This window comes from Amborella trichopoda, chromosome 2 (assembly GCF_054954075.1).
Source record: "Amborella trichopoda isolate Santa Cruz 75 chromosome 2, AtrichopodaSantaCruz75HAP2 v2.0, whole genome shotgun sequence".
In the NCBI taxonomy this organism is placed as follows: Eukaryota; Viridiplantae; Streptophyta; class Magnoliopsida; order Amborellales; family Amborellaceae; genus Amborella; species Amborella trichopoda.
In genome coordinates this window covers 24,428,951-24,501,039 of record NC_142337.1, presented here as the reverse complement: position 1 = coordinate 24,501,039, position 72,089 = coordinate 24,428,951, and the positions used below count along the sequence as shown (strand labels likewise).

Below are 72,089 nucleotides of genomic sequence, written 5' to 3'. Positions count from 1 at the left end.
TTAAGTGCGTCTTGATGAAAAGAATGAACGCCTAAAATTTCAAATGATTTAGAATTGAAAAAAATAATGAAAATTCAAATACAAAATGAGGTTGTGACCATCAAATCGGCCAAGATTTAATTTGGGCTATTGGCTGACACTGTAGTTGTTAACCCGTGGGCTAACATATATATATATATATATATATATATATATATATATATATATATATATATATATATATATATATATATAATCATTTTCTTGTTGGGAAATTATAAAAAATATATCTTAATTTTTTATAAAAAAAAACCCAAATTTTCATAAACCTCATTCATACTCTTTTTCCTCAATTTTGACTTTTTTTAAACAAAAATAGCATTCGCTATAGTCGTATTACCGTAAAGACCACCATAATTTATACAACACTTAAAATGCCATGACAAATCGAAACTTTCTCATGATATTTGAAAGACCGTGACACTTGTCATACCTTATATCTCACCCCAAACCCTTTTATTCACCGCGGTTCTCTTTTGTTCTCTTTCTGCTGTTTTTTAGGGCTATTCTCTCCACTCTTCCTCTCTAGCACAAAATTTCTAAAGGCTCGCGCTATCTCACGCGGTTTCTTTCTCCCTCATTTGCCTCATCTATCACACATAATCTTTCCTCAATTTTTTTTAGCTTCTGCTAAACCCAAAAAAAAAAAAAAAACCAGAAAAATGAAAATGAAAGACATGAAGCTTGTCCCCTTTCAAGAAAAGATTGTCATTTCCTATCGTTAAAAAAGATTCCCTTCAATCTTCTTTAATTGAAGGGAATTATTAACTCAATTTGGTTTTTTGAATATGAAATTTTATTTTTTTTAGAAATTTGGAGTCTTGAATTTGATTAACAATGTTACAATTATATGGGGAATTCTCATTTTCGTTAAGATATGGATATCCCTGATATCTCGGGTTCATATTGATATACATCATTATGGATATATATGTATATATCTCTTGATAAGATTAGATATCGAAAAGATAGAGATTAAGTTACTTGATCATCAAGTTATCATATCATAATTATCTCCGCTACTTGTGTGATTATTATATAGAGGAACTTATTGATGCAAAATATTTTATCCAAAATAGTGAAATATTTTATCCAAAATCGTGAAGATGCTGGTTGGGGCTTTGGATCCGTGAATGTAAGGCTTCGGCCTGAACCACATAAATATTGTGTTCTCTCTTCTTCTCTCCATTATCCATTCTACTCTGTATTATTCATTCTATGCTCCATGAATTCTAACATGGTATCAGAGCCAGAAAGATCCAATCTATGTTGTTGCTCACTTATCATCCTTTGTGTTGTTGCTCTCAAAAGATAGCTCTCTCCCAGTACCCAATCCACAGTTTCTCTCTCCCAAATATCCATGTTTCTCATTATTCTCTCCCAAAAGATGGCTCTCCCTCTCCTACGTGCGCTTCACACAGTTTCTCTCTTTACAGGGGATCCTCTTGCTACTTTCCAGAGCTTGACGATACAACTTCTTAGTGATCGAAGCTTCTTTTTTGGTGATAAGGGAAGGAAGGCAACAATGGTAGATAACAGTTGGGATGCGGAGAAGACGACATCTACATCTATGACAATTTCATGAAAAGAAAATTTCATGCTCAGTCAAACGGAAAGTGCCCACTGATCCTATTGCAATTGATGCTCCATATATCTTTAGTGCCTTGAACCCTATGAACCACGAATGCGTCGTTGGCCCCTCTGCCAAGATGTTTGATGAGAGGATGAGAAACCATGACTTTCCTGATCTGGCGTCCACCATGACCTTCCTGATCCTGCGTCCAGTTTGCAGCTTGTTGATGTTGGCTTGCTACACATTCCCAATACTGCTAGTATAATGGTCCACATGGTTGGCCTCCACAGAGAAGAAGAGGTTTTGAAGAAAATTATTGGATACATTAGGTCCCTCGAAGACATGAAAAGGCACCATACCTTGATTTATTTCATGATGTCGATAGTTATCGTGATGTGGACTATGACATCGATTCATACCAAGATACTGATAAATATCGGGACATTGAGAGCTACCACAGTAATTATCGGGATACCAATGGCTACCGTGATTATGATTTTGATAGGCCTCGCGAGGTTTGGGGGTCGTGTTAATTTCACACATGCCATGCATGACCCATGTGTGAGTTAATTAAAATGTGATAAAAAGGTAGCTTTAATTTATAACATTATATAACAAAATATAACAATATTTAACAAGACACCATAACACAACATCTTATAAAACAAGCAACTAAATGCCAATTTAGTTCCCTGCTTAGGGATCAGTGCCCAGTTGGGCGGTGATCCTAGAGTGAGGTGTGGGGTGCCACGTGGTGGCCCTATGGCCACTCGAACGCCACATGGCACTACCAGGTCAAGACTAAAGTGGAATTTGAGTCAAACAATTAGAAACCCTCATTTTTTTTCAGCAAATAAAATTTCGCAAAATTCACAATAAATATTTAAAGTATTTTTGAGCAATTATTAGGTTTTTCTCATCATAATAAACTCAAACAAAAGTTATAGTGAGATCTCAAGCTAATAATTATAGGTATCAGAGTACTCCATTGGGCTAGTCCCGAATGATGTTCCGGCAAGTCTCAGATCAACCCAATAGACCTGTGTTCCACAATCTAAAGCAGGGACATATAATTAACCATATCAAAGCCGCTGACCCAGAACGTCTAATCATTCGGCTCTCAATGGATTACAGGTGTACCTTTGTGAGACATGATCGAACTCAATTACAAGGGTCCTCTCAAAGCACATATGCACTGGCTCTTCCAAACTCGGATAATGCATTTTAAACAGTGGCTTCCCGTACAAAATGAAAATGCACATGTCATGCAATGGTCTCGTGTCAGGATACAGACTTGTGTCTCATAAGTCTTGACCAGTCTATACAAGGTGAATACTCAATAAGTACTCGGGTTCTATTTTTCTTATTTGGATTCTCCAAGTCCTGGCCGATTGCAGCTAAACATGGCGCTAACCTATAAAATCCTAACTAGGATGTGACCCTCACACCTCCTTGAGAAATTGCTTTCTCAACACGTGAACTCTCGATGCTTCATTTGTACTCGAGGTAAAAGAATCTCGGCTTCATTTCGCAAGACACCAATATTTCAATCTCTCAATCGCTCCCACTTAATGAGAGACTACTGAAATTTAGGCCTTGATGGCCATATTTCCAACACTTGTGTTATTTGATTCAATGGTTCATTCAAGAAGTTATGGTTGAGATATGGGGCTTCAGAGATGGTGCAGTATGAGCCCATTTGTATTGTTATTATCCCCAATTCAAAGTACCGTAAAAAATGTTGAAATTATCACTACACTTAACTTACTGTGATGCTCAAGACACCTGACTGTTGAAATAAGCTAATGTAGTGTAATTTAAGTACAGTGATGTATAGGGTCTTCACGGTAATACGAATACTGTGAAGGTTAATTTGTCCAAAAAAAGGTCTTCACAGTAATACGGTAAAGGATAATTTGGTCAAAACAAACAGGCCAAAATTGAGGAAAAAAAGTATGAACGAAACTTATGAAAGTTTGAATTTTTTTTTTTTTTTTTCATTGCTATCATTGCCAAAAATTAAGGTTTATTTATCATAATTTTCCTTTCTTGTTTTATCATAAGCATAAACGATAATAAAGAACAAACAAAAGAAGAAAGCATGGAGCGCGCTAGTCGAATCCAATTATGGACTAAGTTGAGCTTGTAAATGTAAGCACTCGCCCATGATCAGGGTTATCATCAGTACTGTGCTTTGCTTAATGTGACTGCAATACACAATAACTTGGAAGCAAAATGGTGAGGGAGAAGCATTAAGGAGAGAAAACCCTAGGAATGATGGGATCTGGATGTCCCTTCTAAAGCTGGGATGATCTTTGTAGCCCAAGTCACCCCTGAATCTTTAGTGAGACGGAATAAGGGTACTAAAAATCCATGGAGAGCATTGTCAGAAGTTGAATTCTTGTGGGGCGTACTCGAACTTTGTCCAAGGCGAGTTTCTCGGCCGAGTCTGAGTAACTCGCCCAAGTTGTGTTCACTTTGAAAAAGGAACAAGAACATAACAAATATGATAATAAATAAAATGATCAGCCTCACTTTAGCATAAAACTCTAAGTGGTGTGTTGGTTGTCTCATTCAATTTATGTATGTTGCTCTATTACTCTCTATTCCCATTGGCAGTAATTATTTTGTTTAGCATACAACCTACTCGAATAAAACTCACCTCAGCTATAGGGCGAGGCTGAGTAACTCAGCTGAGTCCAGGTTGTTTTGGGTTCATTGCCACCCTGTGACTATGAGTTTCTTTTTTGCTTATTTTTTTGTCTTTTTTTTACTATCATATACCCATATTATTGGCAACAAGGTCACTCGCCATTAGATTTACAGCAGCATGATTCATCGTTTAATAGCTAAAGATGACTACTCCTCAATACATCCAAACGAATAGGGCTTAAAGTAAAATCTCTAGTGATTTAGAGGTACAGGTTGAGTTCGGTTGAACCTAGACCCAGATTTGAATAGTGTTTGGGTCTACATTTTAGACCAGGACACAACCAGTCGGGTCCAAAAATTGGACCCATACCCGAACCCAAGATTAGGTCTACCCGTCGGGTCTTCGGGTCTATTGCCTGCCCTCTTACCAAGCCAAGCACCTCCTTTCAAAGACTAAAGACCATTGTTTTCTATAGTTTTATGTACACTAAAACAAAACAAAAAACAATTGTTTTCTACAGTTCACATGTCCCTCGCGCATTTTTATGGCTTTTTATCAGTGTACAAAATAATGCACATCGACCTTGATGTGGTTTGCTGAAGGTTGCAACTTTAAACAATCCAAGGTGCATCTTTGCCTTGAGAAGCAATTTTGGCAATCAAAATTCTTTGGATGGTGCAATAATTTATTTTTATATCTAATTATAAAATTTTAAATTTCAAAAATAGATTTATAAACTCATTGAAAATGAATGATCCACGTAATGTGTTGCAATATGAATTCTTATTAAGACTTGAAATCTCTTTTTCTTTCCATATTTATAGATCTCGATGTCGAGATAATCAATTAGATGTTTTTCCAACATCAAAACAACCTTTTCTCGAAGAGTTTTAAAGGTGCACCTTAATTCAACATTTTAAAAACATTTTCCTCATTTGTGGGAATGAATCTCTCGCCGTCACATTGCGAAACCTACCAGATTCACTACGTCAAACTAGAGCACAATCATTCCACATTTTCTACGTTTGCTTGCGCTTAAATATATGAATATTTTAGGATTTTGATTAAACGAAGTTATAATCTTAAAAATAAATAAAAAATTATAATCATAAAAGGAAAAAAACCATGTTTGATAAGCCAAAATTGCATCTCAAGATATCTAGATAAAGCCCCAAATCCAAAAATTTGAGTTGAATGTTGCAAGATAATTTTTCTGTTAAATATTTCGAGTGTTATGACTTTCTCTAATCTCCCTCTTTCTCAAGTCTCACATGGGCTAGGGCTGAGAATTACCAGATTCGATCCGAAACCCAAATTTTGGATCTTATTCCGATTTGAGTATGGATCCAAGATTTGGATCCAAATCCAAATCTAACCCGATTTTTAAAAATATTATATATATATATATATATATATATATATATATATATATATATATATATATATATATATATATATATATATATATATATATATATATATATATTGAATAAAACAAAGAGGCAAAAAAAAGCTTGATGATTTTCAACACTAGAAGGCCCCCAAATACTGGAAATTAGGTTCCCGTTGTATAAGCTCAGGAAGAAGGAGAAGAGAGGAGAGTTTGAGACTCCAGGGATTGGAATCTTCGAGGAAAGAGGTCTTTGTGCTAGGGGGAAAATGCTCATCGCAGACATTATGTTGGGCAAGCCAGTACTTGGTCTGGTTTTGAGGTATGTCCTAGTTACTACTTCAATTAAGGAAAAGCTTAAAGAAACAGAACTCCACTCCCATTTCTAAATCGAATTCAATCTTCTGGCACTGGGTGTTCTAAGCCAACGAAGGGTAAGAAGAACAAAACTCCCGACCCGATAAGTCTAAACTACCAGTAGTTGTATGAAGTTAGAGCACCCAATGAAGGGTAAGAAGAACAAAACTCCCGACCCGATAAGTCTAAAATACCAGAAACTGTATGAAGTTGCTACCTTATATTAAAAAAGTAAAAAAGGGTAAACTTCGAGAGTAGCTAAAAATGATAAAAAGATGAAAGATAGACCTATTTCGAATATGAACAGCTCCTACCTTTGACGACCATAGAGGGAGGTTAGGTAGTACCACCTAAAAGACCTCAAGTAGAAGTACACACGTGGGAACATAGGAGCTTCCTTTATGCTGCCTGCAACCACTGACCTTTTCTTTTATGGCTTTCCTTTTTTTCTTCTCTTATCTTCCTGAGGAAAGGCATATATATAAATATATATTTATTACCTTTTCTGCAAATAAATATGGTAATCCAGCAATAAATTTTTCTTTCCAATGATCCTGCTGGCTATCTTCTCTACTTAATAGGCTGGAAAAGAAAACATCTTTGTACCATTTATAATGGGATAGTGTTGGACATCTTAAATTAGATAACAAATCTTCAGATCGGGCTTCAAGTAAGGTTGTACTCCCCACAAAATGAAGTGCGATGGTGTAAATGAGAGTAATAACAGCATCACTTTCGGAATATAGGACGTCTTGATTATTTTCATTTTTAACAGTCCATTGGCGAATATTATTCAACATTTGTTGTTTTGTATTTTCAGGTAAGTGGAAATCCCACCAACCTCGAAGCCATCCTGTGAAACCACAAACAATGGCTTTGGCGACCTCTTGATCATGGTTGCCTGCCATTTTGCACGCAAAGGCATACATGGTCATATGTTTCATAGTGTCTAATATTTGTTGTTCAGATAATCCATCTATATTCCAATTTACTATTGATCTTCCTGAATAGGAAATTTTCTGGGCTACCAAATCTTCTTCGAATTGTATATCAACAGGGGTAGGTCTATGATGATAGGGCCTAGCCGTTAAAGGTTTCCATGATTTTCCATATACTATTCTATGAATATTATTATTATCTTGTTCATGACTATTTTCCGTAAAGGCTTCTTCCATATTTTCTATTGTGTTAGCAATTATGGGTGTCTCTTCTTGTAAGGTTAATGTAGATGATTCAAGGATTTCTGTAGAAATTTTCTCTTTTTCTTTGTCCTGAATTTTTAAAGTTTTTTTTTAAAATTTCTAATTTAGATAATTTTGATATTAATTGGTCCATTAGGGTTTTATTATCTTCTCCAAAATTAAATTTTTCTTTATCAAGTGATGGAGGTGGTTTAAATAAAACATTTATGGTTTCTATTATAGGTACAGGTCTTAACATATTTTCAATTCTGGATGCCTGCCTTCCTAAAGATTGCATATATAAATTTGTATAGTTATTTTGTTCTATTACATGTGGAATTAATTCAGCTTTATGTATTATTTCTCCTGTGGTCATTTTATATGGTGTACTTTTGTTTCTAATTTTAATTCTGGTTGTGATCCTTTTATAATAATACTTTTTTCAGGAGGGTAAATACTTGTCATTGTATTTCCGTCAGTTGTTTCATATGAAGCATATTGAATTTGTATTGTATTTATTTCAAAATTAAGACTATGTATTTTTCTTTCTCTACATATTTCTTTTAACCATACAAAAAATCATTTGTTAGATCGTTCTCTTTTTCGTGCCTTATTGTACTTTATATGAAATAATTCTTCTAATATAGGTTGAAAATGCTTTTTATACCAAGTTCTTATCTCCTTATTTTCTTCAGATAAGTAATCTTGTTCTATAAATTGTTTGCTAAGTCTTTTTTCTTCTGTAAGAGTTAAGACTTGAAAATCCATTTTAGAGTCAGTTATTTCTGGTTCAGATTTTTGTATGGACCTACATTGTGGGATGATAATATTTTCTCTTGTCCTATATAGACTTTCTAGTTTTGGATTTATAGAAGAAGTAGAACTTCTTGGTAATTCTATTATAGGTCTTGTAGATGATTTTATTTCAGAATCATCTTTACTGTTATTTCTTCTATTATTGGTAAATTGAATTTCAATTTTTCCATTAGGATGTTCTAGTATTCTTTCTGGAATACTGTTTATTATTGGTGCTTGGTATTGATGATTTTCATTGTAGATTGACCATGATTCAGGTAGAGTAATTTCTGACCATTCTATGGTTTTTGGTATGATAGTATTAGATTTTTCAACATTGGTTTGGAAAAATATTGTTTTTCTTCTGGTATCATGTTGTAAAACATTAGAGCATAATGTGGTCATAACTTCGTAATATATTCTATATACTATGGCTAAATTCTGAGATCCTGGGATCATATCGAATCCTTGGGTTTTCAGGTTTAGGGTTAATACCTTAAGGATATTTGGATCTTTTAATGATATAGAATACTTTGGGAAGCAATTAAAGCATACTGGACCACTACATAGACTAGATTCTACCATGCCTAATAAGGAATCATTAAACTTATTATGTCTAGTATCTCTTAAACATACTAATATTGAATTATTAAGTCCTAACCTAGTTAATGGTTTAATAGCTACTTGTATTAAACCTATATGAAGATAATTGTAACTTTTATCATTATGAGATTGTATTATTTTATTAGTTAATAACTGAAAGTCTTCCTAGGTACTTGTTACTGATAAAGTTTGTTCTACGGTTTTTATAGCATAACCTACTTTGAAGTTGAAAGATCCTTTCTTATGTATATCACTTATAGGGACTTTAGGTATATTCCAGTTCTGTATTTGTTTTTCCATACTATCTATCACTATCTCTTCTTTATTTTTTATCCTTAGAGTATTACTAGTTTGGGGTAATGCTTTATTTGATAGATTCCTAATGAAATTCTCCATTATTAGGTTGCGGATGAGTGCTCTTAGTTATCTCTTACGTCTTTTTGACCTCAGCGGCTCTCATGGCCTTAACAGTCTTTTGACTGGATGCTTTCTAGCCTCAACTCTCGGACGAACTTTCTCTAATGAAGGAATTTAATTAGGTTTCTCTCTCCTAAAGTATTACTCTTTAGTAGCAATATTCTTTGGGTACTATTTAAAGAAGATTACGGTGTGGCTCTGATACCATTTCTCCAAGATCTAATATTTTCTCCAAGATCTAATAAAGATTCTATACCTAATAAAGAATCTATACTATCAATCTTAGATAACCGAAATAGAGACTTAATACTATGATAATTATGAGAGATACAAGAGTAATATCAATAGTAATCCATGTATTATAAGTATTTTTATGCTACATACAACACGTATTATCATAACAACTGTAAATTGTTACAGACTTGAAGTAAACTGAAGCAAACTTGTTACAGACTGAAGCAAACTTGAAAATAACAAACTGTTACAGACTCAAACTTAACTAAGCAAACTTGAAAATAACAAATTGTTACAGACTCAAACTTAACTAAGCAAACTTGAAAATAACAAACTGTTACAGACTCAAACTTAACTGAGCAAACTTGAAAGTAACAAATTGTTACAGACTCATATTCATCAACTATAAAAATCAAAGCGACTCATAAAACAAAACTTACAGAGTGCAAATACAGTAACTGCAAAATAGTTTCCACTCGTCTGGGTAATATTCTGGTAAGGCTTTGACGTTACAGTCACACATATATAGTTTTTCAGAAGAGAAGAAGAGAAATGGAAAGATATGAGAAGTGAGGCTGTTCTCTGAGAGGAGAAGTTGATCTCTGAATTTTTTTCTTCCTACTTTTGAACTGAGGAGGCCTCTTCTATTTATAGAGAAGTAAGAGATATAGGTGGGTGCCAAGTGGTTGACACGTGGTTGGTTATGATCATAGAGGATCATTCGTCTTTATCTTCAGGAATCTTCCTTTGGTTGTGAAAGACAGGTTGATGAGATGGCTGAAGCATCTTTTAGGTGATTGTGGAGACAGGTGGAATCTTTCTGATGACAGGTGGCTTTGTCGGTGGCTCGAGCATCTTTACTGTAGATTGTTGGTGGCTAGAGCATCTTAGCTTTGGGTCACATCTGGGTCTCATCTACTTTGCTTTTGCTTTGGGTCACATCTACTTTGCTTTGGGTCACATCTGCCTTGCTTTATATCACATCTGCTTGATTTTTGTCATATCACAAATATTAAAGATATGTTGCTTTTGTCACATCTTGCTTTATATCACATCTGCTTGCTTTTTGTCATATCACAAATATTATTGTAGATATGTGCATCTTGGTTTGATTGGTTAATACAAGGTATGTTTCTGGGACATTCCCTGTCCTGATGGGTCTGGTGTATCAAGTGGTATTTTTATTTCGAGAGTACTTGGTGTGCTGGATTCATCATGAATTTGGCCAGTTTCTGCCTCTTCTTCAAATATTTTCATTAGTTGTTTTTCTAGCTCCTCTTTGGTGGCTCTGGGATTTTGCTTTTTCATTATGGTAACATATTTTGCTTGATTATTTGGGTTGGAGTATGGATGAGAGCCATATGCTAATGGGATTCGTTTGAGTTGTATATTGACTAGTTCAATATTATGGTAGACAAAGACGTCCCACCATTTTATGGCAGTCTGTTTGCCTAAACATGGCATATATTCAAAATTATTTTTATTATTTGGAGATATCACAAAATTCCATTTAACGATCCATGGTACTTGATACATAGCAATAAAATATAAGTGGTAATCTATATTGGGATCACTCCCATTGAATTCAATAAAACGGTTTTGAGAGAGTTGCAGAGGTTCAGGAAGTACTTGGGTTAAAGACCCCCATGTTCGAAACCAGTTACGAAACCAATTTGGAAATGGAGTGTTTACAGGTATTTTAAATTGTAAGAATCAAGTGTGAGAATTACATGGGTTTTGAAGTGTCAGTATCTTATGCCAAGCATCTATGTAATCAGCATGTCTGTAATATTTATTTGGGAAATCTGGGGAATATAATCTCTTGGCTTTGAAAGGGTCTGATCCCCAATCTTCAAAAGATAATACTTTCCGTATTTGTAATTTTTAATATGCTACTATTTTCGAATTCTTTTGATTATAATGTACCAAGGAAATAGACTATGTTTCTAGCAGAATCATTTCGTACCATTCTCTTGTTTTGGTACCTACAGATGGACAAAGATTATTGCATAAGTAATACTTAGCAACATTGTTTGGGTTGTCATGCACATATCTGGATTCTATGATTGCATCAGCAACAAAATAGGTTTCAAGATATGGAGAGTTGCTGAGTAAAGTTGGTTTCTTTGGTGTAGAGGTTTGAAAAACTGGAGCTGAAGGAGAAGCTGAAGGTTGGCTTGAATAATCTGGATAATTAATATTTGGGGAATAGGAAATAGGACTATTACTTGGTGATAAAGAGGGTTCCATTCTTATTGGTGACTGGGTAATATTTACTGGAATGATATCCAGTGAGGTTTCCATAGGGGCTTTTCCCCTTTGTTCAGGAGTGGAAGTAGTATTATTCTTATTCATATTTGCATAAAACAAGGTTAGTGGAAAAGATAAAGCTGGTGGATCAAAATGATCAGTGTTGCCCTCCCTGCAAAAATTCACGAGTAAGAAAATCAGGAAGATGGTTAGTAGTACCTTTTAAGTGTTCGATAGAAAAATCAAAAGATGATAATATCGCCTGCCATCGAGCAAAGATTTGCTTAGAGACAAGGTTTTGCACAATAAGTGATATATATAAGAAAGGATCTTTTAACTTCAAAGTAGGTTATGCTATAAAACCGTAGAACAAAATTTATCATTAACAAGTACCCAGGAAGACTTTCAGTTATTAACTAATAAAATAATACAATCTCATAATGATAAAAGTTACAATTATCTTCATATAGGTTTAATACAAGTAGCTATTAAACCATTAACTAGGTTAGGACTTAATAATTCAATATTAATAATTCACGATTAGTATGTTTAAGAGATACTAGACATAATGAGTTTGTTAGGAATGGAATTCCAAGTATGACTACCTGACTTAAGTTTTTTACCATAATAAAAGGTGTTGGAAAACAGTGTCCATTATTTGATAATTTGTATTTAATAAATAATCTACTACCATCAGCAGTATTAAGTATTTGAGTAGTTTTATCAAAATATTTTGATGGAACTAAACCTTCATTAATACAATTTAAATCTGCACCTGAATCTACTAAAGCTAGTGTTTGAAAATTATATTCTTCTTCAATGACAATTTTTACTAATATAAACCATTTTTGGGAAATAATTTTATTTACTATGTTTACTGATATATTTTCTTCAACTTCTTTGGTTCCAGAGGTTTCTGGTTCTTTATCACTAGGATCTACTAGTTGATCGAATTCGTTTTCATCTGTATCAATTATAGTTCCTGATATGTCATTTTGTAATTCTAATATTTTGATTCTAGTTTTTAATTGTCCTACTTCTGTTTTTATTTCATTTACTTCTTTTTTTAATTCAGATATTATGGGTTCCCTTTGAAGTATACCATCTTTTTTATTAATTCGTTTGAGAATTTCAACAAAATTGTAATCCTGTGGTGGTTTGAGTAATGGAACTGGTTTATTTTTTGCTTTTCTTAATGTGATAAATTGGGTAATAATTTCTCTCTTTTCTTCTGGATCATTTATTTTTTCTATAAGGTCTAATATTAATGTATCTTCTTTAGATAGCATATTTCAGGAACATTCTTCTATATTCTGTTCAGATCCAGATTGTTCTGTTGAGGACATGAAATAATCTTCATCTTCTATTTGTCCTACCATTCTAGTATCAGTGGAAGATTCAAAAGAATTATCATATATTTGTATTATATCATATAATTTATTTCTAATAGATTCTTCTAAGATTATAGTATCTATTTGCTTTTTTATTTTACATTGGCTTTTATAATGGCCAACTTTTTCGCATTTATAACATACAGGTAATTTCCTTTTACCTTTATGGTACTTGTATTTTGGAGAGAATCTTTTTATGAATTTTTCTTTTTTTTGTTTTTTATAAGATTTCTTTTCTTTTCTCTCTGTCTTATATCTTTTTTTTTTATGAAATTTATCTCTAGATTTCTCTATATGATATCCGAATTGTTCACAGAAGTCTCCTAACTCTTTTTTACCAATCATTTTTTGCTTATCTAATTGTTTCTTTAATTTCATGTCTGTACATAGGGTTAATCCTTCTGCACATATTTCTACAAATAATTCTCCTAATGTACAAAAAGAATATAGTATTATTCCTCCATTTTTATTTTTTAATCTAGTTTTTACCTTTTCTGCAAATAAATATGGTAATCCAGCAATAAATTTTTCTTTCCAATGATCCTGCTGGCTATCTTCTCTACTTAATAGTCTGGAAAAGAAAACATCTTTGTACCATTTATAATGGGATAGGGTTGGACCTCTTAAATTAGATAACAAATCTTCAGATTGGGCTTCAAGTAAGGCTGTACTCCCCACAAAATGAAGTGTGATAGTGTAAATGAGAGTATTAACAGCATCACTTTCGGAATATAGGACGTCTTGATTATTTTCATTTTTAACAGTCCATTGGAGAGTATTATTCAAAATTTGTTGTTTTGTATTTTCAAGGAAGTGGAAATCCAACCAACCACGAAGCCATCCTGTGAAACCACAAACAATGGCTTTGGCGACCTCTTGATCATGGTTGCCTGCCATTTTGCACGCAGAGGCATACATGGTCATATGTTTCATAGTGTCTAATATTTGTTGTTCAGATAATCCATCTATATTCCAATTTACTATTGATCTTCCTGAACAGGAAATATTCTGGGCTTCCAAATCTTCTTCGAATTGTATATCAATAGGGGTAGGTCTATGATGATAGGGCCCAGCCGTTAAAGGTTTCCATGGTTTTCCATATACTATTCTTTGAATATCATTATTATCTTGTTCATGACTATTTTCCGTAAAGGCTTCTTCCAAATTTTCTATTGTATTAGCAATTATGGGTGTCTCTTCTTGTAACGTTAATGTAGATTATTCAGGGATTTCTGTAGAAATTTTCTCTTTTTCTTTGTCCTGAATTTTTAAAGTTTTTTCTTTAATTTCTAATTTAGATAATTTTGATATTAATTGGTCCATTAGGGTTTTATTATCTTCTCCAAAATTAAATTTTTCTTTATCAAGTGATGGAGGTGGTTTAAATAAAACATTTTTGGTTTCTTTTATAGGTACAGGTCTTAACATATTTTCAATTCTGGATGCCTGCCTTCCTAAAGATTGCATATATAAATTTATATAGTTATTTTGTTCTATTACATGTGGAATTAATTCAGCTTTATGTATTATTTCTCCTGTGGTCATTTTATATGGTGTACTTTTGTTTCTAATTTTATATCTGGTTGTGATCCTTTATAATAATACTTTTTTCAAGAGGGTAAATACTTGTCATTGTATTTCCGTCAATTGTTTCATATGAAGCATATTGACTTTGTATTGTATTTATTTCAAAATTAGGACTATGTATTTTTCTTTCTCTACATATTTCTTTTAACCATAAGAAAAATTCTTTGTTATATCGTTCTCTTTTTCGTGCCTTATTGTACTTTATATGAAATAATTCTTCTAATCTAGGTTGAAAATGTTTTTTACACCAAGTTCTTATCTCCTTATTTTCTTCAGATAAGTAATCTTGTTCTACAAATTGTTTGCTAAGTCTTTTTTCTTCTGTAAGAGTTAAGACTTGAAAATCCATTTATGAGTCAGTTATTTCTAGTTCAGATTTTTGTATGGACCTATATTGTGGGATGATAATATTTTCTCTTGTCCTATATAGACTTTCTAGTTTTGGATTTATAGAAGAAGTAGAACTTCTTGGTAATTCTATTATAGGTCTTGTAGATGATTTTATTTCAGAATCATCTTTACTGTTATTTCTTCTATTGTTGGTAAATTGAATTTCTATTTTTCGATTAGGATTTTCTAGTATTCTTTCTGGAATATTGTTTATTATTGGGGCTTGGTATTGATGATTTTCATTGTAGATTGACCATGATTCAGGTAGAGTAATTTCTGACCATTCTATGGTTTTTGGTATGATAGTATTAGATTTTTCAATATTGGTTTGGAAAAATATTGTTTTTCCTCTGGTATCATGTTGTAAAACATTAGGGCATAATGTGGTCATAACTTCGTAATATATTCTATATACTATGGCTAAATTCTAAGATCCTGGGATCATATCGAATCCTTGGGTTTTCAGGTTTAGGGTTAATACCTTAAGGATATTTGGATCTTTTAATGATATAGAATACTTTGGGAAGCAATTAAAGCATACTGGACCACTACATAGACTAGATTCTACCATGCCTAATAAGGAATCATTAAACTTATTATGTCTAGTATCTCTTAAACATACTAATATTGAATTATTAAGTCCTAACCTAGTTAATGGTTTAATAGCTACTTGTATTAAACATATATGAAGATAATTGTAACTTTTATCATTATGAGATTGTATTATTTTATTAGTTAATAACTGAAAGTCTTCCTGGGTACTTGTTACTGATAAAGTTTGTTCTACGGTTTTTATAGCATAACCTACTTTGAAGTTGAAAGATCCTTTCTTATATATATCACTTATAGGGACTTTAGGTATATTCCAGTTCTGTATTTGTTTTTCCATACTATCTATCACTATCTCTTCTTTATTTTTTATCCTTAGAGTATTACTAGTTTGGGGTAATGCGTTATTTGATAGATTCCTAATGAAATTCTCCATTATTAGGTTGCGGATGAGTGCTCTTAGCTATCTCTTACGTCTTTTTGACCTCAGCGTCTCTCCTGGCCTTAACGGTCTTTTGACTGGATGCTTTCTAGCCTCAACTCTCGGACGAACTTTCTCTAATGAAGGAATTTAATTAGGTTTCTCTCTCCTAAAGTATTACTCTTTAGTAGCAATATTCTTTGGATATTATTTAAAGAAGACTATGGTGTGGCTCTGATACCATTTCTCCGAGATCTAATATTTTCTCCAAGATCTAATAAAGATTCTATACCTAATAAAGATTCTATACTATCAATCTTAGATAACCGAAATAGAGACTTAATACTATGATAATTATGAGAGATACAAGAGCAATATCAATAGTAATCCATGTATTATAAGTATTTTTATGCTACATACAACACGTATTATCATAACAACTGTAAATTGTTACAGACTTGAAGTAAACTGAAGCAAACTTGTTACAAACTGAAGCAAACTTGAAAATAACAAACTGTTACAGACTCAAACTTAACTAAGCAAACTTGAAAATAACAAATTGTTACAGACTCAAACTTAACGACGCAAACTTGAAAATAACAAACTGTTACAGACTCAAACTTAACTAAGCAAACTTGAAAATAACAAACTGTTACAGACTCAAACTTAACTAAGCAAACTTGAAAGTAACAAATTGTGACAGACTCATATTCATCAACTATAAAAATCAAAGCGACTCATAAAACAAAACTTATAGAGTGCAGATACAGTAACTGCAAAATAGTTTTCACTCGTCTGGGTAATATACTGGTAAGGCTTTGACGTTACAGTCACACATATATAGTTTTTCAGAAGAGAAGAAGAGAAATGGGAAGAGATGAGAAGTGAGGCTGTTCTCGGAGAGGAGAAGCTGATCTCTGAATTTTTTTCTTCCTACTTTTGAACTGAGGAGTCATCTTCTATTTATAGAGAAGTAAGAGATATAGGTGGGTGCCAAGTGGTTGACACGTGGTTGGTTATGAACGTAGAGGATCATTCGTCTTTATCTACGAGATTCTTCCTTTGGTTGTGAAAGACAGGTTGATGAGATGGCTGGAGCATCTTTTAGGTGATTGTGGAGACAGGTGGAATCTTTCTGATGACACGTGGCTTTGTCGGTGGCTCGAGCATCTTTACTGTAGATTGTTGGTGGCTAGAGCATCTTAGCTTTGGGTCACATATGGGTCTCATCTACTTTGCTTTTGCTTTGGGTCACAACTACTTTACTTTGGGTCACATCTGCCTTGCTTTATATCACATCTGCTTGCCTTTTGTCATATCACGAATATTGAAGATATGTTGCATTTGCCACATCTTGCTTTATATCACATCTGCTTGCTTTTTGTCATATCACAAATATTATTGTAGATATGTGCATCTTGGTTTGATTGGTTATTACAAGGTATGTTTCTGAGACATTTCATGTCCTGATGGGTCTGGTGTATCAAGTGGTACTTCTATTTCGGGAGTACTTGGTGTGCTGGATTCATCATGAATTTGGGCAGTTTCTGCCTCTTTTTCAAATATTTTCATTAGTTGTTTTTCTAGCTCCTCTTTGGTGGCTTTGAGATTTTGCTTTTTCATTATGGTAATATATTTTGCTAGATTATTTGGGTTGGAGTATGGATGAGAGCCATATGCTAATGGGATTCGTTTGAGTTGTATATTGACTGGTTCAATATTATGGTAGACAAAGACGTCCCACCATTTTATGGCAATCTGTTTGCCTAAACATGGCATATATTCAAAATTATTTTTATTATTTGGGGATATCACAATATTCCATTTAACGATCCATGGTACTTGATACATAGCAATAAAATATAAGTGGTAATCTATATTGGGATCACTCCCATTGAGTTCAATAAAACGGTTTTGAGAGAGTTGCAGAGGTTCAGGAAGTATTTGGGTTAAAGACCCCCATGTTGCAAACCAGTTACGAAACCAATTTGGAAATGGAGTGTTTACAGGCATTTTAAATTGTAAGAACCAAGTGTGAGAATTACATGGGTTTTGAAGTGTTAGTATCTTATGCCAAGCATCTATGTAATCAGCATGTCTGTAATATTTATTTGGAAAATCTGGGGAGTATAATCTCTTGGCTTTGGAAGGGTCTGATCCCCAAACTTCAAAAGATAATACTTTCCTTATTTGTAATTTTGAATATGCTACTATTTTCGAATTCTTTTGATTATAATGTACCAAGGAAATAGACTATGTTTCTAGCAGAATCATTTCGTACAATTCTCTTGTTTTGGTACCTACAGATGGACAAAGATTATTGCATAAGTAATACTTAGCAACATTATTTGGGTTGTCATCCACATGTCTAGATTCTATGATTGCATCAGCAACAAAATAGGTTTCAAGATATGGAGATTTGCTGAGTAAAGTTGGTTTCTTTGGTGTAGAGGTTTGAAAAACTGGAGCTGAAGGAGAAGCTGAAGGTTGGCTTGAATAAGCTGGATAATTGATATTTGAGGAATAGGAAATAGGACTATTACTTGGTGATAAAGAGGGTTCCATTCTTATTGGTGACTGGGTAATATTTACAGGAATGATATCCAGTGAGGTTTCCATAGGGGCTTTTCCCCTTTGTTCAGGAGTGGAAGTAGTATTATTCTTATTCATATTTGCATAAAACAAGGTTAGTGGAAAAGATAAAGCTGGTGGATCAAAATGATCAGTGTTGCCCTCCCTGCAAAAATTCACGAGTAAGAAAATCAGGAAGATGGTTAGTAGTACCTTTTAAGTGTTCGATAGAAAAATCAAAAGATGATAATATCGCCTGCCATCGAGCAAAGATTTGCTTAGAGACAAGGTTTTGCACAATAAGTGATATATATAAGAAAGGATCTTTCAACTTCAAAGTAGGTTATGCTATAAAACCGTAGAACAAAATTTATCTATAACAAGTACCTAGGAAGACTTTCAGTTATTAACTAATAAAATAATACAATCTCATAATGATAAAAGTTACAATTATCTTCATATAGGTTTAATACAAGTAGCTATTAAACCATTAACTAGGTTAGGACTTAATAATTCAATATTAATAATTCACGATTAGTATGTTTAAGAGATACTAGACATAATGAGTTTGTTAGGAATGGAATTCCAAGTATGACTGCCTGACTTAAGTTTTTTACCATAATAAAAGGTGTTGGAAAACAGTGTCCATTATTTGATAATTTGTATTTAATAAATAATCTACTACCATCAGCAGTATTAAATATTTGAGTAGTTTTATCAAAATATTTTGATGGAACTAAACCTTCATTAATATAATTTAAATCTGCACCTGAATCTACTAAAGCTAGTGTTTGAAAATTATATTCTTCTTCAATGACAATTTTTACTAATATAAACCATTTTTGGGAAATAATTTTATTTACTATGTTTACTGATATATTTTCTTCAACTTCTTTGGTTTCAGAGGTTTCTGGTTCTTTATCACTAGGATCTGCTAGTTGATTGAATTCGATTTCATCTGTATCAATTATAATTCCTGATATGTCATTTTGTAATTCTAATATTTTGATTCTAGTTTTTAATTGTCTAACTTCTGTTTTTATTTCATTTACTTCTTTTTTTAATTCAGATATTGTGGGTTCTCTTTGAAGTATACCATCTTTTTTATTAATTCGTTTGAGAATTTCAACAAAATTGTAATCCTCTGGTGGTTTGAGTAATGGAACTTGTTTATTTTTTGCTTTTCTTAATGTGATAAATTGGGTAATAATTTCTCACTTTTCTTCTGGATCATTTATTTTTTCTATAAGGTCTAATATTAATGTATCTTCTTTAGATAGCATATTACAGGAACATTCTTCTATATTCTGTTCAGATCCAGATTGTTCTGTTGAGGACATGAAATAATCTTCATCTTCTATTTGTCCTACCATTGTAGTATCAGTGGAAGATTCAAAAGAATTATCATATATTTGTATTATATCATATAATTTATTTCTAATAGATTCTTCTAAGATTATAGTATCTATTTTCTTTTTTATTTTACATTGGCTTTTATAATGGCCAACTTTTTCGCATTTATAACATACAGGTAACTTCCTTTTACCTTTATGGTACTTGTATTTTGGAGAAATCTTTTTATGAATTTTTCTTTTTTATGTTTTTTATAAGATTTCTTTTCTTTTCTCTCTGTCTTATATCTTTTTTTTTTATGAAATTTATCTCTAGATTTCTCTATATGATATCCGAATTGTTCACAGAAGTCTCCTAACACTTTTTTACCAGTCATTTTTTGTTTATCTAATTGTTTCTTTAATTTCATTTCTGTACATAGGGCTAATCCTTCTGCACATATTTCTGCAGATAATTCTCCTAATGTACAAAAAGAATATAGTATTATTCCTCCATTTTTATTTTTTAATCTAGTTTTTACCTTTTCTGCAAATAAATATGGTAATCCAGCAATAAATTTTTCTTTCCAATGATCCCGCTGGCTATCTTCTCTACTTAATAGTCTGGAAAAGAAAACATCTTTGTACCATTTATAATGGGATAGGGTTGGACCTCTTAAATTAGATAACAAATCTTATATATATATATATATATATATATATATATATATATATATATATATATATATATATATATATATATATATATATATAAAGAAAAAAGCTGGGGTTACCTCACTAGCTCATATGAACATTTGAGCCCAACGGTCCAAATTGAATTTGGGCCGATCTGATGATCGCAGATGTTCTGTAGTGTTTGAATTTTTCTTTTTCCTATAAATCCAAATCACTTGAAATTTTAAGCGTGTGTTCATAAAAAATAGGTGAATCTTCAAAAAGTATAAAAAGAAATATTTTATATGAAATAAATTGACCAAAATACCCCTGAAAAGGTTTGAGAGGTATTTTGATCATTTTGTTTTTCACGAATAATTTTTTTAATATTTTTATTAAGTACGCCTTGATGAAAAAAACACACAAATAAAATTTCAAATGATTTGGATTAGTAGAAAAATAAATAAAATTCAAGTACTACCGAACATCCGTGATTATCAAATTAACCCAAATTCAATCTGGACCGTTGGGCTCATATGTTCATATGAGCTAGTGGGGGCTAACCCTAGCTATATATATATATATATGTATGTGTGTGTGTGTGTGTGTATGTGTGAGAAAAGCGTTGAAATTAAGCCACTAGCTCATATGATAATATGTGTTCATATAAACCCAACAACTCAGATTGAATCTGAGTTGAAGTCGATCTAATAATTATGACCTCATTTCGTATTTTAATTTTAATATTTTTTCTACGAATCCAAATAATTTGAAATTTTAGTCGTGTATTCTTCAAAAATAAGAGAATCTAATAACATATCAAAAATAATAATTCGTAATAAATAAATTAACCAAAATACCCCTAAAATATTTCAAAAGTATTTTGATTAATTTATTTTTTACGAATTATTTTTAAAATATTTTTATTAACTACGCCTTGAAGAGAAGAATACACGTCTAAAATTTCAAATTATTTAGATTCATAGAAAAAAAATTTAAATTAAAATACGAAATAAAATCGTGATCGTCAGATCGATCCAGACTCAATCTGAACCGTTGGACTCGTATGTTCATATGAACTAGTAGGCTAATCTCAACATTTTCATATATATATATATATATATATATATATATATAGAGAGAGAGAGAGAGAGAGAGAGATGTTGACTATGTTGGCCTGATCAAATTTCAAAATGACAGCAACTTCATTTACATTTTGTATTGAAAGTTTTAAAATTTATGCTCATTTTCAACAAAGCATTATTCATTATACGTCAGCACAGGACTCAATATCTGCCGAAACTTTCTGAATTTCTTTAAAACCTTAGTGTCATCTTCTAATCCGTAGGTTAACTTGCAAAGTTGCATCAAAGAATGAAAGAATTATCCATTACAAAATGCACAAAAGTTTTTACATTTTCATTGTAACTGAAAAAAATGTCCCCCAAAAATGACTATATTACATTGAGGGTCCCCAACACCATGAAACATTGACACCCAAAACTTCAGCAAATTTGATTCAATCAACATGATGCTGACCATAGAATACGTACACCAACACAATGCAAAAAAAAAAAGGATATAGAAACCGAGAACAAAGGATAGGGGAAAGGATGCACACCATCTACACTTCAGACCGATCAGCAGTGCTATCGAAGGAATCCTCTCTCTCGACCTTCTCTTTGTCTGGTATCTGATATTCCAAATTTTCCAACTCAATATCAATTGAAGTTTCCTCAGCCATAGCAGACAAGGCTTGGCGATTTTGCTTGCGGCAGTTTTTGGGCTTCGTTATTCGAGACAGCACTTGAACAACATCCCTAATTGCGGGCCGTTTTCTCGGCATCCGGTTTATGCATGTGTAGGCAAGCGCGGCCATTTCATTCACTTCTCTTACATCGTAATTCCCATCAAACCGAGAATCAATTATTTCTTCCCATCCAATTTTTCCTTCACTATGTATTGCTGCCTGTTCATCAGAGCAAAGTTTGTATGCTAAACTGAATCAGTTTCTATCTATGAATTTGAATCAGTGCTTGGCTTGTCAAAAATTATGATTCTAGTAAATATCAGCTATTACACACTTGATGGTATAGAGAGAGAGAGAGAAGGGAGGGGGAAATAAAGTAAAATAGAAAAAGGAGGCCAGATTCTTTACAAGTTCGACATATTCCATGAGACCCTGTTGAGGATTACGGCCTGTGATGAGTTCAAAGAGCAGCACTCCAAAGCTATATACATCGCTCTTTTTTGTGAAGGACTTTGTTGATATATATTCAGGATCAAGATAGCCAAATGTCCCCCTAATATTAGATGCCTGAGGGTTAACCATTGCCTCCCGAGACAACCCAAAGTCAGCCACCTGATCACAGTGCTTTTGTGTCAGTCATGTCATAGATTAACACCAAAAATCTCAGCATTCTACTCAAGAGAGAAAGAGAGAGAGAGAGAGAGATAAATAGTAAATTATAAACACAATAGAACGAGAAAAGTCCAAAACTTTCAAGAATAGTATCATATATTCATTTGTCGATATCATATATTCATTTGTCGAAATAATTTCAAAATAAAGGACCATATGACCAATTGAATGGCTCAAAGGGATTAGGAGCACATGCTGATTATGTTCCCAATCTATGGATTGGAACTCTGAAGTCCCCCATCATATGCCTAGATAATGCAGACGTGCAATATTTGAAGCGGTGTTAACCAGGTCAGCCACCAAAATGGTTAGGATTCTAGTCAAAACCAGTCAAAGCATTGGGAACCAATTTAGCCTTTCCAACGAGTCAAACATGGTTGGTCCCACTGGTCAAATATTGACTTTGAAATAATCCAACCAGTTAGACCAGCTGGCATGGTCTAGTATTGATAATGACGAATTTTGAGGCTCCAATAGTCCAAAATCTCCCACATTTCTCTAAAATGTTCAGAAAGCATATAAATAAGAAACTCTGGCAACCACAAAAGAACATCCAAGAAAACTATAGAGAATCAGAAAGGATAACCCACAAGTGATAAAGTAAGTGTAAGAAGCACCATGATGTTGCATGGTCTAGTGCAATCCAGATTACAAGGCAATGGCTCAGACTGCCAGCCAGTTAATATTGCTAAGGACTTGATGATTGAGATTAGGCTACAGCCTATCTTCCCAATAACATGCAGCAATGACAAGGAAACCATACATTTTGCTTCAAGCCGAATTTCCATGAATGAAGCACATTGAGGCACACTACAACTATCTTAGGAAGAAAGTGAAATCTAAGTAGACTTGACATCTTATTTGAAGTCCAAAATAACATCAGCTGACATGCTTGCAAAGAAGCTAGGAAAGAACGGGGAGGCAAGCCATCTTAGACAAGCTAGGAACAATACAGAGCTCTGCACCAATTTGTAGGGGACTTTAAGAAGAGGCATTTACCCAAGGATGCTTCCATTCTTTCTATAATTTTCTATCCCCTGCGTGCCATTTCATACTTTACACAGGCATAGCAATGTCCATGTATATAATGTCTATATGGTAACGAAGCACCCGTCAACAGGAAGTCAACTTTGCCCATAATCCTCCACCCAAACATAACAAAATACATCTTTTATTCCGGAAAAGATTTTATAATAGTTTGAAAACTTGGACAAGAGATTCTTGGCTCTCTAGACTCCATTAGGCACTGCTATTTGCTAAGTCTTAGTTTACTTTTCTGAGCTTGCTCTAAATTTTGAATCTTCATTCCTTTGTTGGAATCTCACCAAACCAACTCGACACATCACTTAAGAGTCACGCACCACATCTGATATATGACACTTTGGTTCTTAAAAGTGTCATATAGGCAAACGAGATGTCCATCAACCTTTATCTCCCTGATGTATGGATGTAAGATAAGCTAAAGAAGTTCAATTGCTTGTATGCTGAGTTTACCATCAGGGTCTCTCAGACCGAAGTGGTTTCCTGTTAGACTTGGGTAAGTCCCCTAGTATGGATTGCATCCAGCAGGATCCACTAACTCTCACAGTTTCCAAGATACAAAACCTGTGTTTGGGAGGGGGGAGTTGGTTTGTCAGTGTTCTAGGCATGGGGGATTGCAGGAAAATCCGAAACCCCTTTCTTGCACCTTTTTTCACAATGAGAGAGCTTCATGAAAATTTTCACTTAAGGGTCAAATGGGCATCCTCTATCCAATCCAAACCTTGAAGTTTGCTAAAAAAATCCTTGAAATATGGAAAATTCCAATTTAGGGTTTGGCCAAAACTGATAGAGGAAAATTGAACGAGAACAGAGAACAACAATAACTCAGCCCAAACACATCCTTTTCATTGTTCCTCTTTTCTCCGAAAAAAATCACTTGGAATCTCTTAATAATATTATTTAATGATCCAAGGACATAAAGTGTCCATACAAATAATAAATTGACCCATATGTCCTAATTGACTCTTGATTAAATAATATTATAAATAAAATGACTAAAAGTCCCAAGTGGTCCAGCAATTAAAATCATTCTCCCCAGGTTGAGGATAACTCGCCCTCGAGTTAGAACCTTCATCTCAATGTTAGAAAAACTGGCCAGGTCAAACTGCACCCGGCCGGGTTACCCTGAACCGCTCTATGGGCGGGTCCTGTCAAGCCCCATTTTGGAGGTCAAGTTCCCAAGTTTTGAAAAAATTTCACAAAAAATTCTTAAAAAATCCAAAAAAAAAAAAATAGAAATTTATTTGTAATGTTTTTTTTTATGTTTTCTATCATTTGGGAGAAGATTGGAAAGTATTTTGGCCATGACTACTTTTTGACACTAAGTTTTTAACCTCATTTAGTTGTGTTTTGTTTAATTTTGCTTTAAACATATTTTTTCGAATGTTTTGTATTTTTTTTTTTAAATTTGTTTTTGCCTTGCTAGCATTGCTCCACCCGGGTTGGTTACCAGACCAGTTCTGGTTTACCTAGACCCAATCCATGGTTGGGTTCCATTCCCAAGTCATGTTTTCCTACATTGCTTCATCTTCATCTATATCTTGCCCAAATACTCAGACAAATCAACAATGTTGAAGATACCCTACGTCTCCATATGTGAAGCCAAAACGACCTTGTGAGCATTGTACCATCTTCTTCACAATCTTTAACCGTCCTGCCCTGCAATCATACTTGTTATACTCACCTACTGGATGCCTTTCCTTCCTGGGGTACATTATAAACCAATCTCCCACATTAACGAGACTTGAGATCAAGGCGTGCCATGGAATGTATTCCCTGTTGGGCCCATTGTGTACTACCATAATTGTAGTATATGAGCAAAACATACTTTGTCCTAAACACATTGGAGAATACTATACTACAAACTTTGAAGTAACTCAAGATTAATGTTGCGTTACGCTCGTAATTTCCTTCAGCTCGCACATAGTGATCACATATGGGGATTCTCCACTAAAAAAAAACAATAACATCAGGAATCACATAATCAACCATTCGATAGGCACCTTCTATGATGAACTCACTAGCAAAATCCTCATAGGAAAATACACCAAACCCTAAGGGTGCTAACCCATTATTCGAAGAAGACATCAAGAGAAACAACATCCTTACTACCACAATCATCTCCATGATCCTCCTTACCCTCACTTTGCCACTCCCCATAAACAATATCACCCACCAAATCATCATCAAAGATAGGACACTCATAAAAGATGGGATCGGTATCAAAGACGGGATCACCATCTCCATCATAAGGTTCCTCGTCAAAAATTGGATCACCCATGAAAACACACCAATCATCAAGGATTTGGGGAAGAAACTCCCTTCCCAGTTCCTCGTCCACTACTCTAGGTGTAATCTGTTACGCAGATCACCAAAGCTTACCCATTAAATATCACTTTAGGCTAATCCTCTTCAGGTACCTCATCATAAACCAGGTCAAATGATAGTTTGTTGTCCAATTCAAGAAACTCCTTAGCAAGGGTCACAAATTTTCTATCCATGTATTGAGAAAACACGTGTGCGATTCCCAACACTTAAAGCACTTAATGACGTCGTTGTTTAAACGATTCAGGCGGCTGGAACTGCCCCTAACACCCATAGTACCCTACTGTTTGGACGAACAGGCAGGTCGTGAGGCATGTCCAGCCACCAATTTCCCACTTTTTCCGCTAAGATTGCTTCCAAGGTCACTTTTACCACCCTGGGCTTCACCCCACTTTGATGACAAACATCACTGCTAAGCTTCAACCTTAACCACAAGCTTGTAAACTTCATCTAAAGTCCAATAACATCGTAGCACCACCGCATCTTGTATCGATTTGCTCAGCTCACCTACATAGAGAACTAGGGACTATTCCTCTCTTTCAACCACATCAATACAAGCCATCAACTGATGAAATTCACCAGTGTACTCTTTAACACTTTCATCGCCTTGAAGGGAGAAAATTTTCAGATAGCTATCTGTCCTTTAAATTATTTTTCATCTTCTCCTCAATATTAATTTTGGACTTTCCCATTCTCCCTTCTAAACCTACGTTATTCCCACCATGCTAAAGCACTTTTCTTCAATTTTACGACAATAATTTTTACTTTTGGGATCCTCTTATAATCCAAAACCCTTTCCACAATTTAACCAATCTATAAACTCCTCAAGTTGAGGCTTACCGTCAAAGTCAAGGATACCCACCTTCATGTCGAAAGCCCTTGAATGGTGCCTTCCACGTCTAGGCCTTTCAACGTTATCCTCATCACTGGACTTAACATGCAGTGCGCAATAGTGAAAAGGGTTGTATTCAAGATCTTCTTGGGCCGAAAGATCACCATCTTGCCTATGATTGATATTTGCAAACTGTTTCACCAGCTGATGAACTTTCCTTTTGAGGTCTTCAATCTCCTTATCTCTAGAATCACGAAGTTGTCTTCGAAACTGCCCCATTCCACAGCCCTTTCTCACTACGATGGATTTGCTAAAATCACAAAACCTAGACAGAGAATCAACCAAAACCTTGCCGAAATCAGTAAGCTCTAGGCTGAATTTGGCAAAACTTGGCCCAAAATCAGTAAACCCTAGACTTGGGTGTAGTTTCCCGGCCTTCTTGTTCAAGAAAGCCTACACTCTGTTATCAAATTGACGTAGTAAAATTGAAGGAAAATAGAAAACAATAATAATTTAGGCCAAACACACACAACAAATAGAAGAAAACAAAGGGTCCCTTCATCAAACACTCACATTTAGCGAAAACTTCATTTTTCTTATTCCTCTTTTCTCAAGAAAAATTATGTGGAATGACCCCTCTCTAGGCCCCATGCAACTCTTAGTATAATCTGATGATCCAATTATTAAAAGTGTTAGTGTCCATACAAATATTAAATTGACCCATATGTCCTAACTTAACTGACTTTTTAAATATATGACACTAACTATAAATAAAATGACAAGAAAGTCCCAAGAGGTTCAGCAATAAAAAATGACTGAAAATAACCCTAAAATAAATAGAAAATCATCCCAAACATGGTTGCTCTTCTTGTTCTTCTTGGTAGCTTCCTAGGTTCACATCCTCCAAATATATGTGAGATTTCTTGCTTCCACAGAGGACACTAGTCACTTTGCCCACTTGATGCACTTTGCGCATCATAAAAAAAAAATTGTGGTCCCCAAATCAAGTACATACAAAATCCGATCTTACATATAATCCAAGGGTTTTGATTTGGGGCATTTGAAGATTTGTTTACAAATATTAGAGGGCATGCATGATTTGAATCAGATGCATCATTGAGAGGATCAACTTCAAAATTTAAGCGAAGAGAAATTGGGTTTTTTTTTTTTCAATTTAAAGTCATAGGAATTTATTTTGGAAAAAATATAACTACATCTAGTAGTACTTTTATTGTACTTAATGCCTCCAGCATGATTAGAGTTTTAAATTGTTTCTCGAGTAACATTCTCTCAAAAGATTTAGTAAAACAACTTTTCATATTTCAATCATCATCATCATCGTGATTTGAGCCTTATCCCACCTATTTGGAGTTAGCTACAAGAATCTTGTTCTACCATTCTACTCTATCAAGGGTCATATCCTCAATCAGACCATAAATCATCATGTCTCTTCTCACTACTTCCATCCTTGTACTTTGGGGCCTTCCCCTTGCCCTTGTAGAGCCTTCCACAACTAAAACACCCCTTCTAACAGGTGTTGTATGAGGTCTACATTGCATGCGACCAGACCACCTAAGTCTACTTTCCCTCATCTTATCACCTTTGGAGCTACACCTAAGTTCCCTCATATGTATTTATTAAGAATTCTATCCTTCCTTGTCTTGTCACACGTCCATCTCAACATCCTCATCTCAGCTACATTAATCATATGAATATGTTGTTTCTTGACTACCCGACATTCCATCCAATAAAGAATGGCTAATGTTACACCCATCCTATAAAACATTCCCTTCAGTTTCATTGGTATGTGACAATCACATAAAACTCTAGAAATACATCACCATTTCACCAACCCAATTCTAATTCTATGCGCAACATCTTACTCAATCTCTCCATTCTCCTAGATTATCCACCCAAGATTTCGAAAACAATTTCTTCTAGGTATTTCTTGACCATCAATCTCAACTACTTCCTTGTTTCTACTCTATTATTATTAAACTTGTGTCCTATATATTCCGTCTCAATCCCATTAATTTTAAAACCTTTAGATTCTAGATCATCCCTCCAAATTCTAACTTTACACTGCCATCCTCTAGTCTCATCAATCAAAACTGTCATCCACAAACAATATACATTGTGGTACCTCATCATTTAAATGCCTATTAACTCATACATAATCAAAACAAAGAGATATCGGCTCAACACTGACCCCTGATCTAGCCCTACTGTCAATGAAAACTCATTTGTCTCTCTATTAATTGTCTTCACACTACTTAGCGCTCCCTCGTACACATTTCTCAAGACGTCAATATATCCACTAGAGGCTACTTCCTTTTCCAACACCACCACCAAATTAACTCTCTAGGTACCCTTTGTCTAGATCAATAGAGATTATGTGGAGGTCACTCCCCTTCTCCCTAAATTTCTTACTTAGTTGCTTAAGTAGGAAAATAGCCTCAATTGTTGACCTCTCTAGCATAAAACCAAAATGATTTACTAATATAATCCCTCCAGTCTTAGTCATTGCTCAATCACTCACTCCCACAACTTCATATTGTGGCAATAATTTTAATCCCACAATATTTCGTACAATTTTGCATGTCTCATTTGTCCTTGTAAATAGGTACTACAGTGTTTTTCTCCTTTTATCTGGCATTTTCTTTATTCTCAGTATCTTGTTGAACAACTTGGTGAGTCAAAATATGCTAATATCTCCAATCCACTTTCAAACCTCTATCGGGATACCATCTGGTCTTAAAGCCTTTTTTATCTTCATCTTTCTCAAAGCTTCTTTCATTTCAGATATCTTAATCCTGATCTATAACCTCATACCTCATTTATGTCGAAGCTTTCTCCTAGCTTTGTGCTTCCAAAGTGTTCGTCTTTAACACTTTTTTAAAATAAATTTGCCACCTTTTGTTGACGTTGTCATCCTTCACCAACACCCTCTTATCCTTGTTCTCCCTCTGATCCTTGTTCTTAATGTATGTAATATAATATGGATCTCTACACTTCATCTCTCTCTTCTTTTCTAGTTTGACGACATCTTTTTCACTTTATCTTGTCCTCAATTTATTGTATAGATCATCATATGCCTTAAGTTTAACCTTACTCTTTTCTTAGTGTCTTTCTCAACATTTTTATATTCTTCTAAATTTTGATCATTTCTATCACATTGGTGACCTTTTATAACATGATCATTTTTCGTTAATAGCCTTTTAAACATCCTCACTCCACCACCAAGTTTCCTAGTCAGAATTTCTTTTCCCTCTAAATTCTCCTATAACTTCTTTTGCCACTTTCTTAATACAATCAGCCATTCATTTTACATAACATTAACTTTGTGCTCAGAATTATATTTTCCTTCTTTTATCAATTTATTCCTAAATAAATCTATTTTCTCCCTTCTTAAATTCTACAACCTAGTTCTTGGACACCTATTAGTTTTGCTCCTTTTAATGTGTACAAAAATAATTTTACACATGTACTAGGATTACTTGTTCGGTATTTTTGAACTTCATGATACCAATCGAATATTTTTAGTTGGTTTTTATGCTTCTAGCATGCGTAGACTGTTTCCAAAGTAACATTTCCTCTCAAACATGGTAACAAATAAGCCTTTTTTCACATTTAGATGTATTTTTATGCATGTATAAAAGTGAGAACGGCTTAGTGGTTTTTTAAATAGAAAAAGAAAAGAAAGTTCCATGATCCAGTGAGGTGCTTTTATTGGTGTTTTTATGCAAGAAGGAAAGGTGGGAAATTGAATCCACCCTTTTTCTGAACCTTAAACAAATAAAATCAGCAATAATGGAGAAAGCACATAGCTGTAACTCAAGCCAAGAGAAGAATTTTCTTCTTTTATGGAATAAATTTCATTCACATAACATATCCTCCCAAAATATGACATCCAACCTTTTATAAACCTATGAAACCCTCATTTAACTTGAGATCCAAGTAAATATGTAAGACTCTAAAATATCCCTAAAATAATACTAAAGTTCTAAAAATATCCATGTGAACAGTAATAAATGAACAGTTTCATGAATAATAAATAAAAAAAATATAAGAAAACCCTAGAATCCCAACAAAACTTAAAATCCTAAAAATATATCTGAAAACTAAAATCAAAATATACATCCTTTAAACTTGAATAGAAATTAAAAATAAGTATAATTTTCCCCTCCATCATTCTCCTGTGTTTGGAGAAAACTCATCCTCAAGTTTTGAAATGTGCTAAAGATGAATTCAATATCAAATCCGCATTCTTTAACCTTCTTCTTCTTTGTTCGCTCAAAGATTATTTGTGGTAAAAATAATTCTAATAGAAACGGAACTTGATATGTATATTGAGAAATCGATGCAAATTTATCAAATTCAACTATTCTTGAGCTCCCATTGAAAATCGTGAAGGAAAGTTCAACCCAATTCTTTGTACTTTAGAGGCTTTCTCAACATCTATCTCAATACTCTCTAAAACCAGGGCCACAATTTGCAAATTTGAGTCGACAATGCTTCCACTGCACTATTCTAATTCTAATGCCCTAATTCTCCTTGATATCGTTAGGATCTTCATCTTTTTCTTCGTCAAAGATGGTTCACCCACGAAATCTTGATCATCACCATAGATTTGATCTCTTACAAGATCTGGTTTATCATCTAAATATGTATCGAAAATTGGTGGTAGATCCCAACCTAAATACTACTGATTTTCCATATGACCTACACCAAAATCAACCTCATTCTCCTTCAAATCATGTAGATCGATTAAATCATATGATTTATTCTCCTGAAAATGAGGGTTCCAATGCGGAACGCGTGCATAGTTTGGGTGGTCGAAGGCAACTTCATCATTTCGCTCCAACTCTGACTCGGGCTATGATTCATACCATTCTCCATAAAATCCCTCAAGATTTGGATCTATTACCATAGATTCCTCTTCGTTTAGGGCATGTTGTTGCTGGCATCACTTGTGCAGCAATACCTCTATAACCCTCTCCGTTAAGTTGTTGATTTCCTTGTGTAGATGGATCAGATCGGCATCCTTATGGCCAAGTCCTTCACGACCAGCCATCGCAATTTTGAGCCATCTTTGAACCATGCTCTGATACCACTTGATGTAGGAAGGAAATGTATGAAATTGAATCCACCCTTTTCCTAAACAAGTAAAATCAGCAATAATGGAGAAAGAACATGGCTGTAAATCAAGCCAAGAGAAGAACTTTCTTCTTTCATAAAATAAATTCATTCCCATAGCATATCCTCCCAAAATATGACATCCAACCTTTTATAACCTTATGAAACCTTAATATAACTTGAGATCCAAGAAAACATTTAAAACTCTAAAATAACCCTAAAAAAGTAGTAAAATTCCAAAAATACCCCTACAAACAGTATCATGAATAGTACACATGAATCAAACCATAGAATCCCAACAAAACTTAAAACCATAAAAATAATCCTAAAACTAAAATCAAAATATACATTTTTTAAAATTGAATAAAAATTAAAAATACGTAATATTTTGCCCTCCATTATTGTTTATGACACTAGCATGTTTAGATTGTAGCCAAAGTAATATTTTCTCTAAAAAACTCGGTAAATACATATTCTTTTTTATGATATAAAAAAAAAATATTTATACGTGGGAATCACTTATTGGGTTATTTTATCAACTTAATGATGCGAATGAGATGTTTTTTGTTGGCTTTTTATGACTCAAGCACGCAAATGAGAAATTGAATTTCCAGTAAAACACTCAGTAAGAATAAACATTCTTTTTTTTTCATATTTTGATGTACAAAAAAATATTGTTGTACACATTGGAACTCACTTATTGGTTTTCTTTAAGATAAAAATAAAAAAAATAAATAAATAAATAAAAATAAAACAACGGATGCCAATCAAAGATTTTTGGTTGGTTTTTTATGCCTGTAGTACCTTATTTCCAAAGTAACATTTCCCCAAAAAATATCAAAAACAGTAAATATTTTTTAGTTTGAAATTTTGAATGTAATTGAAAATATTTTTACAGGTGTAAAACTAAACCACTGTTTTTTGTACGCTTTTGGGGCCGGAGGATCCATGCAGGTTGATCCTAATAGGAAGGATAAAGTGAAATGTGTATTCTGTGGGGAGAGATGGATGGCGCTATCAACCACCTAAAACATCACCAGTGTGGTGTTCTTGTGACTGTCAAGCAACAATTGCTTGCATTTTATCATGGTGGCGAGAGGCAAAAAGACATAAAAATAGAAGGTGGTAAAGGAAGTAGAGGAGAGATTAAAATGCACCTACTTGAGAGCAGATAACAAAGATTTAGATGCCTAACTTGAGTTTGCAAGAAGCCAGTCCAGAAGGTATGTACAAACAGCAGGTCATAATGGGGAGGCAATGTGGTGTGGGGTCTGCAGGAGCTGGACCAGTTGTCCTGTACCTTCAGGACCCAATCATGTAGCATCTAGCATGGGGGAATAAGCACCAGGATTATTCAGGATTTGTGCATGCATGATAGGCATAAACCTCCTAGTAGTTCTCAGTCTTCTCATGCTATACGGACTCCCAAAATTTTACAACCTTATAGCTTATCCAAGAGTAAATTGATCCCCTTCAGTCCGAGTTCAGAGCAAAAGACCCTAAAGTCCACATAGGCCAAGACAATTAGAAGCACATTAAAAGGCAATTGCTGAGTGGTTTTATGATGCTACCATCTCATGCAGCAAATAGTGAACAATGTTCAAAAATGCGGATTCGGCCGCCTAGGCGTTTTCGGCACCTAGCTGCCTGGGGCGGCGCCCAAAGACAGGGTGCCCTCACATAAATTGAAACCCCCCCCCATCAAAAAACAAAAAACAGGGGGAGTTCTTTGGGTATAAGACCTAAGTTTCTCTTTGGGTATAAGACCTATGTTTCACTTTTACATAAGACTTAACCCATTAAGATATCACATAATCAATTATTTATCAAATAAAATAGAATATTAAAACATGACACATTATACAAAAAAAGAATCAACAATTCATAAAAGAATACGATATATGCTCAATTTCATCGTCCAAATGACAAAATTCAATTAATCAAAAAAATCAATCTTTTAACTACAACCATGTAAATATATTGTAAAAGAAAAAAAAAAAAAAAAAAAAAGCAAAAGTAAACACATGATTCATCACATAATACATTGTAGCAAAATAAAATCAAAACCTTCTTTCAAATATGATATACTTTAAAAATATCAAAATCAAATCGGTGCAAGCCTCGTCTATTGGGTAGTCAAAAGTTCTCAAAATCAACTACTAGAAGCTCCAAATCCACCCACAAAGGCTGGTTTTTTTTTTTTCTTTTTCGGGGGGGAGGGGGGGGGGGGGCGGGTTCTGTTTCTGGGGTTTAGAATACCCCCCGAAACCCTTTTTCCCCCCTTTATAGGAGGGAAAAATTACAGTTTTTTACCCTTCACGGAGGGTTTTTTTCCACCTGTCTACAAAGTGTCACGGGGCAGCAGCGCCTAGGCAGTCAGCTAGAGACAGGGCGCATAATGACCCCGCCGAGACCCTAGGCGTTTTTTTCAAATTTTTCACCTCGGCGATCAGGCGACCGAATTTTCGAACACTAATAGTCAATATTATAAAACACTGATTTCTCGGCCCCAGCTAACTAGCACTCGACCAAAAAACTTGGCCTCGGCATCCCCCCCTCCCCCCGGAGGGAGCTTTGTATACATAATTAGATGTACAAACAAACAAAAAATTATATATATATATATATATATATATATATATATATATATATATATATTTAAGCTAAATAACTAAGAAGTTATGTATAAATATTTTATATATGATTTTGATTTTCTATGATGAACTGTGAATTTTCTTACTGTATACTCTATTTTTCTGTTTTTTCCTAATCAATTAGTTTTTACTAATTTTAATTTATTTATAATAATCTTGTCTTTTTTCTGGGCGATTGTTGAGAGCTTTTTGGACTCATACAAGACTTGGGCAAGCCCACTCGTACTCAAATGAGTTACTCAACTCAGGTAGGGACCTAAGTCCTGATCCTGAGCTGAATTCTTTTAACATTGCTATAAAACCCATAATATCAACTGTTACAAGTGTGGGACCCAGGTTCAAGTCTTCATGTGCACATGAGCGTAGGAGGCTTTTGCTTAGACGATAGGTGGTCGAGATTGATTTATATGTGGAGAAGTATAAGTTGATCTTGAGAAACACAGATGTGACAATCATGTAAGCTAGCTGGAAGAATTCCAATGGAAGGATATTGATCAATTACATGATATTTTGTCCATAAGGAATGGCCTTCCAGGCTATAGTGTAGATGACCCCAACAAAGGTACACGTGGGAAACTCCTATTTATGCTGATTGATAATGTGTTGAAGGCTACTGAGAAGGAGAATGCAGTTGAAGAGACAACAAATAATGCAAAGAACTAAATGAATGAAAGAAAGAGGCTATTAGGAGTAAGCATTCATTGATGTGTTTAGGTTTTATCTTTACACCGGCATACCACTACCTCCCAGGTCAAAATGAGCACTCTAAGATCATGAAAGGGGTGAAGTATTACATGGGAAGATTAAAGTGGGATGAGGAGGCACAAATTGAGGATTTGAAAGAGGTAAATCTCTGTTTTATTGGTTTACTGAAATTGTGAACTTGTGATGATCTATCAACTGCGTAATGCAATGATCCACCATTGTGACCATCTATTTCATATGATCTTATTCTTTAAGCTTGATCTATATACAGATGCAAAAGTAGATTGGGTCAAGCCACGTGATAAGAAGTGACATACAGTTAGAGCCTAGCTAGCTTTCCAATTCTCATATGGTCATAGACTTGAAAAAATACTAATTTGTTCTGTTGTATTTGACCTTGTGATTGTACTCGTTTGAGTCATTTGTCTTCTCCCTTTTCAGCAAAATAGTGGGCGATACATGGAGATGATCCCATCTATTTCTCCACTACAATATGTTGTATATTTGGTTGGATACCAGAACTTCTTTAATATGAAATTGAAACTTGAACACCGATGAGAGTAATCAGACAAATATAGAAGCAACGGAATTTGCATTATAATTTCATCATTTGTATGTCAAACATGACAAAAATATCTAAGCTACATATCTACATACGAAAATTACCATTTTAGCACTTCACATTTCGATATAAATTTTCTGAAGTTCTATGATTTTCCTCCATTATATGCTTTTCTGAATTTCCCTATTTTTCCTTTTTTGGGATTTTTTGTTTGTTACACACCGCCTGTCACACCCTAGGAATTGGTTTCGCTCGAAGCATCGGACCAATGATCACCCATTCCTTGTGTGTCCTACTAGTGCCACAAAGGTTTCGGTGGCCTTATTGGTGCATACCACTGTGGGGTCTTCGACTGGGAGGAAGTCGTAACAAGGTAACCGTAGGGGACGCATTGGAATAAGGAGATGATAGCTCCTATATTTCCTAGTTTGGAATCGAGGAAGTATACTCAAGAATAAAACAAGCTTAGACATAGTGAAATATGGCTCAAGCCCGACACGACACAGGGGGGGGGTAATGGGGCAAGACTAGCAGGTTCGACTCAAGAAGTTGAACAAGACCTGGCCGTGCCCAGTTCCTAAACGAGTTTATGGTTTAAAACATTGCGTATATGATATTTAAATGGTTTCAAGTATGAAAAACAACAACCAAAAACTTGGTTACATATGCATCCTGTTCTTCCCCCAAAAAAAAACACTATCTTGGACAGTACTCAAGAAGTTGGGAGATTAATCTAACTCTCTAGGCTTCCACTTGACTTCCAAAGAAATGCCAACAACATTAACTAAACTTCAATTGCAATTAAACTTCCTACATTATGTGAATTATAATCACACCACATGAGAAACATGATGGACCGCCAGTGCATCAGCTAAGGAAAGAGTACCATACTCTAGCTTTCATGGACCGATCCAAAAGGATGTTAGAAGACTTGACGTCCCGATGTACAACAGGTGGTACAGCCTGAACAGAACAAATAGCAAAAATCAGCAACAAAACAGCATTAACAATAAACTCTACACAACTATATCAATATCATTTTTAAGCCACAAATACCCCATCATGAAGATATTCCAAACCCCGTGCAATATCTTGAGCAATGCGCAGCCTCAAATCCCATCTCAAGGGTTCATTTTTATCACCTGCAGATGCAATGAAGAACTATTCTAAGTCAACCAAGACCAAGTTCAATGCTGAAATAGTGTACCAGTAGTCAAGTACCGTCCAATTATTCAAATAAGAAGGGAAAAAATGGACAGCTATGATTATATTTAATATTTTAATTTAAATTTTTTATAGATTGGATTTAAAACAATCTTTGACAGCCTGGTTTGAGAAATTCAATGAAGCCTTACTGATGATTATGTTTAGAAGCGTCAAGCTGATCATACATCATTTGTAAAGAAAATTTTTTGCCGGCATTACATCACTCATAGTTTATCTTGATGATATTATAATGACATGAGAAGGCTTATTACAGATTGAGATCTCCAGTGCTACCAAGTGTTTGACTTAAAAGATTTCGCTCCACTCAGATATTGTATAGGTAGCAAAGTCAAAGAAGCAAACAGCTATTTGTCATAGGAAGTATGTGCTGGACTTGTTACAACCAATGGAACGTTGGGAGCTAGACCGAAGGATACTCCTATGCAAGTTAATCATAGACTACATGCACAGATGGGAAAGTTATTGAAAGACCCTAGTCAATATCAGAGCTTACTGGACAAGCTTATATACTTCACAATTACACGACCAGATATTTCTTATGTGGTTAGTGTAGTGATTCATGCACGTGGCACAAAAACCTCACTTAGATGTGGTGTATCATATACTAAAGTATCTCAAGTTATCTCCAAGGAGAGGATTATTTGCTTATCATTGTCATATAGGTGTTTCAATCTTCATTGATGTAGATTGGACTAGTTCTCAAACTAATAGAAGGTCAACTATAGGTTATTATACCTTTGTTGAGTTTTATGGAAGAGTAGAAGTAGTAGCCAGATTAAGTGTTGAAGTAGAATACAGGACTATGGCGCATGGATCTTGTGAAGTGGATTAGAACTACACTAGCTAATCTAGGGGTTAAAATTCATTTACCAATGACCCTTGATTGTGTTAATGAAGTCATCCACTATGCTGAGAACCTTGAATACCATGAGCGAACAAAGCACATCGAAGGGAACTGATATTTTATACAGGAAAAGGTAGCAGTTGGATTTCTTTGTACTCTTCATGTGAAATCAAGAGACCAACAAGAAAATATCTTCATAAAAGAAGTTGCACGACATACTATGGGATATAATTGTGAAGCTAGGTATGATTGGTGTCTATGCTCCAGCTTGAAGGAGACTCTTGAATGTGCAATGGCAAGCTAGGGGCATAAAAGGGATAGGATATTTAATAATAACATAATGTAGATTCTTTATTTAAAGAAGAGTATATTTTGCAATTTCTATATAAATAATATATGGGCAAGCTTTCTATGGTTCCCCTACTGCATAAAACTTATATAATTCCCCTAAACCAACCATCCATTTTGAATGGAGGGTTAAGATTGCCCCAATCACAATGTCACGTCTCTACACTATTTTATTTTTAATTTTTTGCCATAAACTATTTTGACACCAAATTTTGGACATCTAATCCTCCATTAAACTCGCACTAGTGAAAAATATAAAAACAAATTTTCCAATAAAATAAAATGATCAAAATGCCCCTGAAAGTTTCAAGGGGTATTTTGGTCATTATATTTTATTGATAAATTATTTTTAATATTTTTTATTGGTGCACCCCAATGAGAAGATAGAACGTACCAAATTTCATATTCATAAAATTTGTATAAAAAAAACTAAAAATAAAATAGTTTGAGACGTCGGATCTAAGATCAAACGGTGAGTGGCTCTCTTGATCAAAATTGGACGGCTGGATGGTAGGGGAAGCATAGATCTTCTATGCTGTAGGGGAAGTATAGAAACCTTTCCCATAATATATAACTAGTACTTTGACAAGTCTTAGAGACTAGCAACATATGGTATCTAGGTTCTCTCAAATCACCCCTCTCTCCCCTTTTTCTTCTCTATTTTCCTCCTCTCTTATTTTCTTTCTCTCGTACATACTCATCTCATACCAACAATTTCAGATCTAGATCTAGATCAATCTTTTCAATTTGATATATTCCAATCACTAGATTTAAGAAGAACACGGTTAGGTTTTTATTTTTTAGGATTTATAACAGTTTTATTCATCCTTTTTAAAGTATGTGTATCTTTGGTATATATACATTTTTCATCAATAAAATGTAGTACATATATTTATTTAGTGATAATTCATAGGTATGACTATATCTAGAAACTATATGTTATATTTTGTAACATCTTTTCTTTATAATAGAAATAATAAATTATTTAAGAAATATATAGATATATAGACACAGAGACATGAACACGCACATCCAAAATACATTTTGTATGCTGTATTACTATTATGTATAAATGTGACATACATCTAAAATATATTATATCCTACATTTAATATAAAGCATGATACAATGTGCTACTCTCTGCAATCCTAGGCGATTTAATCCTAGATCATGTAGGGTCATCTTTCACTTTCAATTACATGCCAACACTGTGAGAGGCAGCTGTCCTCCCTCTCTCGCTACATATATATATATCTGTGTATTTTAGATATTTCACTTCAGAGCCAGACACTTAGCTTGATAAGCACATTGGGACTTCCAGGCAAGGCAATCTCATAGCACTGTATGCGTTTGTGTGTGTGGAGACACAAACACATATATGGGAGAGGGTGTCTGATCTAATATGGCCAAGTACCCTTAAACAGTTCAAAAACCAATGAATAAAGATGAACTAAACTATATTTTTCCAAGAAACAAAAATGAAATAAACTGTTCCATCCAAGTAAGATAGATAGACATGTCAAATTAATTTGATGCTATCGTGAGTTAGATCAAAGGCAGAAGTAGATCATTTATTCCTTTCATAACTCAATATCAAAAACAAAAATTTCATGTAAAGTGTTTGAAAATTTAAAATTAATAAAACCTCTGGACTCATGACAGTGAACATATGTTAAAGAAGGCTGCCTAAAAGAGGCATTTTAATGGTTATAGATACTGAAGAGAACATAGAGACTGATATGGTAATACAGAACACATTAATTGGTTAGATACTAACAATACAGAGAGTAACAATCCAACCAAATCCAAACAATTGATAATATTCTAAATTGTAACAAGTTTCATTTTTCAGAAGGTGATCATGATAATTCAGTATTCCCCATATGTTCACAATTGTACGCATGAACATGCTCTCAAATCACAACTCTCACTGCATAATATTGAAAATCCATATAAGAGATGCTGAAATTAAAGTTTATGAAAGCATCTTCAACTAAAGCTCTGTGGAATGCCATGAAGAAAGCCTCGACATTATAAGCTCCACATGAAAAACAACAAATCCAGAAAAATTGTTAATGGAAGAACTTACTATATAAATGAGACGCAAGACTGCCATTGCTCATGTACACATACACAAGCATGTGCTGACCTTTCTCTGCACAATATCCCACCAAATTTACAAGGTTTCTGTGATGTAACCTCCCAAGGAGAAGAACCTGTGAACAAAACTTAAGCCGGCTTATACAGGTGGAAGAAATTCTATTTTTGTAATTTTTTAACTCACGAATTAGAAAAGTAAAGTTATTGCATTAATGAACTTTTAAGAGCATCAAGCTTGATGACAGTGGCAATAGACAAATTGGAATGGAAATTTACAAGAAAAAAAGAGGGAATAATACAACCAGTTCTTGCCACATACAATATCAGGAGAAGCACAGAGCTGAAAAAATGATTCACCACTAGTATTCCATATCATGACAGAAAAAGGAGAAGAGCTATTCTCAAGCATATGCACTCGCAACCAGGTTGAGTTTCAGTTTACATATATGGGACTTGAAGATACAAGTTCCAGAGATGTTTCTCTGTAACATATTGACTTGGTTGAGTAAGACCACAAGAGAGACCGACATATAGCAATAGACTACAAAGAGAAGAGTTTGTTAGTGTATCTCATATACACTTCCACATGCATATGCTCCCAAAAAAAAAAATTAGCTGACCGTATACTGCATACAATTGATAAGTACAAAGCAAAATACATGTATTTAGAAGCTAAAGTCAATTGTACATTGGTAAAGACTGAGTAAATTATGCAGAAATATTCATATTGTATCAATGTTAATGGGATTAAACTTGGAGTCAATGACCCACTTCACTCAGTTGGAAACATACGAAGTCCAAACAAAAAGAAAAAATACTACATACAGCCACTTAATGAACCCATCCTATTCCATCCCATTTATCAAAACAGGGGATTCTCACAAAGTCATATGGAGAGAACTATTGCTTGTTCCATACAGTTTGTTACCACCATGCCAAAGACGCATGTGCAAACACGAACACTCATGTCGAAAATCAACATGTCAGACTGCCTATTGAAACTTTTCTGTTATACATGCAATGATAACATGTCAGCTATCCACCCAAATCCAGGAAACATGTGTCCAAAACTTGGACCTGTGCATCAAAACTTAGGAACTAGACTTGTGCATCTCCAATACTTCACACACTCGCCTAGAATAAGGACACCCTATATTATCTAAACTTGATACTGCTTATCTATTCAGTTGTTTAATTAAATTATATTTAAATATAAAGGTATAACATCCACATTGTCCAGTACATGCACATGCGTAATCGTAACAGAGATAAGAATTGTCTTTGAGGTCCGAAACAAAGTTATCACTGTTGGGACCAGGTTGGATAATCAGATATGCCTCACTATAAAAAGATCATTTATAGAAGCTAGAGCAAGTATTACATGTGCCTCAGACACACATCATAAAATTTTAACGTTGGCCCATGATTTGCAAAGAATATTATATATATGTCATGGCATAACTCATTAGAAGGTAAAAGGATATGTATGAGAGACAGAGGATTCAGTTCGAAGGCCAATGAAAATAACTTGCTTATTAGCAAAAAAAGACGGGCAATGGAAATAACTGCAATGATGTGGTGTGTGCAAGTTTCTCATTACGGAAAACTAACTCGCCTAAACGCAAGCACGCAAATGAACCCTTCCCCATGTTTGCCTAACCTCTACCTCATAAAGGTAGTTCCATACCTTATAAAAAAAATCATTTGGACAACTTAGTAATCCATTATCAAATGGAGAACATTGCAAATAATCTTCCAAACATCAGAAATTTTTTTTTGAAAGTAAGCAAACATCAGAAATTTATCTTTGCTTTTCTTCATCTTCCGGAAACATCAGTGGGATGTGAACCTTGAAACAATGCTACAGTTCTAAACACCCCAACCATCAAGTCAGGAGCCCTAATCCAGAAGTAATTTTTGTTCCAGAAATTGATCATACCAATGTGTCAATAACAAACTCTAGTGCATAACTGCGGTCTGCAGCTCAGAAAGGATACTTTCCAATTCCATAGCATAATATCCTAAAAGCTTTCTAAGATTCATCCCCAGGTGGTATGCCAGATACCATCAACATACCCAAAACATTTGAGCTTTCATATTCCCAAATGAAGAAAAATTTGGGAACTCCAAAGCTAGTCAAAAGACAGCCACAATTCGGGACACATACTAATGCTTCCAAATGATATATATTTAAATAAACACACTTGAACAGCATCCAATAGAAGATGCAAAAGTTCTCAACATAAGTAAATTGGGTATGAATGCCACAGTGATCAACATAGATGGAAGATTGGATTGGGATCAAGACATGGTAAAATGAAGGTCATTGCAATACAAAATCAAAAGGGATTGTATTCTATGAGACCATTTATCTTTATTACAAGGTCACAACTGCTACTAGCTATTTGATGGGAAATTGGATGGCTTGGAGTGTGGCACAAAGTTCAAAAAAACAAATATTAACTGAGTCTATTCAATGCCACACTTACAACCACCCAATTTGAAATCAGAGATTGATTCTGACCTACTTGTCTTAAAAGTAAATGGTCTCTCTGTATGTTTTTCCAAATCAAAAACTGGGAAGCCCCAACTAGAACATTTCTAATGAAATCTTCATCGAAAATATAAACATCTCCGACTAAATTATTTTACCTCAGTTTGAAACTCTCTTTCTCCTTGCTTAGAATTTGTAGCAAGAACTTTAACAGCCACAGTTTCACCAGTTGCCATTTGGGCTTTGTAAACAGGACCGAAGGCCCCCTCGCCGATTATTGTGGTGAAATTACATGTAGCTTTTTGAAGATCCCTGCATTCCACAAACATGGTCAAACTAAAGGAAAAGCCTTTCTATGCATAAAGTGCAAATATGAAAATTAAAAGAACTAAAAGAAAACGATAGGCCGCATGGTACATTCCAAAAGAAATACTATCACAACAACTAATTTAAATTTGTTGGGTAAATAGCTAATTATTTAAATTTGCTTGTGCTCATTTCACCACAATAATACATATTAGTATTTAGTCACAATAACATGTTCGGCGATAATAACGTCATTCCAAAGAGGACAATGATAACATCACAGAGGAATCAGTCAAATGAAAAGGAGTATGCACATTTGGAAAAACAAGGAAAACAAAGAAATATCTGCACAAAGGACAACCTCAACATTAATGCACGATATATCAATTCAAGAATCTTATAAAAGTGGACCATATAAAAAGCGAATTATATAAAAGGCAGATAGACTTCTTTCTAGTTAAGAAATCATATCAAACATCATGTAAAGACTGTACGGTTATCCAAGGAGATAGTTTGACTATGCAGAATCGGCTCATGGTGATGGATTCTGCATAAAGAGATGGAAGATGAGTGAAATTTATAGGTGTCCAAAAACTAGGTAGTGGAATTTAAAAAGGGAGAAAATAGACTTATTTAAGAATAAATTGAAAAAAGAAGGAAAATGGATTTCTGAGTACAGAGTTAATGTTATGTGGAATGAGATGGTTGGTTGCATTAAGAAAGTGATAAAAGAAGTTTTACAAGAATCTAGAGGGAACCGTAATTGCGATAAGGAAACTTGAGGGTGGAGTGATGAGATTCAAAAGGCTCTTAGCAAAAAATGATCATATTATAAAGCTTGGCAATGAAAATAAAAATGAATAGAACTTAAAAGAACATGAAAATGCTAGGGACAAATGAAGGTGAAAAAGATCTCTTCAAACTAGCAAAAAATGAAATAGTGGAAAGGTAGGGATGTAAATCATATTAAATGCACTAGGAGTGAGGATTAAAGGATGCAGGTGAAGGGTGACGACTCAATGAAAAGTGGCGAATTTATTTTCAAAAATTGTTGAAAGACGAACACTTTTGGAGCACAGCCCAAGGAGAAACCTTCGATATAAATGCACTGAGAGGTAATAGATACAATCGCAGGAGTAGGATATTTGAAGTGAAAGAAGAATTGAGAATGATGAAGATAGGACAGGCTTTAAGACCAGATGGTATCCCTATAAAGGTTTAGAAGTGCATGGGCGACATTGGCATATACTGGCCAACCAAGTTGTTCAACAAAACAATGTTTAAAAAAACGGACCGCCCGAGGCCTAGGTGCCCAAAAAACATTTTCCGCACGCCTGAACTTGGGCGCCCCAACACGGGTGGCTATACCTGGGCGGGCGCCCAGCACAGTTTACGATTTGTTTTTTTTTAACTTCACCCAAAAGGGCAAAGGGGGTCATTTTGACCCCCAAGTTTGTATAAAATAAGTTTAGGGATTTATTTTCAACCCCAATCAAAAAAAAAAAATAAGAAACCCTCAATCTTAAACTTATTTATGAGAATCTAAAGCAATTGTTGAGAATCGAAAATACTTCTTGTGGATTGAAAAAGTTTGTTTTTCTAATTAAAATTATTTTTAGGGTGCTATTGGTGGTATTAGAAGACTTTTAAGTTGATTCGTAGCTCGACTGAGACAGCCAACATCGAAGATCAGAGATTTGGTAGAAAAGATCAGTCTGTAATCTTTATTTGAGATTTATTTTTTCAATTTGAGATGTCTTTTGCAGGGTCTACTAGGGGTGGAGATCCGAGATGAAAATATTGTGTTAACCCGGATAAGAATGACAGAAATAAAATTATGTGCAATTTTCTGTGGACATGTTTCTAATGCCAGCACAAATAGATTTAAGAAACATCTTGCCAGTATTAGAGGGTGATGTTGCCCCATGTAAGAAAGTCCCAGATCTTGTAAAGAAAGAAATTTTGAAGTACATTGAAGCTGAAAAGAGTAAAAAAGTTGCAAAAAAAGAGGATATAGCAAAATTAAACTCAGGGGTTCATATTTTTTATGATAATATTGAAACTGAAGAAGAGAATGATGAAGAGGGGGAAGAAGAGGTAGCCATGGTTGGTACTCAAAGCTCTAAGACCAAGAGGGCTTTTGGATCTAAGAAGGCTCGTACGAGAGGGCCTATAGATAATTTCTTTACACCTAGCCTTGAGACAGTAATTGAGAAAAGCAAGGGAAAGGGGAAAAAACAAGTGACAATTGAAAATAGATTTAAAAAGGAAGATAAAGCCAGGGTGATTCAGTATATTGCTCGGTGGTTTTACCATGCGGGCATTTCTTTTAACACTGCTAGTTTGAATAGCTTCCATACAATGTTGAAAGCAATTAGGCAATTTGGGTCAGGTTTGAAAGCTCCAACTCCTTATGAGATTGGAGAGCCACTACTGAAGAAAGAAGTCGAGTACACTAATGAATATCTCAAGACTCATAAGGAAGGATGGGCTAGATTTGGGGTTTCTTTGATGACAGATATGTGGAGTGATAGGAGAAAGAGGAGTGACATGAATTTATTAGTAAATTGTCCAACAGGTACAGTTTTTTTGTGCTCAATCGATGCTTCCAATGATGTTCATGATGCGTATTATATATTTTCTTTCATTGCTAAGGGTATTGAGGAGGTTGGGGAGGAACATGTAATTCAAGTGGTCACAGATAATGTTGCTTCCAATCTAGCTACAGGTCATTTGCTTCGACAAAAGAGGCCTCGCATATTTTGGACTCCTTGCGTTGCACATTGCGTAGATCTTATACTTGAGGCAATTGGTGAATTGCCTCCTATTAAAGGAATTATTTTTAAGGCTAAGGAGGTTACAATCTTCATATACAGTCACATACTTACCCTTAGCATGATGCGCAAGTTTACAAAAAAGAGAGAGCTAATGAGGCCTGGGGTCACTAGATTTACCACTGCCTACCTTGGTCTACAGAGCATGTATAAGAGGAAGATCGCATTAAGGTTTATGTTTGCTTCAGAGGAGTGGAGTAGGTGTAAGTGGTCTAAAGATGTCAAGGGAAAAAAGACACGCGATATTATTCTTTTGAAATATTTTTGGCGTGGGGTGAAGCATGCGATATTAGTATTTCTTCCCTTGGTGAAAGTCTTGTGCTTGGTTGATGCTAATAAGCCCTCCATGGGCTTTATATATGATGCAATGGAAAGGGTTAAAAATGAGATTGCAGAGAATTTGGACGATGATGCAGCGAAGTATGCTCCAATTTGGGAGATTATAGATGATAAATGGGATAGGCAGCTCCATAGACCATTGCATGCAGCAGGGTACTACTTGAACCCCAAATTCTTTTATGCAGCTACAGATATTGAGTCAAAAGGGGTTATGGATGGCTTTAATGAGTGCCTTGAGAAATTAGTTCTTGATCCAAATATCCAAGATAAGATATCAATTGAAGAGCTAATTTTGTACAAGTGTTTTTTGATGTCATTTGGGAAAGATATGGCATTAAGGTAGAGAAACAAAGACGAACCAGGTAATATTCTTTTGACTTATGTACTTTTGTTTTATAAAATATAAATTTATAATTTTCTTGCAAGTTCTGATAACGTTAAATACCTAAATTAATTATAAAGGTTGCCCACATATTGCAGCCCAATGGTGGAGACAACATGGGAGTAGCGCTCCAAACCTCTAGAAGATGGCTATGCGGATCTTGAGTTTGACAACTACCACAACTACCTCTTCTGGTTGTGAGCGCAATTGGAGTTCGTTTGAGATGGTATTTTACTATTTTAAAGGAATAAAATTTTATATGCTTTTTTTGTTTATAAGTTCATATTCATTTTGTAATATAGATTCATAAAAGGTAAGAAGATCATAGACCTATGGTAGTTACTTATGCATTATTTTTCCGTATAGGTGCATACAAAGAGAAGAAATAGGCTTGAGCAAAAGAAGCTCAATGACTTGGTTTTTGTTAGAGAGAATCAAAGGCTTAAAGAGAAGAAAAACCAGCCCAAGAAGGACCCTATGTCTTCGAAAGACATGGAGAATGCTTCAGATTGGCAAGTTAGTGACCCTGGTACTGAGGAGGTCTTCCCTGGGGAGGGTTTGACATGGGAAATGGTCGAGGAGGCTTCAAGGCAAGCTTCTGATCCTAGGACGTCCACTCGAGCAACTTCTTCTGCTGGTACTTCACGGAGGGAGATAGAGGAAGAGGAGGCAGATTCAGAAGAATCTCTGGAAGAAGAGGAATATGTTGAAGAGGGTGATGATTCTGATGATGACGGCCTCAATTCTGATGCAGATGAAGCAATGAAGATGATGATTCTGATTCTTATTGATGTCTTGATTGTCTTCTCTCTTCTTTTGAAGTAACTTTAATACTTTATTGCACCATCTTGGTTTGGGCTTTAGACATTTGGAGTCTGAACGATTTTGCTTTAGTTATGTGGTTTGCTTTTTGCCTTTTTTGGACTATTTTGTTGTGTGGTTTACTAGTTTTTCTATAGTTTTAAAAGTTAGTTTTGTTGATGACTTGGAGAGTTGAAGACTTGGAATCTTGGATGTTATTATGGTTTATTTTATGGATATGGAATATGCCAATATGGAGAATTTCTGAATTTGAGAGTTGGAGACCTTACAGCCTATTAGACTTTTAAATGTTTTGTAGGGTTCAAATTTTGGAATAAATTACAAATATTGACACAAATATATGCATATATGTGCATTTGGATAACAAATATATAAAAAAAAACTAAGAATTTGCACCTCAAGGCGCCCGAGGTTCTGGGGGCCCTCCTAAGCGCTGGGCGCCAAGCAGGCCACCTAGCGTTTTTTGAAACCTTCCAACAAAATGTTGAGAGCAAAGAAAATGCCAAACGAATAGAGAAAATATATCATGGTACCTATTTACAAGAACACTGGAGACATACAAAACTCTATGAACTATCAAAGGATCAAAATTACGAGCCACACTATGAAGTTTTGGTGGAGAGTGATTGTGCAACGACTGATACATGAAACAAATGTATCAAAAAATCAATTCGGCTTTATGCCAAGGAAGTCAATAATTTAGGCTATTTTCCTACTTAGGCAATTGATTGAGAAGTTTAGGAAAAAAGGTAGAAACCTCCACATGGTGTTTCTTAATTTAGAGAAAGCATATAATAAGGTACCTATAGAATAATTTAGTAGGTGTTGGAAAAGAAAGGAGTCCCTAGAAGGTATGTTGACATGGTGAGAGAGATATACGTGGGAGCACTAACTAATATAAGGACAACTAGTGGAAAGACAAGTGATTTTTAGTGACAATAGGCCTACATCAAGGGTCAGCATTGAGCTCATATCTCTTTGCTTTGGTTATGGATAACTTAACTAGGTATTTGTAACTAGGCATTTATGGGAATACAGAACCATGGTGTATGTTGATCGCGGATGACAAATGAGACTAAAAGTGGCATCAACGCAAAGTTAGAGAGGGATGCTCTAGAGTCTAAAGGTTTTTAGAATTAACTAGACTAAGACAATATATGAAATGCAAGTCTAGTAATAATAGAAGTAACGAAAGTCGTTAAGATTAATGGCGAAGAAATACCTAAAAAAGATTACTTTCGATATCCGGGGTCGATAATCTAGAAAAATGGTAAATTGAGGAAGATATCGCATACGTAGAGATGTACATCGGCAGTTTTATGTGATCGTGGCATACTAATGAAATTAGAGGAGAAGTTTATAGGACACCTGTAAGACCAACCATGCTTTATAAGACGAAATGTTGAGCAATCACGAAACAATATATTAATAAGATGAGTGGAGTTTAGATGAGGATGTTGAGATGGATAAGTGGCAAGACAAGAAAGGATTAACATTAAAAATGAACACATACAAGGGAACTTAGGAGTAGCTCCAATAAGAGATAAAATCAGGGAAAGTACACTTAGGGGGGCTGATCATATGCAGCGCGGACCTAATACAACATTTGTTAGGTAAGTGGGCGGCTAAAAAGGCAAGGGGAAAGCCCAAAAGGACATGGATGGAAGTACTAAAAAGAGATATGCTGGCTTATGGTCTATCTGAGGCTATGACCCTTGATAGAGTAGAATATCAGAACAAGATTCGTGTAGCCAACTCCAAATCGTTGGGTGAGGCTCTTATGATAATATATCAACTCAAGAACATAGAAAAAACTGCAAATGCTTCCTAATGAGAACAACATGATGAAAATGCTTTAAAATGTAGCTTTTGTTAATAAGGACGACTAGAGAATAACAAAAGTGAGCATATAGAGAAAACTGCCTATCATACCAGTGCATGCTCCAACTTTAGGAGTGTTGTTGGAAATACTAGATTCAAGGTTAATTCTTTGTAGTTATATGTTGTACTTATGTTATAAATCTGATATGTTATCAATAAATGAGCAAGGGTACGTCCAACACTATACCCATATAAACTTTGTATAAGGAATTTATCACACCTTTATGAGAATAAAATTTTAGATGATAATCTGCCAATGGTCTAGAGCTGTTCAGCTTTTTCATATAGGAATCTCATCATATTCCCCATTGAGTTTTACCTTTGACATTTCCTCTCCTACTTTCCGTTTTATGTAAATGTTCTTAATTTATTTTATTTTTTTGAAAGTGTTAACTGTATGTAGATGTATTTAATTATTATTTAGAAAAAAGTTAATTGTCAATCAAAAAATCATAAAAAAGAGCAAAGAAAGAAACACTTGTATGGAAGATAAAAATTGTAGGAGCCATGCATTGTTTTACACAAGGGAAGCTGGTCTCCCATGAACTATCCAGACAAAAAAAAAAAAGAGCAATTGGCCTCCCATGAATATGTGAGTCCAATGTTTCTCATGAAAAGGCCAAGAATAGCTCGAACTTAGCATAGTTAAATCATCTCCAATAACCCCAAGCACTCATGTTTCCTTTTCCATCAAAAAACTTCAGGTTTCCTTAAAGCTCTACTTCGACATATCTTATGTCATACTATGGTTTCTTTAGGGTTACCAATGGGCCAAACGACCTAACCAGGCCCTTATTGGCTTGTCCTAGAAAAATAGGGCCAACGCCACAAAATATGGCCCGAGGGCAAAGTAGGGCCGGGCCTAGGCTAGGACCACAAAAGGGCTAGCTCGGTTCAGCAAGGCACAGCCCTTTTTTCCTTACTTTTTCATTTATTTTTTCTTTGTTTGTATTTGGCCCGGTGCCGGCCAAGCTGGGTTTGGGACAACCCAAACGAAAGCTTGGCTGGCCTTGTTGTTAGCCCTATGTTTTTCTTTTGTTTTTTATTTGATAATCAAAAACTTCATGGGAAAAGGCTCTGATGATGATGAATCGAAAATTCATGGCAAGATGAAAGTTACAAAGCAATAACACAGAAAAACTTATTTGAGCAGAAAACAAGGGTCCAACAATATTCCAGCATTCTCAATGCGACATCCAAGTACTCACCCCCCAAACCGTTAATTTTCCAAAAGGCCTTACACATAGTCAGCCTCTCAATGGACATGGCTAATGCCCACGAGCTTGTGAGCAAAGAATATTTCCAACCTCCTCAAAAATAGAACAATACCAGGGAAAACAAAAGATTCGCACAAAAATTCATGTTTACATTTCAAGGGGTCTCCCGAATACCAGTGAGAAAAATCTGATCGAGCGGTCTCCCGAATAGCGGTAAGAGAAATCTGATCTAAGTCCAAGTTTACGCCATCTATGATCACCTCAGCAATCAGCGCTTCCTTAATTTCATTCTTCAATCCATTAAGACTAAGGAGGGAGCACAACTTATCCCTAATAATTGGCAAAATCCCGCAAAAGATAGATAGATAAACCTCAGTTGCCTTCAATGCAACCATTTCAATTGAGTGTGATGCACCCAAGGGAGGCAATGTTAAGGATGCATCCAAGAATTAATAGATGAAACAGAGCAACAAAACTAATTTGGAAAAATAATATTTGAACCATTTCTTTTATGGAAGTTCAAACCAGTAACATGCTATATCATAATATTTCTCTAAACTAGTGTTCAAAAACTCCAACTCAATTTCCAGCTCAGATAGTGCCAAAACTAAGCCAAGTTACCTGACATTTTTACAATTTTGGTGAAGAACTCCACAGTTTTTTAAATTTTGCTAGAAAGCATTTTGTGCATCAAGGTTTGAACTGAAGATTAAGTTCCTTTGCCAAACAAGTTGACTCAAACATGTTAACTGTACATGGATCGTTATTGAACACTTCGCTTAATTTCTGCCTCTCAGCAAGGCGTTCACAGCATTATCAAGAAAAAAACAAGAATAACAATTTTATTTTCCTACATGGCATTGGAGTTACACATGAAAAAAATGTATAAAATGAAAAGGAATCATGTTTTATGTTCACATATCAAGCTTCCATAAATTAGCCAAGCAGAAAGCACCTTAACTAGAGCATAATCGTGCAGGTTATTTATAACAACTGCATCACATTATTGTAGAACATGAAGTAATAAGTACATAGGTATATCTTAGAAATAGAACAAAAAAATATATATTTAAGGACTTTTTGCTTTTGTTTTTTCACTTTAATGGTGTATAAATTAAAGTCATACCTAAGGCTTGCAAAAGTGTCGAGAAGAAATGTCAATACAAGGCTATGAAACCAACGTAGGGAAGAAATCCATATTACATCAAGAAGAAAAATACAACAAAATAGTGCTATCTAGCTTCCATGTCCTTATTCTACATGTCCTCGACATAGCCATAAGCTACCATTCTTTACATTCAAAAATAAAATAAAACAAACAGCAGAAACAAATGAAAGTCATCCAGCTTATCTTCTCCAGAAGAGATTATTAGGAGTGCTCCAAGTCAAGTTGCCCTGTCCAACAAAACATCTAAATAGAAATAGGACTTAGCATATAAGACCACCTTCGGATATTGTAAACTAGAAATCAGTTCATCAATACATGAAACTTATTGTGATGTGCTTGCTATGAACATTTGTGCTAGTTTCTGGAAATATGCATAAAGCAACAGTCACAGTAAGCAAACAACATTTTACAAGTTCTTTATGTACAAAGCCTTAAATAAGAAGAAATACTTGTATGAATATTTTAGTATGCCAGAGACTGAGGTAAAATTCTTCTTCTTTGGTCCTTCCAGCCATAAAGGACGTCCACTTTCAAGAGCAAATTTTGGTGACTCCTGTCCAATTGTTGAATCTGAAAGCATCACACTTGAGTCCTCACCATTGGCACGCATGGGGATAGCTGCCGCCCTCCGTGAACTGCTGTTTCCTATCTGTGCCCGCTTCTTGCGGTACCTAATGCAAAACAAACCCGAAATAGCCAAGAGCACTCCAATAATAACTCCTATAGAAATCCCAATTATCAATCCCCAAGACTCTCCTTTCATTTCTTCAAGAGCAATATCACACTAGCCTGAAATTACCCAACCCATAGTCCTGCAAAAAAGCCCAAAACTCAGAGTACTCAACATGCAGCTAAACATACAATCATCCACTAATTTAAAATAGATAAGAAGGGGAGTAAAAGAAAAGGACCATCATGGTTGTATACTAGACTCATATGCATCTACTTCTTGGCGTAACCATGAAAATCTGATGAAACATGGATCTGAGTGCATTGTAAATTGTGATTTCTCACACAGAGATAGGGACTAAAACACAAGAGTGTAACTGAATTTGATCAGAAGAATTGCATCCAAACAGTTTCGTAAAGCATCTTGGAGTAGACAACCATTAATGCGGTCATGTTCGATAAGTTCAACAAAACATTCTCATGGAGGGCCAAAATCCATCAAATGAACAGCTCAATATCTCCAGGAAATGCCCAATACCACCCAATCCCTTAATCTCCCAGCTGAACAAAAAATACTACCAAGATTTTAATAAAAAATAAAAAAATTAATCCAGGATTAAATATTCATCCAAAGACAACAATTTGTACACCTAATATTAATTCAAAGAAGACACCTAATTGTTGAATTAAGTCTTAAATTTGGAAATCTGATCAATTAAAAATAAATCAAAAAGATTTTCAAATAATCTTCTGATTTAAATCGCTTCCTGATTGGATTGAACAAAAAGTGCAGATCATCTGCATCACATGATCAAGGAATAGTGGAACAGGCTAGAACCTTTAAATCTTTTCACAGCTTATAAATCCAAAGCACCATAAATGCAATACTGCATCTCAAATAAGACATAAAGCAGGAGGACGGGGCAATTCAATCAATTAACATAGGATTTGTAGAGAATTCTTAGATATTAAATAAAAATCTTTAAAGTCAAAACTTGAAGACCATGTCATGAAATCCTATAGTTCACCAAATGCTCATATCATAATACTCACCTGACTTTCATAGAAAAAAAAAAAGAACCGTCATATTCTCAGTAACCACAAACGGATAAACAAGAAACAAGCAAATAGCAGCAAAGGGAACGTCATGATTCATCTCTGCAACTAATGATCAACACGCGTGGTATCAAATGCCTCTGACCGAGAAAACAGAGCTCTAAACCAAGAACTTTATCCATGAAAAACAACTTATAACAATCAACTCAAACAAATTTTAAATCACTCCAACTCTAATTGAAGTTAAAGGGTTTCAAATTTGCGATCAAATTACTTAAGATTTACAGCCCAATTTATGCTCATCGGACCTAATTTCATTGCAAATAAGGAGCAGTGAAACGTAATCACAGTCTCCATTACAATCAGACAAACACTGCCCCACTCAACTCATTTCAAAAACTTGAGACGAAAGGGGAGATACTGGAGATTAAGAAAACAAAAACAAATCAAAACACACAAACTAACCGTCACTTCAAAGGAAAAGCGAGGACTTAAAGGTCAAGTTCAAACCATCACTTTTAACGTTCATAATACTGCAGATCGAAGCAAGTTCCAGATCAAATGCACTTATTATACACAAAACGAAGCGAAGAAGAGAGGAGAGAAAAGATACTTGCAATGTTAAAACAGCGACTGAAGACTCCAAATGAGAGAGAGAGATAATGATAGAGAGAGAGGAGAGAGAGTGAAGGATGCAGATATACAATGGACTATTTTTGCATTGGAGAGAGAGCGGGGAGGTCAAGAAACAATGGCGGCATTTCGCAGAACGCGTTGAAGAGAGCGAGAAACTGGAACAAGCAAGGCAATGAAACAATTTTTAAATCCCGCGGGTCGCCGTTGATCGCATAAAACTAGAATGCAAGGAATGGGAGACGGGCTTTAATAATGTAATTGTTAAATGGATACTATCAGATACGGGGTTCAACTCCCTATAATTTCATAAACGGTGTCAACACTATAAATTTTACTTAAAGGTATATTGCAAAATGATTTTATTGATAAGGTACTTACTACAAAAAAAATATTTAAAAAATCTCTATCTACACTAGTGTATTGTTGAAAAACCAACCATTAAAGGTACTTTCAAATTGCTAAAAATATATCTTAATTTTTTATTTATTGTAAATAAATGTCAAACTTTTTATTTTATTTTTTTCACTTTTTGTGTTTTTTTTGTTAAAATAACATGTACGGTATTCTAAGAACTGTGAAGACATCACGATAAACGCACTTTGGGTTGGTCCTGGGCGGTTTAATGTTATGAGGCATCATGACACTTAAACAGCCGTGATGGTCATTAAGAGGCATCACGGCACTTAAAAAGCTATGATGGTCATTAAGAGTTCTTATGCCTCGTGATGAAGAAAACATTAAAAGTACTTAGATAACCATGATAATATCTTTGTATTATATAATAAATCATCACGGTTCTTTAAGTGCTATGATACTTCAAAACTAAATTGAACTTACAACCTACCATGACCATCACAGTTTTAATCGTGATGTCTTCACGGTTCTAAGACTATCGTGAAGGCTATTTTCGTTTTTTCACCCAAAAAAGGGGTATGAATGAGGTTTTCGAATGTTTGGGGTTTATTTCTTATAATTTAAAATTTTAAAGTATAGTTTTTATGATTTCTCTAAACTCTTTTTATTAATCAATTACTCAAATCCAAAAAATATTTAAAAACTTTCTACCTACTCATGTTTGGTGTTGAAAAGCCAACAATTAAAGGTACTTTAGTAATTTTACTCCCTCAATGGGGTACTTAAGTGATTCGATGAAGGCATTTTGGGGGATAAATTATCAAGTCACTAATCGTTTGTACTTATCAAGGTTGAACATGGGCAATTTAGAAACTTTTTGATTTTTTTAAGAAGTACCTAATTGATAGAAAATTAAAAAATGTACCCTCACATGTAATTTGTATTATTTTGTCCCTGCAAAGATATTGTAAATGGATTCAACCCATTTTTTGAGATTTTCCCTATTATTAATTAACTATTACAAACATATAAATTTGGTAAGTGACCTTTATAAATGATGAAAATCGGCCACCAATCTGCTCAATAATTTTCTTCTTTTTTGGCCTTTTTGATTGGGTAACTAGTCACTTTTCGAGAGATTGCAATTACAGTGTAGAAAAGAAAAAGGGAAAAGTATAGATACCCTTGGATCCAACTTCCTACTCATGTTCACCCACTATAATTTTTTAAACACACCACTAACTTTAATATTATTTATTTTTGTACCAATATACATGTCCGGCTTCACTTTAAACAATGATACCTGTCTGGTATATTTTTGGTCTTTATTGAAATTGGTTCGTCACAAATTGCAATTCATGTCCCTATTGAAGCTGATATCGCATACACTGTGCTGGCTTGAATTTTTTCATGAGATAAATAAGTATTATAAGGGAATTTTTATCCTAAAAAACTCTTTGTTTTACTTGAGGGCGTGTGTAAAAATAAATATTATCAAGTATAGAATGTATTGAGAACGGACATGCCAAAAAAGTTGGATCTTAGAGGGTATTGTTAATTTTCCCTAAAAGTGAAGTCAAAGCTACGACCCGTTGACCACCAAGGAAGGGAGCGATACGCCCTTCCTACTCAAGGAAGACATCTAAAAATTGTTCTGCATTCTTTTTGTAGCAATGAAGTAAATGCATATGGTGACCTATTAAGATGTCCCTAATCCGATAAAAAAAGGGGTAAGTCTCGGAGGAATTTGTCTATACCTCTTAGTCCACTTAATCACATGTATGGAATTATCTATTATGTTTGTTCTGCGTTTCAGAAAAGTATAAAACGAGACCATTTACTTTTGATATAGGGTGGCCACATTAATGTTGACCATTAGATGTGAAATTGGGTGGATGTAATTATTCTATTGATCAAGCTCAAACATCAAAATAAATTTTCTCGAATTTCGTAACACATCCAAGCTGTCAAATTTCACATCAAATGGTTGTAAGTAATTGTGACCACCTTGTATCAAAAGTAAATGGTTTCATTATATACAATCCCTTTTTTTTTAAGTTTCTTGAAATGATGGAAATGAGCCCTTACGCCTTCCTTGTGTCATGTATGAAAGTAGGCCAATGAAAAAAGAAGGTTAATAATAACATTGAAAAAAAAAAATAGGGAAAAAAAAAGAAAAAACGGACGTTTCATATTCAATCCCATGAGATACACCTTAGAATTGATTATTGGTGCACTATATCTTTACCATCTTGGGAAAGGGGCTTGGTTTGTGGTGGTAGCACCCCACACCCTAGTCACTACGTGTGGTTTTTATTTCTAATGACACCTTCCCACTTACACTTTCAAAAAACTAACACCTAAAATGTTGAAATTAGCCCACTAACTCATATTTTAGTAGCTAGGGGGGGGGGGGGGGAGCATCTTTGAAATTAAACCCTTGAAACTAAATATTCTAGTTGAACCTTAGTGGACATAAGCTGATCTATATAAGCATCAAAGATTTTAAAAGGGAAGCATTTTGGTTTTTTGAAAGATCCAAAGAAAGTCTTTGGGTGTGATTTTAAAACTATATATATATATATATATATATATATATATATATATATATATTAGCATTTTATGTTAGTTTTTTTGGGATTGTATACAATGAGACCATTTACCTTGATACAAGATAGTCACAATTACTTACAATCATTCGATGTGAAATTTGATAGCTTGGATGTGTCACAAAGTTCGAGAAAATTTCTTTTAAAGTTTGAGTTTGGTCAATGGAATAATTGCAGCCACCAAATTTCACATCCAATGATCAAGATTAATGTGATCATCTTATACCAAAGGTAAATGGTCTCATTTTATATTTCCTCTTTTTTTTTTTTTTAACATCAAAGCATATCTCATAAAATTTTGAATATTATCAGCTATATTTCTAATTTTTTGTATATTTTTTGGCCCACTTTTTGTATAAAGTATTTCTGAAATTTCATTGATATATTCATTTTTAAGTTGGGGAATGATTCGCTTGGACATTGGAGTTCTTAAACCAAGTACAACACTTTTTGAGTGCTACTTTATCTGCACTTCTATTCAAACTCAGAAAATTAAGCTCCCACTCACCCACTTAGCGTGTGTATTCTAGTTTCTTAGTGGATGCATAAAACTATCTAAAAATAAAAGGGTGCAGTTTGTATAGGCCCATGTTCTAAACAATCAAATTAAAGCCCACCTTCAAATAGTGTTGAGAAATGTGGCTTTCGTTATTGAAAATTTTTTACTAGCTTTAAAATATATTTTCATCTTTAATTATAAAATTTAAAATTTAAAAAATAGTGTAGATCGAACAGATCTATGAAAACTTGAATAACTTAAAAATTAATAGTCCAAAAATACATTACAAGATGCACTATTTTATAAACTTGAAATCCATTTTTTTCTCAAGTCCATGCATCTTGATGTCAAGATGATCAATTTGAGGATATTTGGGCATCAAAACAACTTCTTCTAGTGAAATTTTTGAGGTAAGCTTTAATTTGATTGTTTCGAGGCTAGACTATATATAAACTTTTCCCAAAATAAAAATTTCTTTGGTTAAGCCCAATACTTTGCTTGCAAATTTTCTCTTGCTTTGCTAAAATTGAAAGAAAAATAATGAAACCATCCCGTCTCTCAAGGTTCGCGAGTATCTCACAACAAACGGATAAGGTGAGAATAACTACGTATCCCTTCTTTTGTGTTTCTTACTATCTCACTCACACATGACCGTTTTCCTTCCTTTTTTTCTTTCTTTCTTTTTTTATTTTTATTTATTATTGCTTTTTATTTTTTTATTTTCCTCTAGTAGCCCAATAATTTGGGAAAATTTTTTTTCTTTCTTTCTTTTTTTATTTTTATTTATTATTGCTTTTTATTTTTTTATTTTCCTCTAGTAGCCCAATAATTTGGGAAAATTGTTTCGTGCAGGTTGGACTGCCTTTCTACAATATGCGGTCCTAAGGTATAAAGCATCCATCTTAAAGATGGATGCAAATAGGTGGCCCATCTAAAAACAATTGAAACTAATGGTCCAAATATTTTTTTAATAAAATTATTATTTTTAATTTTTAAAATTTATTTATTTTTTCATATTCGTGACCTCCATGTTAAAGATTACATGTGTCAAAAAATTCATCTCAAAAATAGATTTTTAAGATGTGACTCATTTCTACAGGTACTCATAAAAACCCTGTCCATAATCTAGAGCCCTGGATTTGTCTCAATGGCTTCATTGAGCAGTTATAGTACACAATAGTCCAAGAACAGTCGAGGGATCGTCACACACTTCTGAACTTTTGAATTATTATTTTTTTAGTCCCTCTAGAAGGAAAGTGAAAAAGGTGATTTTTTTTTACCGAAAATCCAAAATATCTTATTTTAACCCACATTTCCCCCTCTCTCTAAGTTGGTTTGAGAAAATGTATTGGATAGACACAATTTCAATATAAGAACGTCGGACATGTTTTGTGACAGATCGGCATAATTTTAATATCATAAGCTAGCACATTTTTTGTCAAGCCTACGCTTTTTTTAAAAGCCACATACCAGACCAACACTTTTTTTTAGAAGCCAATCCAACACATTTTTGTGTTGGACTAGAACATTTTAGGCATTATGTTTTAGAAATGTAGGTTAAAATGGGGTGGCATTTTGGTAAAAAAAAATTAACTATTTTATCTAGAGAGAGGTGCAAGAAAAAATCAGTATTGGGTTAATATTATGGTATTAAAGGATTGGGAAGGGGTCAATTAAAAAAATACAAATTGGGGGTATCTATTTTTTTTTTTTTTTTTGAGGAAGCATCTTTCACATGTTTTTAGACCAACCCCTTGGGTCACATATGTAAATTTTCCTCAATCTAAACCGTCCATCGATAACGTGAAGATAAAGTAAAAATAAAGGCCAAACATGTCAACTCGTTGTGATGCAGGTGCTGAATGTAGTAACGGTCGTCTTCGGCTGCAAACGATTGTTTTGTCCAAGCGGTTGAATTTTATGATAAAGGTGGTCAACACTTGAACCAAAAGTGAGGGGGACGTGACCAAGTCTATATTATAACTCAAGCCCTAAGGTCACACCAACTTCCCATCTCAAAATTCTCTCCATTTTGTCTACACACGTAAAGGCACTTGTCACCTAATATTTCACTTGTATATCACCTATTACTTTTGGAAATTTTTTTTTTGGAGGTCAAAAAATACTCTTTGTATTGATAACTACGAAAAGAAAATTACAACATCAGAGACAATAAAAGTTGGGATAGAAGCCCCACCCTTTGCTAACGAATCAACATTACTGTTAGCTTCATGATAAATATGAGAAAAGGAGACCGACACTTTAGCTGCAATATCCATCACCTGCAACCATAAAGACCGAAGTTCCCAAAGGACCCTCTGTTCCATATTACACCATTTAATAACATTCAAGGAATCTCCTTCAACGTACAACTGCAACCCAAATTCCTAACAGTGAAAATTTTCAGCAGAGCAAAGCACTCAGCTCTGGAAAATTTGCCGTCGCAGAACCTATCGGGCCAGCATAAGTAAAAATAACATTACCAAAGAAATCACGTATCACACCTCCAATTCCTGCTAACCATGGGTTGCCTAAGGAACTACCATTAAAATTGAGCTTTAAAGTTCCTATACATGGGGCCTTCAAAATACATCATGGTCTAGAGCAGCCAGAACCGAGAAAGAAAAGAATGCATAGGTTAGCTATCACATCCACCTTAGAGATCTCCCATCCCTCTTTATTAACTGACAACCAAGACCATATAGAACTTTTAATGATATGGACAAGTTTAAAAAAAAGAAGAGCTTTCCCTTCAAAAGTCTTTCTATTTCTTTTCTTCCAAACCTCGCATAGAATCACTCCTACTACAATCTTCCATACTACTCTACCCATCTTAGGCAAAAACAGAACTGTCATGTTGAAACAATCTCTGCCACATTTTGAGGGAGCACCATCTGTATCCCTACCATCTCAAAAAGTCAATACCAAATTCTCACCGTGAAAGAGCAATGTATGAAAAGATGCGCACCATTCTCCCTATCCTAGTTGCATACCAAACAACTGTTTGGAAGAAATTTCCCCCTTTCAATCAAGTTATCGATGGTCAAAACTTTATCGTGTGCCGCCAACCAAATAAAGACTTGAACTTTGTGTGGAATCGACCAATTCCAGATTTGAGCAACAAATGTGCAAGACCACCTTCATCGATCATGAAATAAAAGATTGTAACATGATTTGACAGAAAAAACACCATCACTCTCAATCTCCCAAATCATCTCATCATCTGCATTTTGAGATAAATACATTTATCCAACATCTCCATAAGTTGGCACCAATGACCTAGCAACACATTATTCAGTCAGCCATAGGCCAAAAGAATGTTCTATGAGCAGCTTTGACCCCTTCTCTCTACTGCCTCACAGACCTTTAAGTTGGGCCTGGTCACGAGCCTGAACAGATATGGAAATAATGCCTTCAGAGGATAGTCCCCAAGCCACTTATGATGTCCAAAAGAGACATGTGTACGACATCCAACATTCCATCTTAAATAATATGATATCATTGGCCTGCAATTGAAGATAGCTCTCCATAAATGAGAAGTATCCCTACCCCTTACACCCCTAATCGACAATTTGAGTCTATCTATACCATATTTGGACAGTAAAACTTGGTACTAGAGATGATCTTTCAATTGAAGGCTGCGCCACCACTACTTGCACAAAAGAGCTTGATTGAACGTTCTGATCTTCCAAATACTCAATCCTCCTTCCTACTTTGGGGTACAAACTCTATCCCATCTTAACAGATGAAATTTTCTCCCCATAGGAACCCCAAAGAAAATCCCTCATCATTTTTTTTTTTGCAACTGAAGTGGGTATATTGATCAACAACACTTGGTAAACAGGAAGGTTAGCCAAACATGACTGCAGTAACATTATTCTTCCTCCTAACGACAGATATTTCGGCTTCCATAGATCAAGTTTAAGTTGGACTCTCTCAATCACCTTATCCCAAACTGTATTAGAAAGCCTCGAATATGAGATGGGCATTCCAAGGTATTTAACAGGAAAGGAACCAACGTTAAAACCCAAAGTAGTTGCTAAATGATCTAGCACTATTTGTGAGTAATTAATACCAACCATCGATGACTTGTGAAAATTAACTTTCAGGCTCAATGTTACCTCACAACATTTCAAAAAGCTAGCAATGTTCTTTACGTGAAGGATCGCTGCATCACAAAAAATGAGAGTATCATCTGCATATTGCTAGTGGGAATGGTAATATCTGAGTCCCCAATCCTAAAACTTGAGAAATGACCCACTATTTTCACCTTACTCCACATTAAACTGAAGCATTCAGCATAGATGGTAAATAAGAATGGAGAAAGTGGATCCCCTTGACGGAGTCCTCTTGAAGCATTGAAGAAGTCAATTGGCTCCCTTTAAAGATCATCGAAAAATGGGCAGAGGACAGACAACAAAAAATCCAGGTCCTCCATCTATCTCCAAAGCCCATCACCTTCATAATTTCTAATAATGCCCCCCATTCCACTCTGTCATAAGCTTTCTCCAATTCTAACTTCAACATCACTCTAGGCTTTTTACTGATCACTCGAGAGTGAATGCACTCTTGCGCAATTGGCACACTATCAGTAATTTGGCAGTCCTGAATAAAAGCGAACTGCATACTTGAAATGAGAAGAGGAAGGACTATTTTCAATCTTTATGCCAGTACTTTGACAATTATTTTGTAAAGGCTAGTAAGCAAACTGATCAGTCTAATATCAAAGATTGCTGATATTACCGATTTTTTGGGGATCAAGGAAAAAAAAAGTAGAGTTTACTTCTTTAAAAAATATGTCTAGTAATCATAAAACCCCTTACCAACTCCAGGAGTTCACCTTTAACCAAGTTTCAAAATTTATAGAAAAAGGTTAAAGGGAAACCATCTGGTCTAGGTGCTTTATCACCTGGCAATGCAAAAACAACCTTTTATACTTCCTGAAGAGTTACCTCTCGTTCCAATTGACTCTTCAACTCATTAGGAAACACCTTAAAAGGTACTCTCTCAAATTTTGGGGTAAATTTCACTTCCTTAGTAAATATCTTTTTAAAATGATTTATAACTACTAATTCCATAGCATTATCACTTTCAGAATCAACCCCTAGAATGGCTAATCAAGAAATATTATTCTGTCTTCTTCTTGTACTAGTAATAGCATGAAAAAATGTTATATTGAGGTCTCCTTCTTTTAGCCACTTGGATCGAGACCTTTGCCTCAATATTTCCTCAGCCCTTCTAAGATCATTCAACTTTAAACTTCAATTCAAAATGGACTAATCTGTCAAAACTCCATCCTCTTGGGTACTTTGATCTAACCCTTCGATATCAATTAAAACCCTTTCAATTTTACATTTGATATCATAATTGTTTTCTTTCTTCCAAGCAATCAATTTGTATTTGATACCTAACAACTTTCGATGTAATTGGTAATCCACAATACTCTCAACGATGCTATTTATCCAGGCTCCTCATATTAGATCCATTACCCCATCCTCCTCCAGCCATGCCAAATCAAGTCAGAAAGGTTTCGGACCACCTCATAATACTCTCGTAGTCAGCAAGATAGGGAGGTGGTCAGAAGATAGACTCGGTAAAGACTTAACAGACGCTAAAGGAAATTCTTCCAGCCATGCTATCGAAACCAAAAATCTATCTAGCTTGGACATAAATAGATTGTTGACACTATTATTAGACCAAGTGAACTTTGTTCCAATAATAAGAATATCCATTAAATCATTGCTTTCAATAAACCTATTAAACATTCTCATCGAGGTATTAATAGAAGTGCCTGCTAAACATTGGTATGTCCATCGAATAAGGTTAAAATCCCTCTCCCACCACCATCGGAAAAGGAAAAGAATAAAGAACTGAATTCATCTCATCAATGAAAACTTCTTTAAGAGCATAAACAGAAGGTCCATAAACATTCATAAAACCCCAAGAAAAACCCGATTTAGAACCATTAAAACCCAAAAGCAAAAATCTATTCTTAATGATAATTTCAAAATTCTGCAAGACCAAAGGGTCCCACAATACCCATAAACCCCCTGATGCACTGACTGCATCAATCCCACAAAAACCAACAGCACCGAAACCCTAAACTTCACTAGCACCAGACACATTAGGGCTAGGTAATTTTTTTTTTTTTTTTTTGAAATCAGTTACTATGAATTTCATTCACCCATGAACGATTACCATAAGGTTCAAGAAGAAAATGATGTAACCACCAATGAATGTTGGTGCACACCACCCTTTGTTAAAGCATCAACTTCAGCTTCTATATTAGCCTCCCTAAAACAATGAGATAACTCAAAGGAACCACTATTTAAAATGAAAAAGATTTCATAAAAAATGTTGCATAATCTCCAAGGTGGCGTCATTTCTTCTTTTGCCCAAGCAATGACATTGCTTGAATCACCTTCAATCATCTTTTGGCCCTCAAGGTTCTTTATTATCTTTAAACCCTTTAAAAGAGCTCTTGCCTCAACTTCATTCATTGTTGTATGTCCATATGGTCCCGAGTAGGTAAATTTGTAATTGCCCATATGATCTCTAATGGTACCACCATAACCTACACAGCTTGGGTTTCCAATAGAGCTTCTATCAAAGTTGAGTTTTAAGCAATTTTCATGAGGAGGCATCCAAATAGCATTTCAATTATGTCTGTCATTATTAAGCTTAGCAACTTCAGATGGTTCTAAAAAATTTGTGATTTTAGGATAAACTTACAATAATTGTTTTTTAAAAATCATTCAGCTGCTGTTGCTAAGGTGTTGGACTGCAAAACTTCAATTTTCGACAGACTAGCGTTCATCCATTGAGAGAGGATCAACTCTAGGCTTTGTGGGGTCAAAATATTTAGATTCAATAACTTTCTACACACATCCCACGTGCTTAGAGTGAAAGGACAATGTAAAAGAATATAGTCCACACTTTTGTTATTCCTCAAATATAGCCTACAAATATTGACAATTATAAAACCTCTCTTACGAAGGTTATCCACAGTAGGTAGCTTTTTATGAAGAGCGACCCACAAAAATAATTGAACCTTCAGCAACACTTGCAAATTCCAAATTCTTGCTAAACTAAAATCAATCGCTCTTGGATTCTCCTCTTGCAGCAGTCAATATACAAACTTAACTGAAAAATCCCCTGAAGATGTGAGTTCCCACACCAATTAATCATCTTTATTGGGAACATAGAAAAAATTATGTAATTAATTCATAAGCAATTCGAACTCATGAACTAAAGAATATGAGACCCTCATGTACCTGCAAACAATATTCCAAGAAGAGTTAGTAAAATCAACTCCTTTGAGATCTTTTACTGAGGCCAATGGATTGTCGACTTTAAAGAAGACCTTAGAGGAAAAATCTCAAAGAGCTAAGTCTCTCAGCCACTTATTAAACCAGAACAAGGTGTGATCTCCCTTTCCAACCACTTTGTGACAATGACTAAGATATAATGATCGGCACACATCAATTCTTTTCCAAATACTTGAAAAACCAACCTTAGATCTTGAACTTTTAATGAGCCCAATCAATACATTTACTTCATATTTTTCTTTTAATACTTCTCCCCATAAGCTATCCTGCTGATTTTGGAAGGGCCACTACCACCTAGTCAATAGGCTAGTATCCATCAATTTGAGCTTTTTAACTCCTAAACCCCCATCTCTCTTGGAAGTTGATACCTTTTCCCAATTCATGAGTTTAAGCTTTTTTCTCATTCCTATATTGACCCCATAAAAAAGATCTGATAATGTTTTCCAAATTCTTCACTACCTGCTTTGGCATTCTAAAAATGGATATAAAATAGATGGGTAAGTTGGGCAAAGTAGAGTTAATATGCGTAGATCTTCCTCCAAATGACAACACTTCAAATTTCCATAGATTCAATTTCTTATTAAATATTTCAATAATAGGATCCCTAATAGTTGTTGATTGGTTTCCTTCAAATAAAGGAATACCTAAATATTTGCAAGAAAATTGGCCAACCTCACATCCAAGAATTTTTGCCAAAGATGCCACCACATTATTTGAAACTCCAATCCCAATCAAATTTGTCTTTTCTAAATTCACTTTCAGACCCGTTGCTATTTCCATACAATTTAAGAACACCCACAAATTCCTTACTTCTTGTTCCTCTGGGCTACAAAAGATAATAATATCATCAGCATATTGTAAGTGAGAGATTATTAGTCTAAACATTAAATCCAGATATAAGGCCTCTATTCACCACAAAGTTCAGCATAATACTAAAACTTTATGCCACAATAGTATATAAGTATGGGGACAAATGATCTCCTTGCCGAATGCCTTTTGATGCTTTAAAATAACCACAAGATTTTCCATTGAAAAGGATGGAGAAATGAGTTAACTTCAAACATCCTTGGATCCACATTCTCCAACTTGATCTAAAACCCATCTTCTTTAAGATTTTATGTAGAATATGGCAATCCACTTTACCATATGCCTTTTCAAAATCTATTTTACATAGAAGACCTGGTTTTTGCTCTTTCAGCCTTGAGTGTATGCATTCTTGTGCCATTAAGATGCTGTCCATAATATATATGTCTTTGAGGAAAGCAAACTAAGGACCTTTCACAATCAGATGTAATACTTCACTCAATCTATTTGCCAAAATCTTTACAACAATTTTATAGACACTCCCCAGTAGGCTAATAGGCCTTACATCCTTCACACTCTTTATAACTGATTTTTTGGGAATTAAAGCAATAAAGGTAGAATTTACTGTTGTTGTGATTTGACCTCTATGATAAAATTCATCCATGAGTAAAGAAGGATCCTCCTTTAGAAGCTTCCAAAAGGTTTGAAGAAAAGCTAAAGGAAAACTGTCTAGTCCTGGTGCGTTATCCACTCCAAGGAGAAGACAACACCTTTTATTTCATCCAATTCGAAAGGCCTTTCTAGCCATAAATCCATTTTTGAAAGCAATCTACTGAAGATAACATTCTCAAGACTAAAATCAATTCTTCATTCCACTGTAAAAACTTCTTTGAAATGGTTAATTAAACTTATTTCAATACTACCTGATTCAGTAAATTCCACATTTCCCATTTTAATTTTACTAATGGAGTTACCCATTTTTCTAGCATTAGAAATAACATGAAAGAATTTAGTGTTTCTATCTCATTCCTTTGACCATTTCACTCTAGATATTTGCCTCCAATATACTTTTTCCAATTTCAAAAGGTCATGTAAGGAAGCAAGAGAGTTGTTTCTTTCTCTCACTTTTTCTGGTGGCACTGAACCTCCCATAAATTGGATCTCATCAATTTCTTTAATATTTTTTTTTTGTCACTGCAATTTTTGTCTCTAGGTTACCCCAAGATTCTTTTTTCTATTTGCATATTTCCTTCTTCAACATTTTCAATTTAATAGTAAATTGATGACCCACCCAACCTTCTATCTTGGTATTTGGCCAAAACTCGTCCACCAACTTAATAAAGCTTCTATCTAATAATCAATTAGCTCCATTCTAAAAGGTAATGGGCCAAACTTCAAACCCATCGAATTCAATAGGAGAGGGACATGATCGGAGGTATTTTTCACTAAGGCTTTAACATAAAGATTTGGAAACTTATTAAGAAAGAAGCTGGTCACCAAGAACTTATCCAAGTGAGTAAAGGTAGGATATGAAAGAGCATAGTTTGACCAGGTATAGGTAGCCCCAATCGAATGAATGTCCAGAAGTTCATTATTCTAAATAAAATAATTAAACATGCTCATACAAGTAGAGATCCTAGATTAACTGAGGATTCACGAGGCCATCGAATCACATTGAAATAACATCCAATACACCATGATACATTAGCAAAATTGGTCAAAGCATTAAGTTCATAAAAAAATTGTGCTCTTTCATCGTGATGGTTGGAACCATATTCATTTGTTAAACACCATTTAAAACCATCCACAAGGTCAGAAAACAAAATGGAGAAATGTCTTTCATTTAAAACATAATCATCTTTTTGAACCACACTCGGGTCCCATATGACCCACAAACCACTTGATAGCCATTAGAATCAAAACCTACAAAGTCCATTGGTCTCCTACCCCAAACTAACTTCGCAGACTGAAAATTTGGGGCTTCGATCTTTGATTCTTGTATAATCAAAATGTTAAGCTTTTCCTGTCGAACAAAAAACAAGACATCTTTTTTTCTTCTAATACTATTGAGGCCCCGAACGTTCCAGTATAGTATTTTCATTCTGAGACATAACCCCTATTATGCCTAGCGATCTTAGATGGACCAGCAGACACAATACCACAGGGTTTAGAAATGGTGCGAGTGCACCCATTAAGAAAGACCTTGTCATAGTTTATAGAGCATACTAGATTGTCGAGCTCCCTTTCCATTCTTCCTTTATGCTTTGATTTTTGAATTTTTGAGCCTCCTGGTTGTGCATCTACATTTCACAATCTTTCTGCAACATGTCAGTGATAAAGTCTAGAGAGTTTTTGTAATGGAGATTCATCGTATCAATAATCTTGCCAACTTCTGAGGAGTGCAAGACTACTCGTAACCTTTCAGGCTCATCGTCTTCTTCATCATCTGAGGGGTCATCTGGTACGTGATAGGCCAAGGTGATCGCCATGACCAATTGTTCATCTTCCTCATTGTTTCCACCACCTACCATTTCCATAGGCTCTACTACTTCCAAATGTTCCTGAAAGACATTTCTATCCCAACACAAGTTATCACTCTTATCAAACATCAAGGGTTCAACATTTTCCTCTTCTTCTAGGTTGTAATCAATCAAGGGGTATTGACTAGGCTCCAGGGTATTAGTTTTCTTTGAGGATTTCAGAGGTTTTGAAGCTACTATTTTCATTAAAATCTTCTTCTCGTACTCCATGTGTATATAGATTGTTTCTGTGCCTTTTGCCAATGAAAGGGATAGTTGGGGCGATTAAGGATGGCACCAGAAAACACATTACAGATAGGCCCCTTAGGACACTTTGCTTCATGATGGCAGACCTGAGATTTCACTTTATACACCGATGTTTCCAATACTGGCTGGTGTCCTTCCACACACGTGTCCCCAATAGGTAAATCTTTGAGTACAACAAATCTATTTTGGATAGAGATGGGAGTTGACTTTTCATTTGAATTTTGATATATAACATTTAAGGTTTTATTGGAATCATACTTTACTATCCACCGTTGAACAATGCGCTTCCCAATGAAAGCGGTTCTTGATTGTGAAGAATGGCTAGGTTTGCTCCGAGATGCATTCAATTCTTGAGGTTTTCATGCCATCGTACTAGGTCGGCGATGCTCACAGAGCTCCACATGCTTTGTGATTTATTGGATTTAGGGACATTCAAATCAACAGAAGTTCTGACATCATTGTTTTGGTTGATATTATCTTGTGTAGAGCTGATTTCTTTAAGGGGGTCCTTTGGGTACCTAGAAATCTATTACATGACAATAGATTCCAAGGAAATATGACATTTCCACTATTTGGGTACACTTTAATAGTAAGAAAATGGAAAGAGATTACCCAAGATTTCTCAAAAAATCACTAAACCCATTACGCATGGTGAAGGGTGAAAAATCTATTACGTGCCTTGACGGGTAATCTTTGATAAATCTTTCGTGCGTCTCTCTCTGCCCTATCCTTCCTTAAAAAAATGCCAACCCCCCCTCTCTCTCTTGAATCTTAATATCTGGTTTGCATAAAGTGCTCTCTCTCTCAAGCTCATTTCTCTCATTTGGATTTTTTCCTTTCAGCTGCTAACCTGAAGAGAGAGAAGCAGGAGAGTTGCTGCTGCTAACCTGAAGAGAGAGAAACATGAGAGTCCTGGTAAGCCCTACACAAACATAATAAAAACTGTCACACAACCTAATCCTCATAGATTAGTAAAAGCTCAATTGAAATAAGATACCTCTTTAGTCTCCTCCAATACCTCAAAATTTTCTACTGCAATTACCAAACCTTCTAGTTTACTAATCAAACTTCTTTCCATTTTTTAACTTGTACTATAAAGATTTTGAATTTGGTCATAAATTTATTGTTTATTTGATATTATATAAAGAGACATTTGAAAGACTTCTATAAAAAATAAATAAAAATAAGGCTTATCATAGTAAAATCATGTTATTCCAATCATATTATTTCAATGACTTATCACGTTGAAACCAAAGTCTAATCATGTTAGAAGACATGTGATTCCATGTAAGTGCTAAAGGCATGCAAAATAAGTAGGAAATAGTGTCATCATGACTTGAGAATGGTACAAGTTATTATTAGAAAATCTTTTTTGGAATGGTGATGATGTTATTATTAGAAAGTTTTTTTGGAATGATGATGATGTTATTATTAGAAAATCTTTTTGGAATGGTGTGATGATGACTTTAATTCTGCATTTCAGTGGAATTTTGTGACAAAAAAAGAAAGAAACGATAGTTTATGGTAAAATATTGATAATACATTTCCCATATTTCTTCCAAACGTAGACAAACAATAGCAATGTATTTCCCATATCGCATCTAAATACTACCCAAACAGTAACAATCCATTTGCAGGTAATGTATTACACAGTAATGTATTAAGCTAGTAATATATTTCACAGACAATATATTTTTAGGTATCCAAATGGCCCATAAAGGTCAAGGGAAAATCGAATAGACCAACTTTCAGAATACAGGAGGTAGGACTCTTGACTTCTTTTTTCTCTATTTGAAATATTAGCGAGTGATACGATGTCTTTGTCCAATAGATCTTAATCAGTGTCCCATATAAGGTGGCAAGTTCTTTAAAAACTTCCATGGACCATGCTATAACTGATATATCGCTCATTGAAAAATATGTAGATTTGGGTTTAATAAGAGATTTTTCCATGGTTAGGACCCATTTTTCTGCTATTAACTCCACACCTCGAATCTCCAAAATTTTTGTTTTATAACTTGGGCTACTTCATTGCTCGATCCAAGAAAACATATAGCTTTATTTCCTGGGATACTTCTACATAGGCTAAGGGTCAAAGTCCAGGATTTGTCTACCCATCTCTGAAAAGCCGCAATGTTTGTACCTTTAGAGATAAAATATACGACAACACTAAATTGGATACGTTGAAGTCTATCTTTGACAACATTGTCACCTACCACAATCTGAATCAACACGATGATCAAACCAAGTAGAAGAGCGAAGAATTTGAGCATTCGAAGGATGCTTTTCTCCATCCTTAACTTATTCCTCCTCCATCACTCCTCTCTTCCCCGTAGGTCTTGAAAATTCACTCAAACTTCGATAGAAAGAAGTTCTTTCATAGGCGAACTATCAAACAATTGGTGACTTTTTACTTGCATTTTTTACCCAAGCAAAAATCTCCAAATTCTTCTTCTCTCTTTAGCGTCTCTAGACCTTCTCAAACCTCATATTTTTTTTTCTTCTTCTCCTTCTCCTTCTAAGATGGGACACAATTTGAATATTCTTTCTCTAAATACTGTTCTCACTGCCCACCATCTCAAAACCCCAATTCCCACAACCAACAATGGCCACCACCAAAATCGCCATCATATTCTCTCTCCTCCTCCACTCCCTCTCTCTCTCATCATCCTATCTCCTCAACTCCCCTTCCCTCTCTCTCCCCAACAACCCCTCACCTCAACCCTCTCTCTCTTCGACGACCCCACGAACCCAAATCCCAACTTTCTCTCTCCGACCCGCTCTTGCTCTAGCCCTTGGCCTCCTTTCCATCCTTTCCTCCATGAACTTTGTGGCCGCGTTTTATGCGAGGCCATGCGCCTCGAGCTTAAGGCTCGGTTCTGTTGAGCCTGGACCTTGCAAAATGGGCTTGGTGGTTAGGTGTGTGCCTTGAGAGGGTGGAGTGTGCACGTTTTTTTGTTCCTCTATAACCACCAATGTCACTCTAATGTTGCCCCCATCTTTCTCTCCCAAAAACCACCGCTGCCAATTTGTTGCTGCCCCTTTTTCTGTCTCTAAGGCCACCACCAATATTGCTCCTTTTTCTCTTTGAGACCACCACTGCCACTCTGCTACTGCCCCTTTTACTCTTTCTCTCTAAAACCTCCACCGCCATTGAAATTTATCCTCTTTCCTACAAAACTCCACCACCATGTTCACCTTCGCCTTTAAATGGCTCACCTCTATGGTAGATGATCCCTTAGTAATAAAAACCTTGAGTCCTAGATCCATACTTGAGAAAATATGAAAACACCACCTTTCAA

At 34.8% G+C, this 72,089-nt stretch overlaps 1 protein-coding gene across 6 annotated transcripts; it reads right to left on the bottom strand.

Annotated features, from left to right (window-relative positions):
* Window positions 1–21,769: 21,769 nt before the first annotated feature.
* CRLK1 (Protein kinase superfamily protein) lies at window positions 21,770–54,655 on the bottom strand. 6 transcript variants are annotated; one of them, XM_088859926.1, is made up of 9 exons: window positions 54,476–54,654; window positions 54,237–54,304; window positions 52,496–52,858; window positions 43,256–43,409; window positions 40,593–40,719; window positions 37,141–37,226; window positions 36,976–37,047; window positions 22,566–22,769; window positions 21,770–22,376 (listed from the first exon to the last, which is right to left on the bottom strand). In XM_088859926.1, exons 3-9 carry the CDS (start codon window positions 52,807–52,809, stop codon window positions 22,032–22,034), a joined length of 1,302 nt encoding a protein of 433 aa, XP_088716052.1. In that variant the 5' UTR covers window positions 52,810–52,858; window positions 54,237–54,304; window positions 54,476–54,654; the 3' UTR covers window positions 21,770–22,031. The 6 variants fall into 6 exon arrangements, with proteins under 6 accessions (XP_088716052.1, XP_020519102.1, XP_020519100.1 ...); XM_020663443.2 differs by lacking the exon at window positions 54,237–54,304 and having other exon boundaries at window positions 54,385–54,654; XM_020663441.2 differs by lacking the exon at window positions 54,237–54,304 and having other exon boundaries at window positions 54,389–54,654.
* Window positions 54,656–72,089: the final 17,434 nt, after the last annotated feature.

What these genes read in the sequence shown, in the direction of transcription:
- CRLK1 (XM_020663443.2), bottom strand. Translation starts at nt 52,809, where the DNA reads ATGAAAGGAGAGTCTTGGGGATTGATAATTGGGATTTCTATAGGAGTT. An exon ending in ATACTAAAATATTCATACAA is followed by an intron (nt 43,410 to 52,495) that starts GTATTTCTTCTT and finishes TGTGGAATGCAG; the next exon opens with GGATCTTCAAAAAGCTACAT. An exon ending in TGGAATATCTTCATGATGGG is followed by an intron (nt 37,048 to 37,140) that starts GTATTTGTGGCT and finishes TGTTCTGTTCAG; the next exon opens with GCTGTACCACCTGTTGTACA.